Raw genomic sequence first — 55,565 nt, 5'->3', positions numbered from 1 at the left:
ATCGAAATGAATTATTATAATTTTTTTAATTCAAAAGCTATTTATATGTAACATTTCATATTTTTCCTTTTTTAAATATTTACTAAGCATCGTGGCACCCTATAATTGTTCATATAGTCATATTGACATGATACTAGTTTTTTAACATGAATTATTTGAAGCAAGTGATGAATATGGAAGCAATTGGTGGATAATAGATGACGTGTACTATTTGAAAGAGATAATAATATATTATTATAGATATTTGAAGGTGATGATGCTCCTGAAATCATTAAGTCAAGCCCACAAGCTAGACCTACTAGTCCAATCGGCTAAGAGCCCAAATGGCTCATCAGCAAGATGAATAAGGGCCCACCATTAGACGAATAAAGCAAATCAGCAAGAAGGAAGGCCCATACAGACTTAACTGCTATTTTACTAAACTGACAGGCCCAAGAAATAAGCTCATTTCAGCTGGACACATCATTACAATACGGATGTCACGTCATATAACTTGTCAACACATCTGTATACGTCACCCTAAAATATCTTCAGGTGGCTCCAAGTAAATCGGGCATAAATGTGTTGGAAAGGTTCCAAATAACTAATTCCTGGAAAAATAGGCAGATTTGGCAGGTTTCATCCTGCTCACGTATCCCAGCCAATATTTATCCAAATCACTAACGGTTTGTTGCGTGTGATAGCCAACTGGAAGAGCTTTTCAATGCCGTACGACACTTTTCAACCCCCCTCATATCCAACTTTGTAGAGGTCTATAAATAAAGGCCTTGTGCAAGTTTTCAGGGTCACGATTTTTTATCATCATTCCATATTCTCAAACTCTCTTTCCCTTATTGTTTCTCTCGATTTTTTATATATTTTAAACCTATATTTTGCATTCCATAAATATTCATCACTCTCACATTATATTTCACCATTATTCTCATTTTATTTTAAGTTGTTCTTTTATTTTTCTTTAGTCCGTTACTAACTTAAGCATCAGAGTGCTAACCTCTGTTTTGCAGGGTTAGTCCTTTGATAATTTTAAAATTTTCTTGAATATCCTTCGGCCCTTGTGGTGTGGTTAAATTTTTGGTATGTGTCAAAACGTATAATTGATATTTCTAAATATAATATTGTGAGGTCATAAATAGTAGTTTATGCATAAAAAATGACTTATATATATATATATATTAGTACAAGGGATTATTTTTTATTTTTTAGAGTCGGACATTTCAATATATTACTATCCGCAAATTGAGGAGTTAAAGGAGACTCAAAACATATCATTTTACTATAAATAGTGAAAATGGGAGAATGGATATATATAGATCTACACTAGTGATGTACATCGGCAATTTTGGTGGGTTATAGTTATGATATTGAACTCTTCTCTTTGAAATTTTGGTGGGGTGGGGTGGAGTTGGGGTGGGGGGTTTGTCACACTATGAAGACTTTACCACTCTTTGACATATCTTTGAGTCTAGATGAATTTTATGTTGAATGTCAATCTTTTTTCAGAAAAATGCAAATTAATGAAATTCTTTTACCTAAAAAAAACCAAGAAAATTGAGTTTAATGCTTACTAGTACCTATATTTCATAAAATGACTATTTTGTCCTCCAAATCGTACTTAGTTAATTGATGTGGTAAGCAGAGGGTTCTTGAATTTAATATGTATATGTATCTTTAACTTTACCTTCCAAACAAGTATGACTTAAGACACCATCATCAAAATGCTATCTTCTCATTCAAGAACAAGGTTTACTTTTTCTAAAATTATTGCAAAAGTTACCCCTAGACAAAAGGAAATGTCAAGATGCCACTTTTTGCCAAGAATTTTCATGTTTCAGCCCCACATATTATTCTTTATTGCATTTTTTTCCCAGTACCAAGTTCTTGGATGATGTGGTCTTCATTCTAGTACATTTGCCCCACATTGTGTTTTGCAATTATTAATAAATTATGTCTTGAGCTAAAGCTTTTATTTCTTCAAGAGAACATCATCATAGTAGTGGGCCCAACAAATTTATTAAAAACAAACTTGTTCTTTGGAAGATCTATCTCATATATGATATTGTATCATTCCACTTTTGCATGAACTTTGAATCATATAAGCTAGCCAAATCAAAGAACAGTAGCTACTTCAAATGGTCAATCTACTAGGTAAACTAAACGAAACAGAACGAAGATTCTGTAAGTGAAAAAAGATGACAAATACTTCACACAATTGAAGTAAACACTAACAGTATGTTTGGTTTTGATTAAAAGATGGCCCAAAATATAGAGTATATTTGGCTTGTTTGATTTTGTAAGTTTTAGATATATTTTTTATTATTTTAAAACAGTTTTAATTACTTTTTATCCAAATAATACAATTAATTAAAAATTAATATTTATTTTAATCCACTCACAATTAAATAAATTATATATATTTTTATTATATATAAATATATATAAAAGAGACATGATTTGATAATAAACAATACTTTTTGTCTCTCCACTATCCAATATCATATATACCATACTTATTTTATATTATCTCCAAAAACAAATCCAAACATACACTAAATATTTTAAGCCTATAATTTAATTATATCCAAAGACAAATAAGCCCAACTCATTTTATTGGACCCTTAAATTAAATTGGACTTATGGCCCAAAATATTCTGGATCTTTTTCATGGGCTTTGAGCCCATTAACATTGTCCCATTCAAATTAGAGAAATGGTTCGGACCTTTCGCAATTTCTCTCCATCTTCAAATTTGAAAAGAACAGCGATCGGAAGAGCAAAATGCTGCAGTACCCGGCTTTCATGACCCAGTACCCATGGTCGACCCGGGTCATTCCGACGTCGTATCTGCTTCCGGCGCAGTGGCCCCAGCCACAGAACGACGAGCTCCTCCTCGCCATGGAAGAATCCGAGTACGAAGACAAGGTTTTCATCGCTAATTCTTCTTCATCTCCTAGCTTATAGTATCACGAGCTCAAGTGTTTGGAATTTATGCTAATTTGTGAACCCTAATTGTGAATATTTTTTGTCTTTGAAAGTTTGAATTTTTCGTCGATGAATGTGTCTTTGTGTGTGACGCTGACCGTCGCGTTCAATCCGTTTGATGTGGAGTTCGGCTGTGTGCTGGACTACCTTTTTGCTTCTCTCGGCTTTTAATCTAAGTGGATAGGATAAAATCACAGGTTTAGTTCGTAAACCTCCCTGCATGAGGAGCTTCATCCTGATTTTAACATGTTTGCTCTCTTTTTACACCAGTGGAAGTGAAATGTCTCTAAGGTACTGATTTAATCAAGAATCATACATAAGAGGAGAAGCAATTGTTGTCAAGCTGTAAACGTGAAGCTAAAGAGAAATTTTATCTAGATTATGTAAATATAGAAAGATCAAAGTTGGTAGTGTGAATTTGAATGCATTTGTTGTTGCGAATTTGTGGTTAAATCTTAGTGGTTTATGTTATGAGGAGCTTGAATGCAACTGTGGCTGCAGAGCAACTAGTGCAAATGGGGATCCGGTTGCGGTGCTGGGAGTAACCGTTCTTTTAAAAGTGAAATCAAGAATGAAACTGAGCATTCTGTAAAAGACTTAGATCGCTCTATTTGCGTCCTGAGGTTGAAGGAAATTGAGCTTAGCTCAAACTTGCATAATAGTTTTCATATGATTCACTTCTTATAGGCAGCAGTTTAAAATTGTTTCTTGAATGGCAACTTCGTTGTATTTGTCATTTTATTCGTCAATGGAAGCTCCATGATCATTTATGTTGAGTTTATTATATTACTGTACAGAAACTGAGAATTGGTTACGCCAATCTGTAATAGCCCTTCAACAGTGTGACTCGACAAGAGCACCTTTATTATACTAGCTTTTATCTAACTGCAGCTCCACTGTACTCTTCCGTTGAAACTACTGAAACTCGATAGCCAATCATCTCAGTTCTAACTCCATTCCGTTCATTGCATCTCATCAGGCCCTCATTTTCTTATAGAAAAATAGAATCCGCTTAAACTAGTAGCATTTGTTCCTTATTTATCTTCATTCGGCTTTCCTACTTATGCAGTGCAATGAAATCAGAAAGGCGAATAGCAACATAATCATTATTGGGAAAACCACTGTTGATAACGATAAAGAAGATTTTGATAATGATGCCGATGATGATGATGCTGACAATGCAGAGGAGTCCGAAGGTGATGAATTTGAGCAGGAAACCGGTTGAAGTACATCACATGCCTGCTTCAGCTGTATAAATGCTGGAATTGTTAATGTACTGAATCTTGAACAAATTTTGCTTGTTACTTCACTTGTAATCATAGCTTCTGCCTTTCAATATCTTTTTCCTGCATCCAGTCTACAAGTCACTCAGTGGCAGTGCTAATGATGTCTCAGCTACAACTTGTATGAGATCATTTCAGCTCCATGAAATATGTTTGTGTGATGACACAGTGCAAGCAGACGTTCTTTCTGGGACAATAGAAAGCAATGTTCTTTACAGACCTTAGTTACAGGGCCTCATCTGTGCTAACCTCTCTTTGCAGAATGTGGGTGTTGTTGTGCTTGATCAGGTTGTTCATGTACCATGCTGGTATGTTTATTGTGCAATAGTTGATTTAAAAGCTGTATTGTATTATTGAATGATCTCAAGAACATTCTTATTCATAGGGAGATCAAAATCAATGATACCATCTGTTTTCTCTTGATTCCTCGATCTTGGACTTTTTCCTCCGTGTCCTTTTGAGAAAGTTAGTGCCATCCCCTGCATTCATATGTCGTTCATGAACATGGCTCTTAATAGGAGCTACTACGCATCTGGGTTGAGATTCTTGTCCTGGAACATGTCACTTTATATCTTGCAGATTGTCTTGAAACATTATATGGGTGTTTGTTGCATGTCTGGTTTATCGTCTGCACATGATGAAAGGCGCTCTGTGTCGTTTGTTTTCAGACATGTGCACATGTCTAGACCTTTCTCTGGGTTGCCATGGATGGAATGATCCCATATGACGCCCCCAACAATGGGCTTTACAAATCTGTGGAGCCGCTACCAAAATTCGAGGAACAGCTATGATGTTCTTCGCATCCACCTCCACCACACCAGTCAAACCCATGAAACATACCATTTAGGGATAATTTCATTTAGTGTAAAATATATTTTGCCCCCTTGAATTATTTTTTATGTAACATTTATTCTTAAACTAACAAATGTAATACTTACTCTTTAAAATTAAATTTACGGACAATATTGCCCTTATATTATATATATAGGTATATTTAGTTCAAATAATTTCACATTTTAAATTTAATTAATGTTTTTTAATTGAAAAAATATCTTTTAATTATAATAAAGTAAAACATAACCAGTGAATTAAATAGTCGAATTCTATTATATTTTAAAGTTCAAAGTTAAGTGATGAATGGGTACAATAACTACACAAAAAAATTCATAAATTTTTTTTTATTAATTTGGTTATAAAATTAATTTGTTAACTATTTATTCTTTTAGATAAAAATAAAATACTTACATATCAACTTTTTGAATATATTTTCGTTAAAAAATATGATAAAATATATTTATTTATTTTTTTCTACATATTGAACTTTTGATTAAGCGTATACATTTTTTAGTTTCTTTCGAAGAGCATATATGTGTTGTCGTTTCTATTATATTTATTGCGTATGTATTATATATTAATTTATAATATTTAATTTAAATTCTTCAATTATTAAAAAATTTAAATAGAAAATAATTTAATGGGATAAAATATACTTTGCCCTCTAAACTATTTATCATGTAACAATTACCCTATAAACTAAGAAATGTAATACTGCCCCCATAGCAATTGATGGAAAAAGGGGTGGGGAAAAGGAAAAAGAATGAATGAGAATATGGGTGAAACCTGAAAGTGAGCAAAGTGCATACTATTCTGGAATACAAATGGAATCATACACCTCCCTTTCCGGGCTTTTTGATATATGGTAAGAACTTCCCCTCTCCTATTATTTGGTCAAAGATTCTATACACATTTCATTTAAAAATTAAAGAGTTAAATACAGTTATCATTTTTCCAGAATAGTATGCACTTTGCTCACTTTCAGGTTTCACCCATATTCTCATTCATTCTTTTTCCTTTTTCCACCAATTGCTATCAGGGAAGTATTTTTGTCTTTTACTCTTCATGACAATAAAATCTTGGTACTATTGGAAATATTGAAACCTTTATAACTGAGTTTAATATATTTTATTTATTCATCTGTGATATTATAAATGAATAAATTATTTCTCTATAAAAAAAATTATAATTTATTCACTTGTTTAAGAGATATATTGTTTCATTTTAGAGAATATGGGGAGAGGGAGGGGGGTAAATTGTTGCATTTTAAAAAGTATATGGAGTAAATTGTTATATAGGAAGATAATTTGTACATTTGTAATATTACAAGAAGATAAATTACCTTCTGTTGGAATATCTTCTTCTTCAATGGCTGCTGTGATTATGGATGTGGATGTTCATTTGCAGACTGCAGTTGCTGAAGGTGCTGGAGTTGCTTCAGATCTTCTTGATCAAGGATGACGTTGTCTTGAGCCTGCAACAAGCGTGTTTCTTATATTGCGTTTTTTAGCTTAGTTAGTTGGGCATTGTACAGTCATCCTCCAGTCATTTATTCGCCTTTGTATTGGTCCACATCATCTGATATGGTTGTTGTGGATTAGTTAGATTTTTGGAGGCTCTGTTATTTAAAACAGTCGTCTTCTTCCTCTGTTTTCATATCTGTAACAACATTCTAGTGAATAGAGAAGAATTCATTGTTGTTTCCATCTTTTTCTCTCAATCAATTATGTTTTCTGTTTGGTATTTCCACATGGTATCAGAGCCTTCTTCTTGAAGGTCTCTAGATACATTTCTCAATTATCTGAAACACAACATAGATACACATTGACGGTGATTCGAAATGGCGGATATTCCAACAGTGGCAGAGGATCAGTACCAGAAGGATGTTCTGTATCTTCATCCTTCCGACAATTCCAGCTTTGTGCTGCCGTCTACACCCTTAATTGGTTCCAACTACCTAACTTGGAGTAGACCTGTATATGTAGCTCTAGGATGCAAGATGAAGCTCGCCTTCATAGATGGATCATTTCCTAAGCCACCAGCAGGTTCCGCTCTATTTGAATAGTGGAGAAGAGCGGATCTCATGGTAACGTCTTGGCTCTAGAACTCGATTTCGAAGGAGATAGTGGAAGCTTTCATGTATGTAAGTTCTTCAAGAGAATTATGGCTAGAAATTCAAACTAGATATGGACGGAGCAGTGCTCCAATGATCTATCAGATACATCGCGAGATCTCGTCTATCTCGCAAGGTGATATGACTTTGACATCTTACCTAACGAAAATAAGAAAGTTGTGGAACGAATTGTTCTGTTTGTCTCCTTCTCCCAAATGCACTTGTGGAGGCTGTAATTGTGGCATCAACAAGGCCATAGGAGAGATGTACTCGTCAATGCAGTTGATGCAATTTCTCATGGGGCTCCATGAGAATTTTGACAAAGAAAAGAGCAAGCTACTGATGTTAGACCCACTGCCAGATCCGGAAAAGGTTTTTTCAATGGTCTTTGCTGTTGAGCAGCAAAGGAACGTGCAAATTCAGCTTACAGACAACACTAATAACTCTGCTTACCAGGTCACTTTGAGAGAAAACAGAAGGGAAGGGATACATAAACAAATGCAGAAATGGAAGCCGTTTGTGGACAAACGGTCTATGGTGTGTACGCATTGTCATAAAACAGGACATTTGCGTGATACATGTTTTCAATTGCATGGAACTCCAGAGTGGTTCAAGACATTGAATGATAAGAAAAGGCAGCCTGGGGGTAACTTCAATTTTTCTGGAAATTTGGAGGCTAGAGCAGTGAATAAAATGGAAAATCTAGCTTCAAACAGTGAGAAGAAATATGATGTGACAGACTTGGTAGCTGAACTATTGAAACTGGTCAAACAAAAGGAAGAACCTTCAGATCCAATTTCTCACTTCACAAATTATGTACAATATGAAGAACAATTCGCAGGTAACACTCTTGAGCCTTCTGTATTGAATATTAGTGACTGGATAATTGACTTAGGAGCTACAAACCATGTATGCGCATCTTTATCGGGTTTTGAATCTTATTCCATTCCATCATATACACATTTTGTTCATTTACCCGATGGAACTAAAACGACAGTTTCTTACATTGGAGTCGTGAGAATCACAGATAAGCTCTCCCTCACTTCTGTATTTTTTATTCCAGACTTCAAAGTGAACATATCTTATTAAACATAAGGAACAAGTTGCTGCAACTCTCTCCACCTTCGCAGCTATGGTTGAAAGACAATTTGAAACTAAAATAAAAGTCTTACGCTCGGATAATGGCTCAGAGTTTATCAACCAGAACTGCAAAAATTTTTGTGAAAAACATGGCATAATTCACCAAACTTGATGTACATACACTCCTCAACAAAATGGGAGGGTAGAAAGGAAACATAGGCACTTACTTAATGTTGCACGGGCACTCTTATTTCAAGCCTCTCTTCCGCTTAAATTCTGGGGGATTGCATTCTAGCTGCCACTTACATCATTAACAGAACACCTTCTCAAAACTTAGGATGGAACACTCCTTTTCAAAGGTTATTTGGGTATGCTCCTACCTATTCACATCTTAAGACATTCGGTTGTCTATGTCTTGCTACGAACTTAAGTCCTCACAAAACTAAGTTCCATAAAAGAGCCCACAAGTGTGTTTTTTTGGGTTATTCCATGACGCAGAAAGGATATAGAGTTTATGATTTAGAAGATCACACCCTCTTTACCTCTAGGGATGTGATCTTCCATGAAGAGATATTTCCTTATGATGACAACAGCTTTAAGGATACTCTTGATTGCCCCCTTCCTACGGTCACTGCAAGTACTGATAATACCACCTTGTTTCCATATAGTTCTTCACGTGTTAACTCTGTTTCACCACATAACACGGGATCTCAAGTATCTCCTGCTCATTTACCTGCAGAAATTACATCTTCTGCCGTGTTACCTCCTCGTAGGTCCACTAGAGTGAGTCAAAAACCATGGTGGCTTAATGACTTTGTGTATCAACACGACTCTTCTATCTTGCATTCTGCTTCTCCTGCATACAATTCCTTTATAGCTTCTCTGTCAATTGTGCAGGAACCACGTTCTTTTTTAGAAGCAACTCAGTTTCCCGAATGGAGGGACGCGATGGATGCAGAGATTCAAGCTCTGGAAAAAAATCACACTTGGATACTAACACCTCTTCCACCTGGCAAGCGAGCATTGGTAGTAAGTGGATGTTCAAGACGAAATTGCGAGCAGATGGCAGGATTGAACGACATAAAGCTTGCCTCATTGCTAAAGGATATAATCAAGTCGAAGGAGTTAATTTCACTGAGAGCTTTTTCCCAGTGACGAAGGCTGTAACGGTACGCCTTTTCCTCGCTCTTGCGGCAACAAAAGGTTGGGTGCTTCAGCAGCTAGATGTGAATAACGCATTCCTCCACGGGTATTTAGATGAAGACATCTACGTGCTCCCTCCTGCTGGTTATAATGTAGATTTAGGACTGGTGTGCAAGCTAGAGAGGTCCTTGTACGGGTTGAAGCAGGCTTCGCACCAATGGAACGTTGAGTTGACATTGAAGCTACAGCAATTTGGTTTTACTCAGTGTGCACACGACCACTACTTATTTTTGCTTCACACTGAACGTGGGTTGATTTCCCTCTTCGTATACGTAGACGACATTCTACTAGCTGGTAACTGTGTTGATGAATTACAAAGAGTGAAGTCCTATTTACATAATTTGTCCACTATTAAAGACATGGGAGATGCTCATTACTTCTTGGGATTAGAGATTGCACGGAATTCTGATGGGATTTACTTATCACAGACCAAATATGTGCTTGATATCATTACCGACACCAGTTTGTTGGAGGCAAAATCTGTGGCCACGCCTTTTCCAGCAGGTCTCAAATTGGCCTCAGATACAGGTGCTCTGCTTCAAACTCCAGATTCGTACAGACGTTTAGTGGGACGACTGCTCTATTTGAGTTTTACTAGACCTAATATTTCCCATTCTGTGCAGCAGTTAAGCCAGTACCTCAATCACCCTTGCGATGCCCATTGGAATACTGCTCTCCACGTGGTTAGATACCTTAAAGGATGCCCTTCGCTTGGGTTTCTTTTGCCTGTTGTTAACTATTTGGACCTTCAAGGTTATTGCGATGTCGATTGGGCATCGTGTTCTGATTCTAGGCGTTCATTGACCGGTTTCTGTATCTTTCTTGGGGGAGCTCTTATCTCGTGGAAAACTAAGAAGCAATCGACAGTCTCTCGCTCTTCTGAAGAGGCAGAATATCGTAGTTTGGCAGCAACAGTTTGTGAGCTGCGTTGGTTGTCATTTTTGCTGGAAGATTTTGGTGTCTCATTGTCTCTGCTTGTGTCTCTCTTTTGTGATAACAAGACCGCGCTTCACATTCTTGCGAATTCTGTGTTTCACGAATGCACCAAGCACATTGAGATTGATTGCCACCTTGTTCGTGATGCTTACAAGGCTGGCTTTATTGCCCCTGTGCTCATTCGCAGCTTCACCTAACTTGCAGATGTGTTCACAAAGGCTTTACCATTGAAGTTGTTCAGCTCTTTTTTGTCCAAGTTGGGACTCGTGTCCTTTGCCCCTAGTCCCACTTGTGGGGGGATGTTGGAATATCTTCTTCTTCAATGGCTGCTGTGATTATGGATGTGGATGTTCATTTGCAGACGACAGTTGCTGAAGGTGCTGGAGTTGCTTCAGACCTTCTTGATCAAGGATGACGTTGTCTTGAGCCTGCAACATTTGTGTTTCTTATATTGCGTTATTTAGCTTAGTTAGTTGGGCATTGTACAGTCATCCTCCAGTCATTTATTTGCCTTTGTATTGGTCCACATCATCTGATGTGGTTGTTGTGGATTAGTTAGATTTTTGGAGGCTCTGTTATTTAAAACAGTCGTCTTCTTCCTCTGTTTTCATATTTGTAACAACATTCTGGTGAATAGAGAAGAATTCATGACTGTTTCCATCTTTTTCTCTCAATCAATTATGTTTTCTGTTTGGTATTTCCACACCTTCTCCCCCCATATAATATATAACACCGCATGTATTAATTGTTGGAGGTCTTATGAATGAATTTGAAAATTTGAGTGTTTATCTCATTTGATTTATAATTGTATTGATGTATAGATTGAATCGAAAATTGTTGTAATTTACTGTTTATTGTTCTTAATATATTGATTTATTATTTGAATTGATGTAAAATGCTAAGAAAAATTAAGGGAAAAAAAAAGCATGGGGGTAAATTCTATTGAAATTTCTTGAAGTTAGGTTTAAATTCACAAAGAAATTATTTCTTTCAAAATTAAAATTACATTCTTTGAGATTATAGCTGTCAATGCAAAACCCAAAAAAAAAAAAAAAATACCCCTAAAGAAATGTATGGGTAGGCTGTAACCACAGGGGATTCATTCATAATATTTGTTCCCTAAAATAATATGCCTTTGCTACGGTACGATATTTTGTACAATTAAGAGATGATAATGAGTAAATCTACTGTCAAATCAAAACATCCCTCTAGAAACATGATTTTGGATCACATATATCACAAACACCTTAACATGATATTATCAGTTACGTCCTCATTATTCTTGAAAAATACAATTATACATTATGTTTGGTTTTATTTTTGGAGTATTTTGTTTTGTGTTTTAGAGATAGAGAGAGAAAAATAAAGATAAATAAGTGTGTGTTAGAGATAGAATGTATATTTGAATTCATTTTTAGAGATAACTTAAAATATTTTAAAATAAATAGTGTATGTTGTTGAAATTTTGAGAGACAAAGTCACTATTTACCGTCAAATAATGTCTCTTTGATATATTTTTTATATATAAATATGTATATATATAAATATTGTATATTTAATGTTGTATTTTTTTTAAAAAAAAATTACTGTTCATTATCAAATCATATTTTTTTTATATTATAGTTATATATATAAGTGTGTATATATATATTATATATAAAAATTCAAAAATAATAAAACACATAAATAAAATGTGAAAACAAAGAAGCAAACATAAATGTGTTTTGTCTTGTTTTGAAAATTATCGAAAAATGAAACCAAAGATAGTGCAATTATTTCTGAACAAAGTTGTCCAGCTAATGAGGAAAAGTTGATGAAATTAGGGGTTGAAGCACAAGGAAGGGAGGGTTGAGGATATGGGTGAATGGCACGTAATCGCCACCAAGATGTCGTAATCATACACTCAACTTGAGATTCCTACTTGCCCAACTTGCATTGCGTGCCTAACTCATCCTTATTATACCCACCTCATCATTCTCTTTCTTTCTTTCAACCACTACCACCAAAACCCCAATCTTCACCCTTTTTTATTAACCCAAATAATAATACTATCATCAATTATATTAATATAATATCAAATTTAAATAATATTTATTGTGTAATAAAATAACATTCTATGCATATGCATATGATATGATCCGCATTCATCATCTTTAAAATTATAAGAATTCAGCTTTGCTCGTTAAATTAAACCTCATTGACCATTTTTTACCAAATAAAATAGAAAGCAATTACGTCGATATCTTTTGATTTTATATTATAAAAAAATAAAAAATATAAATATAATTAGTCTAATCTTAAGAATTGTTCCTGTGATTTCTATGACTGAATCTACAAGTATTAAAACCTTATTTATCCAATTCTTTTTAAAACTAAATTCCATCAACATCCTTGATACTAGACAAAAAAATTTATAATTTTAAAAAGTTATATTTATTGCTTAAGTACATATAATTTTAGAATAAATCACACCAATCTCTTCTAAAATTTAACATAATTATAAATACTCCCTCATTCTGTAAATCACAAATATCTCACATGTTTGTAAATTATATAATTTTTGAAAAGATGTATGAACGAAATGGATGAAAAAAATATATAAATTTATAAAAAACTATCCACTCAACCCATAAAAAAATAATTTTTTCAAAACTAAACAAATTTATAGTTATGAATCCTCAACACCATTTTGATCGATTTATCATAAAAAATGAATAAAAACCTAATAGATTAAGCTAATTATTAAAAGATCGTTCCAATTATAAAAATATTAATAATTTTTTAAATAACGAAAAAATATTCATAATTATATCAAAACTTATGAAAGGTTGTTATAATTTAGCCTAATTTTTTTAAAAAAATAAATAATCTTTTATATAATGAGATCCGACTTGGGAATTCAATATCATTTTGCCCCTTCTTTATTAACCAAAAAACCTGTAAGATATTAGACCTGCTTTTTGATGTTTACGTTATTCAAAGAACTGAATATTATATGGTTAAGAAGTTAATTAAAATGACTACTCTCAAGCTCGGTTAGTTTAGGGAGAAGGTGGCAAAATTCCCCCGATTAGTTAATAGTTTTTTTTTTTTTTTTTTTTTTTTTGAGTAGGTGCTGAATGATAATTACTTTACGGTTTGCTGATTACTTCAGTCCAATCACCAGGCTGTGTGCGACAGAGACTCCATTCCAGCCGTTTCTGAACTGCAATTCAAGAAAAACGAAACATATCATCAATAATTAATAACATAACACTAACGAATAAACAGGATTTAATTAGCGAACTAAAAATAATTATATTCTTCCCCCAACAGCTTGTCCTCGTCCTACGCACAACCGCCGGGCGGATACCTGCAAACAGGAAACACCAAGGTAAAACAGGTAACCCCCGTGAACCCCACGCCACGCTACGACGGGTGTCAACGGAGGCCTTGAACCATGACTGACCGTTCCGCGTCACGTGGACGAGACGCGAAAGAACAGTTCACGGGGCCAGTGACGACCGAGAGGATTACGCTATTCATTGTCCTGTAACGGCTGTGTCCAAATGCAGCTAAGATTGAGGAAAGAGGGGGAAAATCATTTGCTGCAAATTCAAGTTCCGTCTATAGCCTTGGATAAGAATAAATCCCAACCTCGAATCTGAATGAATTGATTCATGAATTCGGGTGCAATGTACAATCCAACCAGGAAAAATTCTGGGGTTCGGTGTTCTGGATTAAATGAATTTTAGAAACTCTTCGTATTCTCAGGTGTAGATTTACGGTATAATTTTTTTTTTTTTTTCAGTTTGTCATTTAGAGAAGAAAAAGAAATCGAAGCAGCACTCCCCAAAATCGAAATTCCCTATGCTACTAATGGGAATTATTCCGCTGGGGCACATGGTGGAAATGCCTCGGACTTCTTGACTCATAGCAACGGTATTTTCCGGTGGTGACAGGGTATCCAACGGCCGGAAGTGAACAACGGTGTGAACCAACATATGGTTGAGCTGCGTAATAGCATGCAGCTGAGGGAGCTTTTACGCGTGGAGGCAGCGGAGCGGACGGGAAATCGAAGCACGACATAGGAGACGACGGCGGAGAAACTTTCTTCGTGCAATTGCTCGGAAAAAGCACAGCTCTAATTTTCGCATCCGGAGACTCTCTCTCGTACTCTTCCATCACACTCCGAAGATCTTCATCTGATTTGACTGAAACCAAAACATCCAGATCTTCGCTCGGTAGCTTACACTTCAAACTCACGGAGGATCCACTCGATTCCCCAAATTTCACCATCAGCTCTGTAAAATTCAACCAAAAACAACTTCAATTTCACAAGAAACAAGCACCACAGAATAGAAATTTTAAAAAAAAACAAAAAAGGGTCTCCACTAAGCACCTGCATATGTAATAGAACGATCGACGGATAGGACACGGGTGTACCCGCCGACGTATCGGAGCTTGCCGTCAGAGGAGCGGGGCACGATCTTACCACCGTAGCTGTAGAGGAACTTGATGGTAGAGTTCAATTTCTGGTTCATCTTTGATTTGAGTATGAGATAGAAAACGGCGATGAGAGGGAAACCCTAGGATAGAGAGAGAAGATGCTGAAGACTATGGCTGGCAGTGGCACCTTCAAGAACCAGAGGCAAAGAGCTGGGGTGGTATTTATAGAAGAAAAATTGGCGTGCCTTGAAGTCTTCAAATTTCCGAAACTTAAAAAATTCAACACGGAGAGGCATTTGTGACCATTCTTACTTAGTTATTCGGATATTCGTTTTTGGGGTATTTCCAAACCCCAAGTTAGGGTCTGTTTGGTAGCGTCAGATGGATAACCTCAAAAATATGAAACCACTAATTTCTTGGAATTATTACCTTATTTGGTTGTATTTTCCTTTTCAATTTTTTAAATAAAAATATATTTTATTTTACTATTGTTCTCAATAAATATAAAAAATTTCAATCATTAACTTTATAAATTAATAGATACATTTTTTTCATAATAGTATTGATTCCATTCAAATATAAAAAAAAATGTACTTATTTCAGCACTGCTAATAATAAAAAATACAATCTCATCAACTGATTCATATATATATTTTTATCATATATCTTTCGCTGAAAAATAAAAACGCAACCAATTATGGGTTTGATTGTTATTTATCAAAAAGGGCAAAAAGAAAATAGATGATGATGGTTTCTTGGACTAAAATTTTAATAATTATTTGTTGTTTATTTAAATATCATGAGCTAATTCCACTTTTGTGCTCTAAAATATATTTAAATTTTAATATAATTTTTGGTGCATTATTGTGGTAAAGAATGAGACTTGAAAATATAGTTTCAATTGTAATATTTATTTAATATTGAATCGGACAAAAATAATAATTCAGATTGGGTTCATCCAAATCCCACTAATCAAATAGTACTAAATGCATTTATACCTGCATGTAATTAGTGTGCAATTTCAAGAAAATGTGATTAATTACTTGATAATTACAATTATACATTGCGATTAAATTGAATATTATCAAACCGTATTTAGATCAAATTTTCCATAAATCAGGTGAAATATCTGGGAATAAGTGATATTAGATTCGGGAAAGTCAGATAATTGACTACGTCCGACTTAAATATAAAAAAATTAAATAATACGTGATAGTATCATTGTTTTACTTTAAAATTACTATTAAATGTAATTTAATTAGGATAATTATATTTTGTTGCCAGAGCTGTGTTAACTAAAATATCCTCAAATTTTATTTTTTATTTTTATTAATGAATATTTAAAATTATTTTTTATTAAAAAATTAGTCATTGTTGCACGTGACCCAACAATTATATAAAAAGGGTTTCTGGCGTGAAATGAAGAGAAAAAAATTGAGAAATAAAACAAGTACTGGGTGAGAAGATGAGAAATAACAAGTTCAAAAAGAACAAAACGTGGAGTGAGGTAAAACGAAAAAAATAAATTATAATAGTGAGTTTATTAAATTATAAAAATTCGTGATAAAAATAAATCTAGAGAGAGAGAGAGAGAGAAACGTAGGTAAATTGTAATTGAGAGATTATTAAAAAAATTTAATTACGATTCTAACCAAATTTTTGAAGAAAAGAAAAAAATCAAATATTAAAAAATTGAGTTTATTAAGAACCTGACTCAAATAAATTAATTGCAAATTTATTTGTTAAAACCAAACAGGCCTCATGGAGAAAGGCAAAAGCAGAAAAGGGGGGTGGGTATGGTCCAGTGGGGCTGAGATTAGTGGCAGTAATTACAAATGAGGTGGAATCCTCACAAAGGATCCCAGTAGCACGCCCCTATTCGGGCGCCACGTGGAATCTAAACGCCTTGGCAGTTGCGGGGTAACCCGTGTTTCAGAAACGGGGCCCACAGCACCCGCCCGTTTCGGCTGATGTCGGTTCAGGCCAATCCCCTCCCCCTTCACACGACTAACCGCCTTTTCTGTAGTTTTCTTTAACGCTTTTTCCTTAAGTCGAACGTTTTTATGGTAGCTTTGGGCCCCACCCAATTGTCGTTACTCTTTTCATTTTCAAATTTTCATATTGTGAGTTGTTTCACTTTCAACAATATCGAGACCCCCTAAAGTTATATTAAAATACATAAACATCCCTTCATTATTACATAATTATAGACATATATAGGGGTTATAATTGTAAATTATACCTCCTATTCAAAAGTAAAAGTTTACATATTATATCAACGCCCCTCATAGGATGCAGCTATAATTTTCGTAAAGAATATGAAGCATTTCTGTATTTTAACTTAATTTCAAGGACTGTTAATGCAATTTACTAATTGAATAATTATGTTAGAGATTTGGTGGAGATTGAGAGAATGAGATTGTGATTATTTAAATTGGTTATGAGAAATAATTGACAAAATAATTAGTTGGTATTATTGGTGTAGTTGGTGGATTCATCATTTTTTTCGAGTATAAGTCTCATTAAATATAAAATATGAGAAATATCATATATATAATTAATTAACATTTCTTCTCCATTCATCATTCTTTAATTTGAATATATATCTCATTTTATATATTTTTTAGATATTCTTTAACTTTATAAAAGAAATAAATAATATAATTTTAAAAAATATTATATAAAATTATGTACATACATAGAATGTGCCAGATATATTCGTTTAAATGATTAAAGTGATAAAACAACGAGTTATGGGGGTGCGTGGAGCAACATGTGAGCGACGTTTGAGTAGATGTTGTTCATTTATTTTAGACTTATATATTTTTTTCTTTAATTTAAAATTAGTAATTATGGGACGTTTGTTTCTATATGTATATAATAAATTTTTTATACTTTAAAATATATTATAAATAAGAATAAAATATATAAATCAGTAGATTATATTGATAAAATAAAGAAAGAAAAAAAATAATTTATTAATTTTAAAAAGTTGAGTTAGTTATATTATTAGTGTGACGATGTCTTTAATCGATAAAAGGTAAAGGTGCAACATTATTAGTTGTTATTGTGCATAATTAAGGTGGAGGAAGGAAACAACCCGACAAATCCCATTAAAAAACTGGGTCTGCTAAAGTTGATTGATATTCCCTCTCCCACATCGGTAACACTTGGTTTTGATTGACAGATTCGAAATTATAAATTTAAATTATTCCAAATCGTTAACCTATAAATTTTTTTAATAAGAATCATTTAATATTATTTTTTCAAAGGCAAATCAATAAAGTTGAGATGTGTTTGAGATATATAATTCAAGAAGAAATCTCACATGGAAATATTTTACGAGATGAGATATATTCCAACTCTCCTCTCTAATTAATGGAATGGGCTAAAGTTGGGGCCTAAGAAGGAGTAATTATAGTTACAGCCCAACTTCAAAAAGGAGACCTAAAATGGGAATTTGATGAACATTGAAGGATTCAACAGTTTGAAGAGCATCTGAATGTTCAATTCATTCAAAATTCAAACACAATTAACTGAATTTGGAAAGTCCAACTTCAATTTATGTGGCTGATTGATTGCTTTGTCTAAGACTAGCATGAGCACAGTTGAAAGCACCCCACCCCATCTAGACTATTCAAATATTCCCATTTTTGAGTAGTCAAATGATGATATTCGCAAGAGAATCTTCTTTCCATATACATTTCAACATTTGTGTGTTTCTCGTCTAGCTCAATCTTAGGGTTGTAAATGATTCAATTCCATTCCAATCGAGTCGAATACATTATTTGTTCAAATTTAATTGAATCAACCTAATCCAACCTGATTTGCCGTGTAACTCGAGATCCCAACCTTTGGCTCATTGACACATGGCATAATAATGAAATGTGACCATATGAAAGCTTTAATTGTCCCATTAGGCATATAACTTTTTTTATTGTGTCTTTAACCTTAATTATTTATGATCTTATCATGTGGTGCACTATTTAATTTGAGTATCGGAGGAACTTTATTACGAACTGACCCAGTTATTTTAAAATTATTAATTATTAATATATATTAATCAGCTTTTAAATTTAAATATATCTAAGAACATAGTAGATAGTGTATTATGTTTTCAAACAAAACAAGACGGCCTAGAAGAGAATCATAGTGATAGGGGAAATACATTAAATAGTTCTAGAAGGATCAAAATGTCCTTTAAAGGCTGAAAAATATCAAAATTTTCTAAGTGTTTGAGTATTTTAGAGTGGATTGGGTCGCATTTGACCCATCTAACCTAATGACCCGAATTATAGTCATTGATTCATAATTCGTTCGGTGGATATTTATTGGACACATAACTCATACGATCTCTAACACACAAATGTTTATAAATATATGGAGGATTTGTATGACAGGTATCCATTTATTATCATATCGCACTTTGCGACCCCTATAATCTTGAACTTAAAACTAATTTAAGCATCGCGAATTTTAATTTAAGATGACGTCAAATAACCTAATAATTTTTGTGTGGACTAATTCTATTAGTCTAATTTAAAATACTCGTCAAAATAGAATTCTAAATTGTCGATAATTGTTAACGACATAGATAAATAAATAACACAGATAAATAAATAAATAGGTATTAATCAGCTGGCCATGTGATCCATATCATTGAAATTGAATAAAAAATCCTACCATTAGTTTTTCAAGAATTAAATATTTGTCAATCAATTACCACTAACTACAAACAGAAATTGCTGGAAATGAAAAACAGATTGCAGTCTTGCTTGCAACATTAACAATAATATATGAGTTGAGTGTCAAACCATTGAAAATTCAACATTCAGTTTATCTTGTCTGAAAATGGAACTATCAGTCAATCATCGCGGCGGAGCTCCACCACCTTCACCGAAACTCTAGATTTCAGAGCCGCCCCTAAAATCTTGAGAAAAGGGAGCAACCAGCTATGTTGGCTCCGGTACTGTTCATCCTGCTCCTCCAGTTGGCTCTTCCAGCTTCAGCTCTCGAATTCATCTTCAACTCCTTCGCCGCTGGCACCGCAGCTAATCTCACACTCACCGACGATGCCCGCCTCGTGCCGCCGGTGATCCGCCTGACCAATGATTCCAACCAGTTCTCGCTTGGTCGTGCCTTTTACCCCGCTAGAATCCCGTTCAAGCCCTCCAATTCCAGCAACATTACCACCTCGTTTTCAACTCAGTTCGTGTTCTCGATCCTGCCCGAGATCTCCACCAGTCCGGGTTTCGGGCTCGCCTTCGTCATTTCCAACTCCACTTCCCCGCCCGACGCGCTTGCGGGTCAGTATTTTGGGCTTTTCTCCGGCGCCAGGACGCCGTCCGTGGCTCCACTTTTGGCAATCGAATTCGATACTGGTCGGAACCCGGAATTCAATGACCCCGATGGAAACCATGTGGGCATCGACCTCAACAATATTGAATCCGTGACCACGGAAACAGCTGGGTATTACAATAGTACTGGCACTCTTGTACCTGTTGATATGAGAAATGGGCAGAACATTCATGCCTGGATTGAGTTCAACGGCCCGGAGAATGAAATCAATGTGACAATTGCTCCAGCTGGAATGCCCCGACCCACGAGGACTATGTTGTCATACAAGAATCCAACGATCGCAAATTATTTGGGGCCAGAGATGTTTGTCGGATTTTCAGCTTCCAAGACTCAATGGGTTGAGGCACAGAGAGTCTTGGCTTGGAGTTTTAGTGATGTTGGGATTGCAAGGGACATAAACACGACGGGTTTACCCGTTTTCATGTTAGAGAGTTCGGGTTCGTCTTCGTTGTCCGCAGGCGCAGCTGCAGGGATTGCAGTTGGTTGCTTGGTGGCCGTAGTCGTCATGTGTTGTTTGGTGTACTGGTTTTGGTGGAAAAGGAGAAGGGAAAACGAAGAAGATGATGGGATTGAGGATTGGGAGATGGAGTATTGGCCTCATAGGTATTCTTATGAGGAGCTTAGTGTGGCTACAAAGGGATTTTCGAGTGAAGAGTTGCTTGGCTCTGGTGGATTTGGCAAAGTCTACAAAGGGACACTAGCTAATAACATGGAGGTGGCGGTGAAATGCGTTAACCACGACTCTAAACAGGGGTTAAGGGAGTTTATGGCTGAGATTTCAAGTATGGGGAGGCTGCAGCACAAGAACTTAGTGCAAATGAGAGGGTGGTGTAGAAAAGGGAATGAGTTGATGCTCGTTTATGATTACATGCCTAACGGTAGTCTTAACAAGTGGATTTTTGATAAGCCGAATAACCTTTTGGATTGGGAAGGGAGGAAGAGAGTCTTGGTGGATGTTGCCGAGGGCTTGAACTATCTACATCACGGTTGGGATCAGGTGGTTGTTCATAGGGACATTAAGTCAAGCAATGTATTGTTGGATAGTGACATGCGGGGGAGGTTGGGCGATTTTGGCCTAGCAAAGTTGTATACACATGGAGAGGTGCCAAACACGACTCGGGTCGTGGGCACGTTGGGGTACTTGGCACCGGAGGTGGTTACGTTGGCTGCACCGACCGCGGCTAGTGATGTTTATAGCTTTGGGGTGGTGGTGTTGGAAGTGGTGTGCGGGCGGAGGCCGATTGATACGGCGGTGGCGAGCGAGGATGAGGAAGTGTTGATCGATTGGGTCAGGCAAAAATATGTAGATGGAAGGCTACTAGAGGTGGCTGATGAGAGGATCAAGGGGGAGTATGAGGTGGAGGAGGTGGAGGCAGTATTGAAACTCGGTTTGTCTTGTTGCCATCCAGACCTTTCCCGTCGGCCTACAATGAGGGATGTTACGGCAATTTTGTTAGGTGAGCATGCAGCGATGGAGCCAAAGGAGTTGTTGTCAGAATTGACGCCGACGACTAGCTTCGTTGATGGAGGTGAAGGTGGTGATAATGAACAAGAGAAGGAGACTAAGCCTGAAGAGCAGGTGTGAATATTCATTTCTATGTACGTTTTGTACGTCGAAGTTTCAAGGCATTTGGATTTAAATGCTTACAGTTTTGATGAGATTTGGATTGTAACTAGACAACTTTTTTTGGAGCCTGCCACTATTGTACTATAAACTTTGTATTTTCTTTTACATTATAATAAGAAAACAAAAAAGTGTTCCATTTCCTTACGGAGTTTCCTGGTGTACATAACATCCTTAGAGTGTGAAATTCTAACTAGTTATCCAAGACATGAATCTTACTGTGTTCCATGACCTTCAATTATCTCCGATCTGCATGAAGGCATGAGCATGGTGTTTCTTCTTTTGTTAATAAGTATCAACTCCCAAGATATCAAGACAAGCATTTATGTACATATTACGGTAAAGATTATTTCCACTTCATTTAGTAAAACAGAATTGAGGATGTCAAAATGGTGGCTGAGCAGGCTCTTAGAAGACACGTTGTGAATGCAAGTCGCCCATAATCACGTTAACGACAAAAGGTTAAATAGTCCATGTAGGAAGAGGGGCAGAACATTTAGTCAACTTTCTCTGTGAAATCTGTTACACTTCATACACAGAGATTCCAATACCATTGATAAGCAAAATTGAAACTAGTAGCATCCAAACATAGATTCACTCATTCTACAGTGTAAAATTTAAGGAGTGAAAACTGAAGTTTGATCTCTTTCCCTTAGCATTCTTCTGTGAAACTAGAGCTAGTCTGCATGCTGAAGCCACAGACTCCTTCATTGGTTCAGGTCCACAGACCAACACACCTATATCCGATCCCCCCGTTTCACTTGTGAAATCCGAGAATATATCTGTTGAAACAGGAGCATGTTAGGCCATGTATGATTTGGAACACAGGATTATTTCTGCAGTTTAAGGAACTTTTTTTAATATTATAGAAATGCTACCTCGAAAATTTGGTCTTCCTCCGAAATGGATTTCATGTTCATCAAGTTCTCGACTGGCTCGAAGTGAACATTGCTTTGTAGTTTTGTTTTGTTTATCAGTAAATGACTGAAGCTCTCTCTTTACTCGTTTCCACCTTATCATAATAGCTAGTAAAGTGCTACATGTAATTGCTATAGCAAATGAACACAGAAGAAGGAGATCAACTTGTGATGATGAATTCTTTTGTTCTGAGCGTTTCTTGGCCGGTGGGGTAACGGAATGGTTAAAACCGACAAGCAAGAGGAGGAATGTGATCGAAGAAACCATTGCAATAGCAGCCATCCATAGGAATCTTTCAGGTCCATATGTTGTATAACTGCTGCATGTTGTGCTAAAATATGTTGTTCTTGTGTCAGGGATTTTGTCGAGTACTTCTCTTAGCGTTGTGCCAGTTTCGATTTCACGAGTCACGAATACTTTCAGTTTTATGTGAAATTGCTCGACATTTAGAAGATGAGGAAGAATCGGATCCAGCAAACAGACATCTTGGAACTTTCTTACGGCATAGATAAGTTGTATTCTGTGTGGATATCCACTTCTGCTGTAGTTGGAGCTGATTTCCCTCACGATGCTCACAAAAGGAGTTATCCCAATTCCTCCAGCAACGAGGAGCAGATTGTTGTACCTGCATCAGATTACAAGCAATAAAGAAAAGAAAAAAGTCCAAATTGTTTGTGTTCTTGATCCTGCTGTTACCTTACAAAATCCGGTGATGCCGGCCCGTATGGACCTTCTACAGCTACTGGAATACACTTCCTCTGATCGGCTTCTGTGTCCAGTTCATCATGAATTATGTCATAGAGGGAACTCGTCCATTCTCCCTCACATTTTACAATGACTGAGATCGTATGCTCATCGATGCTGCAGGTAGAAGTTATACTGAATGGATGCCACTGAATCTTGGAGATGCTTGGTATTTTCAAAAAGATCACACTTGCTGGTGTATACTTCAACCCTGCACATAAATTTCTGGGATTACTTCACAGATAGACATATTACTTTAAAACAATGACAAAGGTTTAGGTCATTTACTTGGATCCTTCGGCAGAGTCAGTTCTATGGCTTTGCACGGGAAGACACGAGCAGAAAGAACGCATGTTACTGGCCTAGACTGTATGATGCGGAGCAGTTTATCCAGTGCAAAGAGGAAAACTCCAGGAAAAACCATGTAAAAATGGCGGTCTCCTCCATGGAACAAGAAGAGTACGAGGAAGACTATGTAAAGGTGATGTGTGTAATAGAAGAGGTGAAATCGGTTCCTCCGAATCTGTGGAAGCGATGTGATCCAAATGATGAGAGCTGTTATAAGAGCTATTTCTCCAGCAAGGTATATTCGCCCTTTTCTCTGCCACTTCCACATCTGTTTTTAACATTATCGTTGACTTAAAGTCTCTGGTGAGTTTCGAAAAGTGTGTAATAAGGAAAATTCTTGCCCAGACCAAGTTTTAGCAGACCTGAATAATGACACATTTGGATTCAGCTGCACTTGGTCTGAGCTAGAATTTTCTCGTGTAATAATTTAGTTACCTCGTCTTGGATTCTATGTTTCATTCCCCAGATAAAGAAGGTTCCCACACCATGTAAAGTTGCAAAAAATACCATTGCAGTTCCAAGCCAAGTATGGTATCTGACCGAGCCTTCAAACTGGATGCCAAGCAACCGAAAAACGGACATCCCTCGAAGCACAGGCAGAAGTAGCAGAGCAAGGCAAGCTTCGGCTAACAAACCACAGCGTGTAGCCATTCGGAATAACTTGTATTGCCATCTGAAACCAGGTACAGATGATTACCGTCAACACAAAGGCCTCTTCTTTTCTTGAATAAGGTTGTCAAGAAATACTTACAGACTCAGTTTGAATGATTTGACTGGTGTCATCTTCTTGAAATCGTTAGAAACACGGGCATAGAACGTCCAAACTAGAAAGATGATAAATAGAGACGACGCAAGAATATGTGCTCCTGACAAAATACCTACGTACTGATTCACAAAAAGTGGACTAGAGAAAGAAGTGAATATGCTGCTTCTTCTTCTCTGCCTGCATCAAAGTACAAGATTTCTGATGTAAGAACAGTGAAAAATGCTAATGTTTGTGCTGTTGGAATTTAGTTCTGTACCTGGTTCTCGGTTCTTTTTGTTTGAGTTCTAAGTAGATAAAGCCGATTATCGCCATAGCAATTACAGGAAAAGTGTAGACAACAAAATCAAGACCTGTGTAATATCACAACTGTTAACATCTGTTACTACAACTACTTGAGACTCCATATAAATTATAGACCACAGGATCTTACCGTTATAGCCAAAAACGGAAGCCGTTGACTTTTCTTCGGCTTTCTTCCATTTCCTTGTCCAGAATTCAGTTGGCTTGAGAACCCAAAGAGATAACCAACCAGCAAGTATCAAGATCAGTAGTAGCTTCAGTACCAAACAGGACATCTGTCTCATGTTTTAACCTTAAACCAAGACTTTAGTGCCACATACTAAACAATATACATATGACTTCTGTCTACATGTACAATAGAGAAGGTGCCTTTATATAGTAAGAAAATACCAGCTGCTAGAAGATTAGTTGATAGATTATCCCCACCATTTTGTAGAGTTCTGTGTTGACATACAGATGCCATTACAAAATGACAGGCACCATGTATGTGAGAGGATTTATTCTTTATCAATGTTCGTTTCATTAATGACATTATGTTAATTTGGACCTTCATCTCACCGAGACTGGAGCTAATGCGGTATATTATTTCCCACTATGATGCACATATGACGAGCAAAATTTTAATCAGAATTGAGTGTTCAATTTAAGAAAAGTGATCAATCACCAGGCAGTGGCAACAACACTCGCTATGTGATTGGTTGGTCCTGTCCGAACTGGGTTTGGACAAAAAGTTTTTTCGTTTTTATTTATTTATTCAAATTTATTTACTTATTTATGTGCTTCTTGTTGATTGCAGCTTTAGATATCAGCCTTAATCTTACACTAAGACAATTGGTCCTACATTGTTGTAGTGGGTTCATGGTCCACCATCCCACTACTCCTCATTTACATTGTAGAAAGATTTGGTAAGAAGATATGCATACTGTAATAAAAACAAGCCCCTTTTTTTTGTGTATGGGCTCATTTCTTTTGTCCAAAAGGTAAAAACTTTCTTTCATGAGATAGTGAGGACAGTGTCTGAGTTCCTTTCTTCACATCCACTGATAAAATTTCAAAGAAGACTAAAGATGATGAGGTCAAATCTGTGAACTTATCCATGGCGATAAAGAAGAAAGAAATCGAAAAGATTTCACATACAAGAACCGATCTAGTTGTCCAAAAGTGTACCAACTTTTGACCCCATTATGTGCACTTCTTTCATGCAAATTGCTTCTTGTAGAAAAGGTCAGGACAGCAATAGGATTAGGACCATTTTTCAACCAGACATCAGTCAATTTTCAGGCAAGTAAGTCCTTCCTGAGCTAAGGTTCATATCTATGAAATCCCTTTGTGGGCTTTAAGGATAAGATAAAGTCGAGAGACCTTTCTATATTTCCCTGTGAGTTAATCCTTCCCAGAAAGCTTTTTAGGCATGACCATAGTGAAACAGACATTAGCGGCAATTATCAAAAGAAACAGCCAAAAGATTTCTTACATGATCTCCTTATTAAACTTTTCATTTGCATTATTTAAAGTGTGCAAGAATTTTATAAGTGGGCGGTTAACTAACATGAAAGTGACAATACGTTTCTCTGAACCTTCACCAAGTAACCTTGACTCGACTTTGATGACGTAATATGTATACACCATGGAATAGCAGGTGAAATTTTAAAATTGGGAATAGAAAATTCAGTCCATCTCACGAGTGATCGAACCAACTTAGATTTCCATTTATGGAGGAAGATAAAGGAAAGAGCCTTATGCTATCTTCTAGTATATACCAAGTCAACTGATCAAATTGCTAAAGGAGAGGAAATTATGTAGCTATGGACAAAAGGAAAACACAAACTTTCTGCTGTCTGAAAAACATAGTTTGTGACTCGTGACATGTCCAAGAGCCTGCAGATGTTGACAAAAGAGAATCCAACTTTTCAATTTTTTTTTGGTTTTATAATTATTATTATTACTCTTTCATGGCTTCGAAAGCAACGGCCCTTTTTCATTCTTTATCAAATTTGTTCTTTTCTTCTTGTGTATGAATCTCTTGTCTAAAGTAAAGGGTGGAGTAAGAGCACCTCAAACGGGATATATGGAAGGGGAGGAATCCATGGATATAGATGAGGGGCAATATCGTAATTTCACAGCAACATCCCCGGAAATTGTTGAGATTGTGGAGGAAAGCAAGAGTAGAGATGGAGGAGGTAGTGATGTGTATGTTGCTGTTGGTAAAAATGACTTGCATGTGCTCAAATGGGCACTTGATCATGCTGTTTCTCCCGGTAGTCGTGTTTTTCTTGTCCACGTCTTCCCTCCCGTCTCCTACATCCCCACACCAGGTGCAGTTCCTACAACTCTTTCTGTTTCTTTTCATTGCTGTTTACAAAACCACAGGTTGTTTGGCTCGTGCCTTTTCCGGTTTATGTTCTTTGTTTGACTAATTCAGCATATCCAAATCTCATATGATGCCTGAAGAGTGGGGAACTTGTTTAATATCATATTATTGAAATGGTTGTGGAGAAGTTGACTGACATGTGATAATCCAGAATTCCTAACTTGCTCAACCAAAGATGTCCCAATTTGACATGATCCGAGCTCCAACTTTACTCTTACATTTACACTGTTCAATGCATAACACTAATTCAACAAGATTGATAATTTCATTACAGCTTACACTAACACATAATTCAGAACAGAGCCCATGAATCCTAACTTCTCAAGCGATAGTGTTGGATCATGTTGGAGTATGGAATTAGGCCTAGCATTACATATAGGCCAATGTTGTCTTAAATTTTTTTGATATACACTTTATTACCATAGCCATTTGTATTATTACAATGACTTTACTGGTTCCTAGTTATATCTACTTGATAAGCGGAACAGAAACTCGAACGACTAGATTGTAGGAGCAATCCATCTCCAAACGCGTAAAACTGTGTGCTCGTGTTGAATTCTTCTCTTTGTTGCTTGCACACATTTCGCTTATGATTTTGGAATTTTCCTAACAGATCAAGAATGGAAAACTTGCAGTGTAAACTGCTTCCTGTTCTATCGATTCTTGACTAAAATAAGTAGAACTTCTGTGGCAGTTGGGAGACTATCAAGAAGCCAGTTGAGCAAAGACCAGTTGCAGGTTTACATAAGGGAGGAAAGCAACAAGAGAAAAAATCTCCTGGAAAAATACATTCGACTCTGTAACGAATCCAAGGTACGCAGCTCAATGCGCTCAGTAGCAACATAAGAAAGTCGAAAAAACCGATATGTCCGGCTTGAAACCGTTAACCGTTTTCTGGGTTTCTTGTTCAGGTAGTGGTGGACACGATGCTGGTCGAGAGCAACGCCTCAACGAAGGCGATTTTGGAACTCATCCCTGTGGCTAATATCACTAATCTTGTCATGGGAACCAAACAATCACCTTTCTCAAGGTAACTCTTGCTCCCCGTATAGTCTATTTAGTGTATACGTGCACGTTGTTGATTGATTTGAGCCGGCTATAGCATGCTACATACTGAGAAATTATGCCAGCACACGTTAACTCAATTGGTAAAAACAGACTGCTTCCTATTAGTAGGCTGTGTTTCCAAATTACTCTGCTGATATGAGTCGGTAAGTAATCTACAAGTACCCTTGCAACGATCATGTAGTCCTTAAATCCCGTCTGTCTCCATCTAGACATCATCAAACTACATAGTATCTTCATACTGATGGTGCTTTGGCATTCATTGATCTTGAGCAACTTTGTTGTTTTCATGTTTGTAGGCTATCAAGGAAGGGGCTGGGGAAAGGAGAATATGTCAAGAAATATGCACCGGACTACTGTGAAGTTACTGTCGTACACGACGACAGAGACAGAAAGACGAAGGATCGCCAATCACAAACGTCGGACCAAATAGTCCCATCACAGGAACCACGAGCCACTGAAAGGCACTTCTTCGAGTGTGTGTGTTTTTCAGGCAAATTCACCTGAAGATACGTTTATACTTGAACACACAACACTTCATATTTGTAATAGCCTTTTGTTGTTCGTTGAGGAAAATACTGTAAAAACATCATTTTAAATGATTCTTGAAATTTGAAATCCTACAAAGAGGGACTTAAACAAAGTTATGGGATTTACACGTATACTAACAGTCGGGCACACTCGATGAGTGTGCGAAATCTTTTTCGTTCTAAAGAAAGAGTTGCCAATTCATTAGGATCTTAACGAATTCCTTTAAGTTAATTACAAAATTTATTATTATTAACATCTTTTAAATTTCATAATTTTATTTTATCCAAACAGTTGATGAACTTATTTTTAAAATAAAATTTAATATTTTATAAGCTATTACTACATCTTATATAATATAAGATAAATTACAATGGGTTCTCCTGAATTTATTATAATTACAATTACCCATTCGTTATTTGAAAATTTATAAATACCCCCAAAATTAACAAATACTATTTGTGACAACTCATTTTTAGGGAGTGTATTTGCTAGAAAACAGATAATTTCAGGGATATTTTAATTTTTCAAACAATAAATATGTATTTATAATTATGATAAATTTTAGAGAAATTTATTATATTCACCTAAAGTATATGAATTTATAGGATATTTTAAATAACTTAGTTAAACAACTTCTAAATTTAATACCGAAGGATGTGGATATAATTTACTCTATTTCTAAAATATGGAGACCCATCTAATTCAAGAAGTGATTTTTTTTTTTTTTTTTTAGAGAAATTCAAGAAGTGAATTGGGCCTATCAATTTGTCAGCAATCAATGGAAGTTGTTGTGGCCCAGCTATGTTCGACTAATTACTTCCATTCTGTGACTTCTTTTTATTTTCATTTTTTGTTTTGGGTAAATCACATGAATTTTTTTAAAATTTGATATTATTGATTTATTTAAAAAAATTTTGAAGTAAGTGAATAATTTTTATAAATTTTTAAACTTTTTTCATCCACTCCATATTTTTTTTTAAAATATAATGAGAACTGAATTGATAATTTCAAACTTCTATCCCAAAATTATATAATTTTATCAAATATCAGGATGTATATGAGCTCTTGTTTTAGCTTTAGTCTCATGAATTTTACAAAGAAAAAGTCCCATCGGTCATCTCGTATGGAGCCATCTTTTTCATCCGATGTACCCATTTTGGTCGCCATTCAATACTCGAAAGTAAATGTACTGGGGAATGAGCGGTATGCTGCGAGCCCCCTACCCCTTAATATCACAACTCCGGACATACCAATCATAGCCGTCTCGTCAAGTTCATTGTGAAAATGCTAATTTTAAAACAAAACTTATTTTATCAATTGAAAAAGTAATTTTATTTATTATTATTTAATAGAAAACCATTAATAATAAGTATCTAATATATTCCAGAAAACCAGTGAGGCACACGCGCCGGGGAGGCGGTTGTGAAATCAAATCCTGATATCTCCGCAAGTTTTAGGGTATGATTTTCAATTTTACTTTTCTTGAATCCAAAACAAAAGTGTAGAAAATTTTCTTGTGCGTTTGAGTTTTGAAACTTTTGTTCTTATTCCTTTTCATTCAACTCGTTTGGGCTTTAATTTCCCTTTTGCTTTACAAATCTGCAAACCCTAGCCCTAATTTTCACCCCAATTTACTATCTCAGCATGTACAATAACTACGACCCCAGGCTTCAGGATGCGGGCTCTTATCGTCAGCGCCGGAGGTATGTTTCTATGTGTTTCTTGATCTGTGTATTGAAAAATTCTAGTAAACAGTTGTATAATGGTGTAACAGAAACGAAGGTTGAGATTTTTTCTTTATGTTCTTTTGTTCGATTGTGTTTTATATTCCGACTCTTCGCAGAAATGTTATATTTGCATGAGTCTGAGAAAATGCACTGGAGGTATTGCGGCTGAATTAGTGGTTCTATTTTGTGATTATTTCTTCTGAATACTGTAGTGATTTAATGGGGCAGCCACCAATGATGATTCCACCCCCTATGCCAGGTGGTGCTGCACCCAGCTACAGCCGTGGTGGTCCAACTCCATATGGAGGTCCTCCGGTGCCACCACCTCATATGGTGGGTGGTGCCAGAGTTGGAGGAGGTGGTGTCGGGATTAATGGATATCATGAGATTGAGCATGGTGTTCGAAGAGGCTATGAGGCTGGTCATGGCAGTGGATTCGGTAATCGGGGCGGAGGTGGTGGAGGAAGAGGGTTTGGTGATAGAGGGTTTAGCAATAGTGGTGCTGGGGGTCGTGGTGGAGGTAGAGGCTTTGATGGAGGTCGTGGTGGGAGGGGTCGAGGTAGTGGTGGGAGAGGAGGCAGGCCAAGGGGGGATGATTTAGATGCCATTTCTCTTCCAAAACCAGATTTTAGAGGCTTGATTGCTTTTAAGAAGGATTTTTATGTGGAGAGCCCATCTGTTAGGGCAATGACTGAGCAAGAGGTTATGATTTACCGTGCAAGGCGGGATATAACTATTGAAGGGCATGATGTCCCTAAGCCAATTCGGATGTTTCAAGAAGCAAATTTCCCTGGTATTGCTATGTTTCATTTGTTTAAAGAAAATGAATCCTATTTTCTTGGTAGAATTGTCATGAAGATCTGCTTCCAGCTGCAACTGTATTCTTGTGCACAGAAAGGGGCAACCATCTCTATTGAGCTTACATTACATCTTTTCTTCCTTGTTAACTTTTTGTAGCTAAAGAGTTAGCTCATGGGATTAATTTGGTTTGCAGATTACTTCCTTGAGGTCTTTGCTAGATTGGGTTTTGTTGAACCGACTCCTATCCAATCACAAGGATGGCCAATGGCTTTAAGGGGTCGAGATCTGATAGGCATTGCTGAGACTGGTTCTGGAAAGACTTTGGCGTATTTGCTGCCTGCTTTTGTTCATGTTAGTGCTCAACCCAGGCTGGGTAAGTTCTTTGAAAATTCTTAATGTGATGAAATTCTATCTTTTCTATATATCTGTATAAGTTTTTGACCGAAATAAAATAAATCCAGCACAAGGTGAAGGTCCCATTGCACTAGTGCTAGCACCTACCAGAGAGTTGGCTGTTCAGATTCAAGAAGAAGCTGTAAAATTTGGATCATATGCAAACATAAGAAGTACTTGCATATATGGTGGTGCCCCCAAAGGACCACAAATTCGCGATCTTAAAAGAGGTAAAACCTTGTTTGCAACCCTTGTATCTTGTTTCTTTCTGAAATTTATTTGTGCTGATATTTTTTGGAAATTTTTGCAACCTCGTTTAATGTCAGGCGTTGAAATTGTCATTGCTACACCCGGCCGATTGATAGATATGTTGGAAGCTCAACACACTAACTTGAAAAGAGTGACGTATCTAGTGTTAGATGAGGCTGATCGCATGCTAGATATGGGATTTGAACCCCAAATCAGGAAACTTGTTTCTCAGGTATTGAGTCATTTGCCCACCTAATATTTTGTGTTCTTATATTCATTTGGGTGATTTGACATTCATGACTTCTTATCGAAGAATTTGTTATAGAACCTCAATGCTATTAAAACATGAATATGTAGTAGCTATAGATGTTGATGATATATAGTGTCTGCATGCTTAGGATTTCAATATCTTAAGTACCAACTTTTAGATGGTTTACAGTAAATTGGTTAAGCCTCATTCCCTCTGGAACAATTTGATTCGGAAACTTATGACCTGAAAAGACGAGTTTCGTACCCCTGCAAGGTGCTATTTTCATGTACTCATGATAAATGTAATTCGATTAACTGGTAGTAATTCATGAGTGATTCATAAATAAAATATCTTCATCTCTCTTTTTTTCTTACTACAGTTAAAAGCATCCTCTTCCAGAAGTACTGATGTTTAATGGGATTCTCAAATTGCAGATTCGTCCTGATAGGCAAACCCTGTACTGGAGTGCCACATGGCCAAGGGAGGTAGAAACTTTGGCAAGACAGTTCCTGCGCAATCCTTACAAGGTTTGCTCTACCATTTCCTTAAGCAATTATGCTATTCATAGAACAAGGGCAAGAATGGTGTTAGTGGCATGGACCTTTGAGCTCTGCAGGAAAGTATATCTTAATTATAATATTGATCTATGAACTCTTACAATGTTTAATGTATAATAGGTCATCATTGGGTCTGCAGACCTGAAAGCTAATCAATCTATACGTCAAGTTATTGAAGTTATGACTGATTTGGAGAAGTACAACAGGTGACATACGTCTTAGAAATTCTGATCCTATGCTTGTGGAATTTCTTGGTTCTTACCAAATATGTGTCGTGCAGGTTGATCCGCTTGCTGAAGGACGTGATGGATGGGAGTAAAATTCTAATTTTTGTGGAGACAAAGAAAGGATGTGATCAAGTCACGAGACAGCTGAGAATGGATGGATGGCCTGCTTTGTCCATACATGGTGATAAAAGCCAGGATGAAAGGGATTGGGTCCTGGCAGAGTTTAAAACTGGCAGGAGTCCTATAATGATTGCCACTGATGTTGCTGCCCGTGGCCTTGGTAGGATTAGTGTCACAGTTTAGGTTTTAGCCTCTCATTTCGTCTTGCAACTACATAGACAAGTCTCCCGGCTGTTCTCCATGTTCCTGATAGTATTGTGGTTTGGGTGCGGAAGTTTGTGCATTTGTTGGCTGCTCACTACAATTTTGCTGTACATGAGCAAGGTGCTTTTTTAATGTCGTTGGAGGAATTAAACTGGATTTGGAGGATATTGTTATTGTATGCACCTTGAATGGTGCCTTGGCCTAGTGATGACCTAGAAGGTTGAGATAGTGATGAGATAGAAGTAGTCAAGATGATGCTTTCTTAATTTGCTCAAAGAGTGAGAACAAAAGTGGCAATGACTGTAGAATGTTCCAGATGATTCCTCTTCCTGGTACTAACTTATTGTATCAGCTTAAGTTGTGCAGACACATGGAGCACGCTTCACCAATGTGTAATGACGTGCTATGGTTTTTTATAGGCGAGTATATCATAGGTTCTGAATTCCATAGGTTTTGTTAACTGTTGTCGCTGATGGTCATTGTCAATTTGCTGAAACTGAGATTGAGAATAGATGTGGGCTTTACATTTGCCTTAAATAGAGTCCTCCACATACAGTGTGCTCGTCCTATTTGTCTGAGTAGCATAATTGAAGCTAAAGTACCCATCCACACTCGGGGAGCTGGTAGTTATGACAGCCGGTTGACTGGAGCGAGATTATTCATTGATTGGACAATGATTAGGAAAATTATGGAGGAGCTGCTCCTTATCCCTGCAAAGTAAGGTAGGCACATTTGAAAGATGTGTTATATCTTATGCGTGATCAGTTTGGATCTTAGGACTGCAGGGATAAGGTGGCTTTATATTATATATCATTTCCAATCTGTTATATGTTTTATCTGATGCAAACTTTCTCTGTATTGCTTGTAGATGTGAAAGACATAAAATGCGTCGTCAATTATGATTTTCCATCAAGTCTTGAGGATTACGTCCACAGGATTGGCCGAACTGGTCGGGCAGGAGCCAGTGGAACCGCTTTCTCATTTTTCACCCATGGAAATGCCAAGTATGCGAGAGATCTTATTAAGATCCTACAACAAGCTGGGCAAGTTGTACCTCCTCAACTAGCTGCTTTGGCACGATCCAGTGGATCTAATATGGGGGGTAAGCATTATTGAGCTCTGATGGTTGACGTTAATGTTTCTGGTTCATTACAGAACTGTAGGAAAATTTCAGTAGCATTCAAGGCCTTCATTGCTACTGCTAAATTATCGTTGATGTTCATCTTCCTCACATTTGTCAAAATTCGAGGGGTTCAAAACACACTCTCAACTTATCTTTCTGCAGCTTCAGGGAGCAACTTCCGTTCCAGAGGACGAGGAGGTTTCGGCAACCGTGCTTCGATTTCTGGGTCTAACACTATTCCTCTCGGCGGTAGAAGGCCATATTAGCTTCTTCCAAGTGTTACTTTATGCCCCTTACACTGTTTGAAAAAATTGTGGTTCCATTCCTTTGCAAATGTTCACTTCATGTGTTGCCTTTAGCATATGATGATTCTCCCTATGTAGAAGAATTAGGCGCACACATGTTGCGGAGATCTGTACTTGTGATACGTATGTAGATTTTATGTTTGTAATGACTATATAACTATCTCTTGAAATGGAATATTCTATAATTAAATTTTATGAAATTATCCGTAGAGTTATTTTATGTCTGCTTAAATTCCACGGGGATTCATCATCTTCAATTCAGCAAATTAGTTTTCATCAAGCTTTTTTCTCTTCTTTCAAATCAAACAAGCATTTCCTTAATTAGGTATTAATATATATATATATATATATATATATATTCTCATACTTTTAGTTTGGGTATTTCTCATACTTTTAAGGTCATATCATCTTATTGTTGAAAATAAATTAAAAAATATATTTTGTTTTGCAATTTTAGTTTTTGAATTGTTTAAATTAAATTATTTAAGCCAAAAATTATAAACATCTATCTACCAATTTTTATAGTTTTATTCGTAATTTTAGCTTTTATTTTATCGATGTTGTCTTAACTTAGTGGTCAAGGCTAAAGTTGAAGTTTTATGAACAAGTGAATTGAGTCCTCAGAATGTGTGGGTATTTGTTTTAATTTATGTGAGTTGTTGTAATTTGTTTATCGGCTTTAGTCATATTGATGTATTGATTGAATTTGATATTATTCTATATATCGAAATGAAATATTATTAAAATAATAGCTCTTATTTCATATATTTTCAATATTTACAATTATTTAACTTACAATTTTCTTGATGATTTATTCTCATTAAAAAATTAAAATTTATTGTAATAGTAGCATAAGTATTACTATTTTTTTTATATCTTGATATCTATCTTTTCAGTAATTATTTCTTTGAAATCATTTCATAAATATTCATTTTCTTTCTTCAATATTCGTTTATTAAAATTTTATTTCCGTCATAAATTAGAAAAAAATGTTTTAAAAAGTATTTTAATATTTAATTCTTTATTCATACGCAACGGCCACTTGTAAAATATAGAAATACACAAATATCAACTGATGTCTCTTACATTGTATTTATGCAACTGTTTTATTTTATTTTATCTTCTAATACATAATAGTAATTTCTACTTGACAATTATTTAATGGATTAATTACGTCCAGACTTCTTCTAAAAATATAAAATTATATTTTTTTAAATTATACTTAAAACCCTTTTAAAATTTTTTTGTTTTCATATGATCCCTTTACGTTAGGGTTTTCAATTGAAAACGCTGACGTTAACAAAAGAAAATATATAAAATTTAAATTGTCCCTCGTTTAATATTTTATGTATATTTTTATACTTATAAGAGAATAAATATTATATATATAAAGTGAGGTACGGTTTTCTCTGTATGCATATAAAATTATAACATAAAAATATTAAATGAGAAGTAAAACTAAAAATTTATGTAATTATTTTTTTATTAATGTCAATATTTTTCTACTAACTCATAATGAAAGGAAATCAGATGTAAATGGTGAATTTTCAGAGAGGATGTATATATATAATTTTAAAGTTCTTTTTGGTGGAAACTATAATTTCATATATTCGAAGGGGTATAATAATAATTAAACCTTACTTAAAGTTGCACTTGCAAATAGCAAGGGATCTGAAAAGCTCACGGTCAATGGCGTAATTATGCGCACCTAACAGGGGTAATATCGTAAAACTTTCCGCTCGCTGTTCCCCTTCCGAAACCCTTGTGCTGTTGTACACACCCTTCTCTCCTCTGTATATAAAATCCTCAAAACCCTAACCCCTCGTTTCCTTCTCCTAACGGCGCCGATCCCCCTACCCCTCCCCCCCAACCCCACCCTCCAAGCCCAAGAATGACGACCCGATTCAAGAAGAACCGCAAGAAGCGCGGCCACGTGAGCGCCGGTCACGGCCGTATCGGGAAACACCGCAAGCACCCCGGTGGTCGCGGTAATGCCGGAGGCATGCACCACCACCGTATCCTCTTCGACAAGTACCATCCTGGGTACTTTGGTAAAGTCGGTATGCGGTACTTCCACAAGCTCCGCAACAAGTTCTTCTGCCCCACAGTCAACATCGACAAGCTCTGGTCAATGGTGCCGCAGGAAGTGAAGGACAAGGCGTCCAAGGACAACGCGCCGTTGATTGATGTGACGCAGTTTGGTTACTTTAAGGTTCTGGGTAAGGGTTCGCTCCCCGCCGACCACCCTGTTGTGGTGAAGGCCAAGCTCGTGTCGAAGAATGCCGAGAAGAAGATTAAGGAGGCTGGTGGCGCTGTCGTGCTCACTGCCTAATTAGGTTTTTCTTCTTTTTTGTTTAATTACTGATTTTGGTGTTAAGATGTGGACTTTTGTCATTGCTAGAAGCCCTTTTATCGAAGAACTCTTGATATATTTTTATAAACGTTTTCAATTAAGCGGATTTGTTCCTATTATGTTCAAGTGGTTTGCGATTACAGTGCTTTTGTTTATTGCTGAACGGGTATTTGCTTTATAATACTGTGAGATCAATTTTGACGCAGAGCTGTCAGATTGTTTTTACTTGGTATTGAAAAGTCTAGATTTGTTTTAAGAAATTGTATCGCTTGGCCTCTTTCTTGCACGACCACCATCACATTGTCATATCACTATAAATTCTTCGAATATATTGTTCCAAGATGCTTCTTTTCAACTCCATATTTGTTTTTGTTGTTTTGTGGATGTTGTTAGGTTCATGACTGAATTTTTATGCTATATACTTCTGTTATATATTTGTATTGCACAAATTTGTGGTATGCCTTTCAAGATGTGGTTCAGATGCTAGTGTATGTTCTTATACCAAAGAAAAACTCTTGTTAGCATGTGGAAGCAAGATGTTCACTTGTTACTAATGGTAACACTTGATTAATTGCTGATTAATTCTTGTACCGATGTCTAGTTGATGGAGTTATGTTTGATACTATGAGTATCCTCTGTAAGTATGATTTGGATAGTTGAAACTTTGTTTATGAATTGTGCCTTTTGATAGTTCTTGAACTTGGTATCTGTTTTTTGTTGTGAATGGATATGTAACTATGGGGATACACCGAGTGGTATCTCTGGCATTATGCATGCTGCATAGAGCTTGGATAGTCTGCACCCTTTCCTTTCGTTTTCATTGATCAGTAACTGGCGTCTTTCATTCCAGCTGTATCTTTATATATTTAATATTTCTCTACGAGGTTCACTTGCCCTATTGACACCCTCTGTTCAACCATAAAGCTTCATATATTCTTTCAAGGTGCTAGTATTTGATCTTGTTCTAGCATTTTGTGTTGTCATAATGGTACCACTGCTACTTCCTACTTTGATTTGATCTCTTGCTAAACTTACGTTGCTGAGTTGAATGTTGGTATCTGAAACTTTGATCTGGTAATTTGGGTTCCATATCAAGTGCTCTATTTGCTTTAATATATATAATATTTTGTTGGTGGAAGTCCTGAAAGTTTTGATACCTGAGGCTTTTAGAGAAATGCTGCCTATGGGCTTACAATAAGGTGGTGGGGGTCAAGATTTTTTCTCCAATATCTTCTGGAAATAAGAGTTAATGATAAGAACTTTGGGGGTCGTGGACACTGGTTGTGAATCTTTTGGACTCTATCCATTAACATCATCCAAGTTATGTTTGCATTATTCTTGTCACAAAAATCATATTTGTAATCAAAGTACAGATGTGCACAATTTATGTATCTTTAGTTATCACATATATGTACCTTCATTTGATAAGAATGTTTTGTGATTTTTTATACGATAACCATCATATGACTTATGACTGACTATTCATAAAACTTATGACTGAGTTGTGTGTGTGTGTGTGTGTGTATTTCATCTATTTTCAATTTTGACAAATGCTAAACTTGCAATTTGTTTCTAAGGCATATTCTCACTACAAAAGCCTCTGTCTGTGGCTTGGATTTGACTATGAGCGTTAATGGGCTGCTTAATTTCACTGTGGATTAAAACGTTCCACTCCTCTTTCTATATGATTTTACTTTCTACAAATTGGTGACTTTTTATTTTCCCCCCTCCCAAAACAATCTTAAAAATAAAAACGAGTTACCCCAATTATTGGACTATATTTAAATTGGTGGATTTGGAGCTTGAGGTTATAAATTTTTAGTTATTATAAAGGATTTCGAATTCCGACACTTTTGATGAATGTAAATATTAATAAATTTTAATAATATTTTTATCATATAAAATTTAAATTCATCCATCATAACAAAAGCCTGATCCCCAATCATTCTAATTTTGAGAGCATTTCGTACAAACTCAAAGTTGAGGTCATAGAGTAGTACCGCACCACCACTATCCGAACCTTATGTTGCATCAAAGGCGCCAAAGCTGCATCCGGATTGTCTGATAAAACAATGTAAAGGGATGAGCTTGACAGCACAATCACAACGCCCACCTCAAATTTCAAGTTTCAAATTTAGTACCCTAGTTTTTTTATAACCAAACAATTTATCAAATTACTCAACTCCAACTCCATAAGTTACCAAATTTTTCCAGTAAATTTGAATTTTAGGCCTCTTAATGATAAAATAATGCAAGATTCTAAATTTCATTATTGGGATCGATCCAATGTGACTCATATTTCTTATTTTGACAAAATCGAAAAATTTTAAAATTAGATAACCTAAATAGAGTTTGGTACTCGTTTAACATGATTGACTAATATCTGATAACAACACTAAATTGGATATTGAAACATTTAAAAGATTTATACTGAATACGAAATTTGTATCTAAAACACCATTTGATTGATTGGTTTCCAAAACTATGCAATATCCTAACAATATTTTTAAGAAGCTAATTTTATCAACTTTATTATGAACTTAAGTTTGATCAACATGTTACATCTATTTTATAATTTCACAAAATATTAATAATTATGTTTTTGAGTCTATAAAATTGATATTTTTGTCATCAAATACCAACTGTTAGTTCTTTAAAATCAAATTGTGAGGTAGAGTACAGGGGTACTATTTTATGCAAGAATTGCTTGAGAAAAAGAAGATATCTAATATACTTGGAGGAAATGATGGAGACAAAATAGAAAAATTCCAAGTAGTGAAGGATTGCTTTAGTACCTTTTCTGGTTGACCTATTCCCATTGGTTCCACAAAAGTTGCCTCAAAGGTAGGGTTTAAAAAAACTTGGATTATTGTAAATTAAATAAAGTAAATTACAACAACCCTCTAAAATTTGGCATAATTATAAATATTTTTTCGTTATTTGAAAAATTATAAGTACCCTTTTAATGTTTGATGAGATTGTGTAGTCTTTGGATGGAGGTTCGGAATTGTCAATTTTACTCTTACTGTATTTTTTTTTTTGTAAAAAAAATATAAAAGAATTGGACGAGATGGATGAAAAATTTTAAAAAATTATTGACTTAGTCCATTGTCTTATTTTTTTAAATAAACAAAAATATAATTCAAAGTCCATAAAAATATTTTAGTCAGTTTACTAGAAGCAATGAATGAAAACCTGACGAATACTAATGGATCGAGCTAGTTGTTAGGAGGCTGTTAAAATTAGAGGGATATTGATAACGCTTTAAACAATGAGGGGATATTTATAGATATGAGAAATCTCATGGGAGCTTATTGTAATTTACTTTATAGTAATATCAATATTCAGATACCTCAATTGATAAGAACTGACCACTTTCATTCAGATTGACGTGGGTTCGATTCCCTCTATCGATATAAAGACTTTGTTAATAGATAATTTGTAAGTAATCTTATCAAAGACCTATAATCTTGAAAGCATATATTTGTTACTTTTCTTAAGCCTAGTGGGGTGTCAATATTTATTTTGATAATTAAGGTGGATATCTATTTAGCCCACATCATAAAAAGTGACAATGTCCCTTCATTTGAGTCTCATAGGATGGGAAATAGTAAAATAGAAAACCCATTAAGATCCAATGACAAGAGAAAACACTAATGTCTTGGAATGTATGAGAGATAATGGAATGTGAATAATGTGCAAATTTGGAGCATCTCATGTTGTCTCAACTAATGATGTCTTTTCAGCTTTGCAAAGTGAAGGGGATGTGTCCTTTTATATATATATGCTGACTTAGTGTGGGTGTTATAAGTGGAGTCCCAACTAATGATAAGATTATTGACCTATTCATCGTCTCATTTTTTCAAAAAGATGAGAATCTTTACATTTTGAATGGACTGATCATCGCTGTATGTGGTCCCCATGAGCATATAAAAAAGAATTATGATGTGAGGTGAAGATAAAAGAGAAATTTACTAAAAGACATAATCATGGTGTGAAGAGATGAGTAAAAATGAAGTTCGTATGAAAAACGAAACGTGAAGTGGGATGAGAGAAAAAAAATAAATTATAATTGTGAATTTATTAAATTTTGAATAAAACGGAAAAAGAAGAAAAGGGTTACGACAAATATCGAAGTTCACACGTAAGTAATGAAAGTGAAAGGGAACTTTGGTTTGCTGCTGATGATGGTGGGTGGGGGTGGGGGGCTTCGCTTTCATCACGATACAAAAGTTGGCTTTAGAGTTGAGAGTCTGCCGTAGCTCAGTTCATGACCACAACCTTCTTCAACATTTTCATATCACTCTCAACAAATATATTTACTTTTTCCTACTTAATTATCATAATTCAAAATAAATATTAATATAGTCATTTCTTTTGAAATTTGATATAATTATAAATATTTTATTATTATTTAAAAAATTATAAGTATTCTTTTGATTTTGGTCATAATTAAAATCATGGTACGTATTAATTAATCTTGAACAAAATTTAAGTTTGTATATTACTTTTATTTTTTCGTGGTTGATAATATCGATTTACTATAGATTTAAGTCATATTCATTTATAATATAAAACACAATTTTTTTTTAAATGGTTGTAGAAGTCTAATGTATAGTACTTTCCCTAACCCTTCCAAATAGGGGTGTAGATGAGTTGAGTTCGACGAGTTCGAGCACAGCTCACTAAATTTTGACACAAATTTATTATTATTATTATTATTATTATCATCATCATCATCTTTAGATTAATTCAAGGGAATTGCCTAATTTAGAGATAAATTTACAAGTAATAAAATATATTGTATAGTATGTATCATGATATAAATAAATGTTAGGACTTGTCAATTTTAAAAAGTATAATTAGATATTAAAATATAACATAAAATTTATATGTGCTGTATTAAATAATTATTTTAAAAAAATTATTAAAACTTACTAAATTGTGGATTAGCATGTTGATCTCATTATATATATAATGGAATAACAATATAATTAAAATTGTTCAACTATTATTATTGTTGTTATTATTATTATTAATATTATGATCTTTAGATTAATTCATAGAAATCACCAAATTTTGACATAAATTTATAAGTAATAAAAAGGATTGTATAATGCATACTATATATCTTGATATAAATATAAAACTCATAAATAGATATAAAAAATCAGAAGTTAATTGTTAGGACTTGTCAATTTAAACAATATATAAGAGATTAAAATATAACGTAAAATTTATATGTGTCATATTAAATAATTATTTTAAAAATATTAGAATTTACTAAATTGTTGATTAAATTATTTTTGTATAAAGATTAAATGCATAAATAAAAGTTCCATAGTTTATTATTATATAAGATAAACTGTATGATATGCTAATACTAATAATATATGATCAATTTTGAGTATAAAATTAATAAAGTACTGAATATGAAATTAAACATATAAAATTTTAAAAATAAAAATTATATAAAAAATAAAAAAAGCTCAACAGTTGGGAGCTGGCTCGACTCGAGCTAGAAATCAAACCAGACCCCTACTTGGATCGCGAGCCGTCTTGATTAGTCTGCCACCCCAACTCCCAAGGGGCCTTGTGAGTGGAAGAACTAAGAAGTTAATCTAGAATGTGTTGCAAATTTATAATTAATGACAAAATGCAAAATAAAAACATTGAAACCTTACGTCCAATAATACTAAATTATAGAGAAAAATGCAATTTTAGTGTTCTAAATTAGGGGTGGCAATTTTCATTTTATTCAAATTAAAATTCGTAATAATTTGATCATACAACTTGAAAATTTATCACAATTTTAGTCTTTTTTGGTCAATTTAGCTAGAAAATTCTACGTCATCAGTCATGTCAACATCTAAATTGAGGGTTCCGACGAATTCGATCACATAACTGTCCAAAATTTTTTTTTAAAGAAAATTATGTAATTTTATTTTTCTCAAGTGGACTGTCATGTCATTAAATTTGTCAAAAACCTCAATTTAGGAAGAGACATAGCTGATGACGGAAAATTTTCTGGCAAAATTGGCTGGAATTCACTAAAAGTGCCATAATTTTTAAAGTTACAAGATCAAGTTGCAATTTTAGTTCAAATAGGACTAAAAAATGCCACATTTTAACTTACAGGACTAAAATTATATTTTTTCCAAATATATTACAACTCTAATTTAAAAAATCGGGAAAAAAGGAACTATTAACTAATCAAAGGAAGCTGATCATCTAACTAGTACAATTATATTTCCAAAATTTATGAAGCCGTGCTAGAAAATTTATTCAATTTTGCGAATAATAAGAGGTAGAGGATCACCAATAATGTCTTAACCCAGTGGTTAAGATTGGGATCGAATGTGTGGGTATTTATCTCACTTTATATGAGTTATAATTATAATTTATCTATCCCATATAATTTATCAATTGGTCTTAAATTTTTAATTATACTGATATATTGATTTAATGGATGTATTATAAAAAAGAAAAAATATTGAATTTTTGTATGATAAATCAGATTCTATTGCTTGCACGTATGATTTTGTAGTGGTCAATAATGCACTATAATAGCTTGATGTTTATCTTTTATTAAAGAAGAATTTGTTGAGATGTGACTAAGCCAATCTCCTTTTATATATTTATTATATGTTATTGCTACCTCATTTTATAATTTAAAATTTCAACTAATTATTAATTAATAATAACTTAAGTTGATACCAATGCAAGAACCAAAACTATGGGAGCTAATAGGTTTGGATGTATCTCTTTTACTTGGATCGAGCACGACCCGACCCGACCAGCCTGACTTGTCTCAAGAGCCATGGTTTCATGCGGTCTCCGACACCTGACACTCTGTAAATACTGGGGATCCCATTATACAGATATGCATATGACACTTGGATCTATATTTTATTAGATATCAAAAGTTTTTATTTGAAAATTATCTCAACAGGCCTAACGATTGTGCTGTAGGTCGAGGAATTCCAGAGACATCATTTTTGTCAATTAACTGATGTGAGATTTGGACACATTCTCTAGTTCGATTCACCACCTCATTTAGGGACCTCCACCCTAAATCAGAATTAAATACTTATTGTCCATATGATGACAACTAGATTTCAACAAGATTTGAATTTAACTAATATTTTTAAGACATTGATTGGAGTTTCAATTTAATAAATAAATCAAGTGGGAACATTAAACTTGTCACAAATTATATATGAAGTAAAATAAGAATAGAAAAAGTATTACTTTAGTCCGCTAAGTATATCTAATTTTAATTTTAGTCCGATAACTATATTCATTTTTGTTTAGGTCCAGTAACTTACGAAATTACTTATTTTTAGTCCTCTGGCAGATTTTCGGATAATTTTACCCCTATGAGTGCATATGGACTAAAACTGTCTTTCAAAAATTGCATATGGGTAAAATTGCCCGAAAATCTGCCAGAGGACTAAAAGTAAGCAATTTCGTAAGTTATTGAATTTAAACAAAAATAGACATAGTTATCAGACTAAAATTAAAATTAGGCATACTTAGCGGACTAAAAGAATACTTTTCCCAAATAAAAACTCTTCTTTTGTTGCTATAATCATTTTTATAGTATAATAGTTGTGATAAATAACTACTAATATATTTTCAATGACAAAAAATATATTATCACTATATATATATATATTATAGTTAAGTTGTTATTATAAATTTGTTAACAATTATCAACAATGATAACTTATAAAAGACTTTTATCACGAGGTGAAATTATATTTTTAGTCTTATAAGATTAGAGGTTCGACACTTTTAGTCATCCACTTTATGAATTTTTTAAAATAATCCTAAAATTGAAAAAATTCAATACATTTAGTCCTATACTTTTCTGAAATTTTCTAAATAGTCTAAAAATTAGAAAAGTTCGACACATTTATTCCTGTAAATCACATAAAGTAAAAGACTAAATATGCCAAATTTTCTCCATTTTGGGACCATTTTGAAATTTTCGTAAAGTAGAGGATCAAATATGTCAAACTTTCTTAATTTTGTAACTATTTTAAAAATCCCATAAAGTAAAAAACTAGAAATATTGACCGTCTTATTCAATGGGATTAAAAGTATAATTTTACTTTTATCACTAATAAGTTCCTAAAAGTTATACGGTAAAAAATTTGAAATTATCGTCATTTAATATATATATTTAATATTAATTTGAAAATTATTATTTAATATTTTATCATTACTACCTTATATGCCCACAAATACTAGCTTTAAACCTAATCTATCTTATTATATCTAAGAGAGGACTCATAATTTGTGTCATGTGCCTAACTAATATGCTATTTCTTGCAACTACATTTACATGATCAAAATATAGAAATCAAGATTTGATTTTGATAAGAAGATGGAAAACATTAGTCATTGCTACCTATGCAAGTAGGTCAAGGAGGCTATTTTTATACAATTATTGCTACTATTATTTTGGCTGCACCCTCAATTATTGAAGGAATCAAGAATATGTGGCCATGCATCCATATATTAGGAATCTTTCTTTCTTTTTAGTAAATTATAATGGGATATCCTAAAATTTGACATAATTGCAAATACCGTCTCGTTGTTTAAAAAATTATCAATACTTCTCTGATTTTAGCACTCGTCTAACAGTTAGCCTAATCAGTTGATCTTCGTTGGATTTTCATCTAATTTTGTGGTGAATTGACCAAAATGCTCTCATGGATTATCAATTATAATTTTACTTATTTTTTAAAAAAAATTATAAGAATTATAAGCTGAGTGGATAATTCTTTTACAGCTTATCAAAGTTTTCCATCCACCTCCTCCCAATTCTTTTATATTTTTTTTAAGTGTTTTAAGAAAAAAACAAAAAATAAGGGTAAAGTTGTCAATTGCAAACCTCTATTAAAGGATTACATAATTTCATCAAACGTCAAGATGTATACGTAATTTTTTATCAAATAACAAGGGAATATTTGTAGCTATGCCAAATTTTAAAAGAGATCGTTGTAATTTACTCTTTTTTTTGTGATAAATTAAAATGCAAAATACACGACATCTTTTGTTAGTACTTTGCAACTTGGTATAATTAATATAAATAAGACCTAAGTCGATGCTTTGTTTTTTAATTATTAATAATCTATTTATGGTATTGATCATTATTATTTTTAAATAAATACATAGATACAATCTTATCTGCCCTTTTCAATTCCAAAAGCTTGGTGACTAGGAGACAGCTTAGCTTAGCATCACAATGCAATTAAAAGAACTAATTAAGTACAAATAAGATATTCGATAATTGTGAAATCGAGATATTTTTATACGTAGATCATGTCGTGTTTGGCTCCATTTATTTTATGGTTTCTAGATAATTCTTCCAATGTTCTTGTGATATATTTGTAACTCATTAATAATTTGATATTCCATAAATTTTATTTGAAAATATTTTGAATTATATAATTATAAGTGGGCTCGTATATTTTATTGGATTATTTGCACAGGATTAAAGGCAATTTTTATCCCATAACTTCAGGTCATTCTCGTTTTAGTCCCCTAAGTTACTAGGGTTCTATTTTAATCTCGTAAAACTGAAAAAATCTCAATTTTAGTACAAATTTGATCGGCACTCGTCGGAAAAAGTCACATGACAGGCATGTGACTTTTTAAATTGGGGCTTGCATTGTGATTGGTTGAAAATAAAAGGCTTATAGGCAATTTTCGTCCCCTAACTTCAGGTCATTCTCGTTTTAGTCCCCTAACTTCAGACCATGTCTTCACCACATCATCTTCAGCCAATCACAATGCAAACCCCAATTTAAAAAGTCACATGCCTGGCATGTGATATTTTTCGGCGAGTAACTCAACTTTCCAACCAAATTTGTACCAAAATTGAGATTTTTTCAGTTTTACGGAACCAAAATGGAACCTTAGTAACTTAGGGGACTAAAATGAGAATGACCTGAAGTTAAGGGACGAAAATTGCCCTTATATTTTATTCCCACATTAAAAGATGAATTAAAATTTAAATATTTAATAAAGAGTCATTCAATTTAAAATTTAAAATGAGAATTGGAGGGAATGATTAAGAATAGAAGGAAATTTATATATAAATATGCTATTTAATATATAACTTTACTAGGCATTTGGCAAAATAAAATAAAATAATTTATTTTATTGTTTAAAAATTATATTTCAAGAACTATTTTATTCTCTTAAAAGAGTTATAAATAATGAATAATATTTGTGGAGAGAAGAGAAAAAATTTTAAGCCGCAGCTCTAAAATTGCTTTCTGATCAGAAAAGGTATTTTTGTAGGAGGTCGCGATTTTGGATTCAAGATGTATAATAAAAGAGATGCATATTTTCTGAAAATACACAAAACATCTGTGGATAGAGTTTTTCAGTGCCAAATTTGATTCTTTTTTTCATATGTATTTTAGTTCCTTGAGTTGTTCTTGAAAAGAGACTTTCAGAATTGCTGTTCGGCAAACCCCGATTGATTTTGTCGTATCTTATAAACGGGTTTGCTTAACCTTGACAAAAATCTTACAGTTGGAGCAAATTTTACTTTAAAAATGATAAATTCACGCTTCGAAACCTTTTTGAAATTCGACTTTCCCCAATATACTTAATAAAGGAAAATATCATATTTTATTGGTGGATCCCTCATCATATTTATGAAAAATTAGTTGGAAACTATGTATCATTTTTTAATCTTTATATGTAAAAAATTTAATATTCCAGCTGGGAAATAATATTTTGTCTTTATATATCAAGATTTGATCCATAACCCAAATATGAAAACTAAATATTTTCTTCTGTATAGATGAAGGAAATATAAATTAGTGCCTTTTATTGGTACATGACAATGAGTTGAGTTTATAATAGCCCATCATTTTCCATTAATTATAATTATGCCACAATAAGAGGGCCAAATGTACAATAAGAAAATAGTTTATGTGTTCGTCCGTCATTATCAAATAATGCATTATCACTTTTATTTTGATATATATGAACTCTTTGTTGCTTGTTTACTACTCATCCATCCCACCTCACCAACTTATTTGTGCGATTTTTCTATATAAATTGAAGAACTGTGCTGGTGGGTAATTTAAAAGTATTTTTATAAACGATTTATAGTTCTTGTGACTTGTCCTAACATGCCACAATAATTAAAGCTGAAACCAACCATATTCTACCTCTTAAAGATAAGGTTGAGATCTCATGAACAAGTTTGAGTCCTACCAGGAGTATTTGTTTCACTTTATGTGAGTTAGTGTAATTTATAATGTATTCGTTGAATTGATATATTGCTCAGCGTACGAGATGAGTTTTTATTAAAAAAAAAAAGAAAAGAAACCCCCGTAATTCTTTTAGGTAGCATTCGGATGAAAGATTTATTAACAAATCTTTTGAATTTATTTAGATAATTCTAAATTCAAAAGACTTCAGATTCTTTAATTCTAGTTTTAAACCAGAATTTGAAATCCATTTTTAGTCAACAACATGCAGTTCAAATTTATAGTCGAAGAATTTGAAATATCTTGGATTTTAAAATTACCCAAACAAATTTTAAAAAAATGTTGATTAAGAATTTAAAATTCATAACTTTAAATTTATCAATCCGAATATATCCTTATAATGAATATAATTGATTCATCCAACTAGTTGTTCATATTTATATGAATTAGTTCGACATACTTTCAGGGTTTTTAAATTGTAATTCTTAATGTTTTTCTGAAATATTGGCAAATAAATTATGTAGACAAGTCAATTGAAATATGAAATTTAAACTGAAACACACTAATTTAAGATGTTAACAATATTAAACTCAAATTTTTGGTAAGTAAGAGTACTTAAGATTAATTTTAGAAAATTATTGGCCTTATCATGCAAATTCTAGAGTTTTTGGGGGTAGCCAAAAGCAATTGCGCCTATCACTCCCCCGCTCCGCACTTATCTTATAAGCCCTCCGCTCAGAAGAGGTAAAAAAACAAAGAAAAAGGAAAATAAATCCAAATCTTTTCCTCAATTTTTTTTTTTAAAACGAAATTTCACTTTTTATAAGCCCCATCACGTGTCCCTGTAAATCCCCTCTCCATACTCTCTCTCTGTTCTCTCTCTCTCTCTCTCTCTCTGCATTTATATAAACTTTATACATACAGATAGATACAGAGCCATTGTTGATCAGCGAGAAGCCCTAACTTTCGCTTCCGTTTCAGTGCGTTTTACATCCTATACCTGTACGAATCTGTGTCTATCGATTGTGGTGACGTTGGTGGTGGTGGTGGTGGTGGCGGCGGTGGTGTGAAGGAGTTCGAGTGTTTTGCTGTATGTCAGTAGATTGCGACACGCATTACGGTGGATTCGGTGAGCTTGCGAATCAGTTGCAATGGCCACAACTACGAAAAAGGCGACGTCTCCTACTCATACGACGGCTGCTTGTTGCGCTCCCTCGGCCGCCGGCGATTCAGCCGCCGTAGTCCGCCGTGAGTCTGCGTCTGCCTCCGCTGCTGCTGATTGGACTGTACCATCTGCGACGGTCGAAGATCAGCAGAGCAACAAAACTGCAGCCGTGGCGCCGTTAATTAGGCCGGAGCCTTCTTCCAATGCCACCGCTAAAGGTTTTTCCTTTTCTTATTTTCGTTTGCTGAATGCGATCATATACCGGTTCTAGTGTTGATTTGCTTGATTTTGAGTTCTTCTTCCCTGATGGAGAAGTCTGAGATACATTCACCTCGTAGTATAGGTGTAATTCGCGTGTTCTGGTGTGTATGTAGACGTATTTGCATGTGATGTGCATTGATCGAGATCTTGAATTTGTATTCGTGATTTGTAAACAATTTGGTGGTTGAGTTGAAGCGATTGAGCCGATTGATCGGTCGTTGTCTCTGTCTTTTCTGTCCTATTAACACTTATTGTTTTGCTTTAATTTTTTCTTCTATGATGATTTGGTAATTTGATGTGTTTGTCTGTGGGTGCGCACGAAAGAATTAAACAGATTTTGATGTTCATTATTTTGCATATGAAAAACTGATCTTTTGGCCTGCAGAATAGGTTGATGGATGTTATACAGTTTTATTTGCACTGAAGATTTGTTTGTGTAACTAATACCCTTGTTTGTTCAGGGATTCAGGTCATGCCAAGGGCTCAAACCAAGCATCCTTTGGATCCTTTATCTGCTGCTGAAATCTCTGTGGCTGTGGGAACTGTGAGAGCAGCGGGTGCCACTCCTGAGGTTCACATGACTTATCAACTTTTCATTTTCCACTTGGATTTATGATGCACATTGATCATTGTCTCAAGTTACTTTACAAATAACATTGTACTTGTGGTATCATCTCTGACTTTTCCTCTTTTTTAGGTCAGAGATAGCATGAGATTTATTGAAGTGGTTCTGTTGGAACCAGATAAACATGTAGTGGCACTTGCTGATGCTTATTTCTTTCCCCCTTTCCAACCATCATTGCTGGCTAGAACTAAAGGAGGACCAGCAATTCCTTTTAAGCTCCCACCAAGGCGAGCCAGACTAGTTGTCTACAATAAGAAGTCCAATGAGACAAGTTTGTGGATTGTTGAGTTGACAGAAGTACATGCAACAACTCGAGGTGGACATCACCGTGGAAAAGTTATTTCCTCTAATGTTGTTCCTGATGTTCAGCCACCTATGGTATTTCATGAATCTTGAATCCTCCTATGTTTTCATTTTGTTTCTTTCTATCTCCTGAGTGCTACATCTTTTAATCCTTACTAAGCAACAAATATAACTTTTGAGCATTGGTTACAGGCATTCGCATGTTATTTTCACACCTTGAAGTAACAAATATGAACTTATTTGTGTATACTCATAAGCTGAAGTCGGACTATGTACACATTAGTGTAAAACTGTCATGCACTACTTGAGGGACTTTGTGGGAAAGAGGAAAAAATTGGTATGCTGTTGTTTCATGTCTGTACCCATTTGTTTCCAGCTTGATTGCTATAGAAATATGATCTCTTTGGTTATTTCACAAACTATTTTTGCCACAGCCCTGTATTTTCAAATGTTCAACTCCATTTTAAAAAATGATTATTGATATTATACTCCAAACTCAAGGTGTTTTTAAGTATCTGTTTTAAGAGGTCATTCGTTTCATAGCTGTCTATATTGGTTTATTTTATGTGTGAATTTTCTATTTTGTCTTCAATATGACATGTGTCTATGTCCTTTGGCTTTATTGATCATGGTTTTGTTGATAGGTTTTTGTCATAGATGATACAACATGATTTAACTGGCCATCCTTTTCTCAATTGTAGGATGCTGCAGAATATGCTGAATGTGAAGCTGTTGTCAAAGATTACCCACCATTTATAGAGGCAATGAAGAAGAGGGGTATTGATGATATGGATCTAGTCATGGTTGATCCATGGTCAGTAAAATATAAACAATAATTTGATCTGGACTTAAAGCTTGTTTAATATACTTATTATTTAATGCCATTCCCTGTTGAATGCCTACTGCAGGTGTGTTGGTTATCACAGTGAGGCTGATGCTCCTAGTCGTAGACTTGCTAAGCCACTTATATTTTGCCGGACAGAGAGTGACTGTCCACTGGAAAATGGCTATGCGCGACCAGTTGAAGGAATTCATGTGCTTGTTGATATGCAAAATATGGTTGTAATTGAGTTTGAAGATCGTAAGCTTGTTCCATTGCCTCCAGCTGATCCACTTAGAAACTATACCCCTGGTGAGACAAGAGGAGGGGTAGATAGGAGTGATGTGAAGCCCCTTCAAATTATTCAGCCTGAAGGTCCAAGCTTCCGAATCAATGGACATTATGTTGAGTGGCAGAAGGTATTTATTTATCTCTTTCCTTCTTACTCATTTTCTTTCTATCACCATCTGTGGAATTTAGACAGAACAATTATTGAAATTCTGGTTGACAGTGGAACTTTCGTGTTGGATTCACTCCGAGGGAGGGTTTGGTCATTCATTCCGTTGCCTATGTTGATGGCAGTCGGGGTAGGAGACCAATAGCCCATAGGTTGAGCTTTGTGGAGATGGTTGTTCCCTATGGAGATCCTAATGACCCACATTACAGAAAAAATGCATTTGATGCTGGGGAAGATGGCTTGGGGAAAAATGCTCATTCTCTTAAGAAGGTTTCCAATCCTTGTTTACTGTTGATTATCATTTTATTTTAAGTTATTGAACTTTTATATTTCACTTCACAACGTTTGATAATGCAATTATCCATTTCAGGGATGTGATTGTTTGGGATATATAAAATACTTTGATGCGCACTTTACAAATTTTACTGGAGGAGTTGAAACAATTGAAAACTGTGTATGCTTGCATGAAGAAGATCATGGAATCCTTTGGAAGCATCAAGATTGGAGAACAGGCCTTGCAGAAGTTCGAAGATCAAGGCGTCTCACTGTTTCTTTTATTTGCACTGTGGCTAATTACGAATATGGATTCTACTGGCACTTTTATCAGGTAAGTGGAATGCCTTCACAGTGGAGACCTGGCTGGTGTTGCATTATCATATAAAGCGACTGTATGGAAAGTATGACCACCGTTGGGTTTAACACATGACAGTCATACACCTGCTCTGAAAGTTTGTTTTTCTACTAAAACATATCATTAAATTGGTTATTCAACAAGGAGATTAAATAGAGAAATGAGAAATGTATCATCCAAATATCATGAAAGTTTAGGATGTTGTACCAGCTTCCTAGGCAAATAAAGCTTAAAAAATTGGGGTGATTTCCACTGCTCTATTTCTTTTTCTTATTACATACCAATCAACTGATCTTCAACCTATATTTGTAGGATGCTTTTTTGGTATCCAACACGTTGGCCCAACTGATATTTTCCTTTTACCAATCTGCAATTTAAGTTTGTCTTTTGATGCAGGATGGGAAAATTGAAGCAGAAGTCAAACTTACTGGTATTCTTAGTTTAGGGGCTCTTCAACCGGGAGAAACCCGAAAATATGGCACAACAATTGCACCAGGGTTGTATGCCCCTGTCCATCAGCACTTTTTTGTTGCTCGTATGGATATGGCAGTTGATTGTAAGCCTGGAGAAGCACACAATCAGGTATGTGATCATCATATAATTCTTTGCTGTTGAAATGCAAAATAATATAAATGCACAAAAATGCAAAATCAGGTTATTGAAGAATAGTATTTACTACACATGAATTTGATGGCGTTTCTTGTACTTGGCTTTTAGGATTTGGCCGACATAATAAACTTAAGGTGTATATATATACTACCCTGTCACGATCGAAGTGATATTTTTTTTGTTTCTCTATTACTGATGCCATTCTCTTTAGGTGGTTGAGGTGAATGTCAGAGTCGAGGAGCCTGGAAATGACAATGTTCACAATAATGCATTCTATGCTGAGGAAACTTTACTCAGATCTGAATTAGAAGCTATGCGTGATTGTGATCCACTATCCGCCCGCCATTGGATTGTAAGCATCCTTCTCTGTCTCATTCTTTGAATTTTTGTTTGGTAATTGATAATCCAACCATACCTAATCCATCCAAACTTCAGTGACGATTTATTGTGCATTTCTTTCTCCATTATTCTTTCTAATTCTAATCGTTTTCTGAAACATCTTTCTTTTGGGTTGAAGTTTCTGTTTTGTTCTATGCTTGTTCTTCTCGTGGGGTATAGAAGAGTCCCCTTTTTATTTTGTTTCTCTATGAGTGCCTGGGAGAATCTTTGGCCTATCCTAGAAAATCCATTGCAATTTCGTACTTTAATCTAATATCTGTACTGTACTGGCTTTGCAATTGCAGATAAGGAACACAAGAACTGTCAACCGGAGTGGACAACTGACAGGCTACAAGTTAGTGCCTGGTTCAAATTGTTTGCCATTGGCTGGTCCTGAGGCTAAATTTCTGAGGAGAGCTGCATTTCTGAAACATAATCTATGGGTTACACAGTATGCACGCGGGGAGGATTTTCCTGGAGGAGAGTTTCCTAACCAGAATCCACGTGCCGGGGAAGGATTGGTCTCATGGGTTAAACAAAACCGGCCTCTTGAAGAAAATGATATTGTTCTCTGGTGACATTTCATATAGCTTACAGAATTATTTCTTCTATCCATGAAACATTTTTTGAATGCCAACATGTGGCCTTTTAATTTTTCACTATGTTTTAGTTGGTTCAACCTATCTTTAATTTGTGAGTAAATATGCAATTTGTTTTCTTTTTTATACATTTCCTGTTTTATATACATTCCCCTTTGTTTACACCTATTTCATTGGTGTAGGTACGTGTTTGGCATTACACATGTTCCTCGATTGGAAGACTGGCCTGTTATGCCCGTGGAACACATTGGTTTTGTGCTTCAGGTACGCTTTCCTCAATGCTAGTACCTGCTTGCATATGAGAGAAGTACTTTCCCCATTTCTCCTGTTCATGTCAGAATTCTTTCTCAAGAATAAAATAAACCTTATTGACATGTTTTCTGTATTTTCGGCCCATTTATCTGTCAAATGATTTCCTATATTTCTTCAGTTTATTTATAGTTTGAATTTATCATACTAATACACACCTCTTTTGTGCTTGTTTATGAGTTGTCATAATAACTTTGTTGCATATGGGTGCAGCCACATGGATTCTTCAACTGTTCACCTGCAGTCGATGTGCCACCTAATGTTTGCGAGATTGATGCGAAGGAGAGTGATGTTAAAGACAGCAGTGTAGCTAAGCCCACTTCATCTGCTGCTCTAATAGCAAAGCTGTGAAGGGATGCATATAAATCATTCTCACCTACATCTCCATGCAGGAAACCTTGCTACTCTGCGGAGCGTGTTGGATATGGGTGTGACTGTACATAGTGGTTTAAACTTCCTTTTCAGTTTGGAGCATTCTAGTTTGTTCGAGACACAAATTATTGTTTTAGTATTTTTGTTTGACTGTGTTGCAACTTTGTGGAGTTTTTGAGTACTTTATTTGTAGCTTAAATCCATTGTTATAAGGAAAAATAAGATGCCCATCAACTGCCCTGCCTGCCTTCTTTCTTAGATTAATTGTCTTTTGAAATAGCCTCTCTTCAGGGCTTAAGTACAGTACTGATTTTGACACAATCTGTCATTTGAGAGGTGAATACTAGTGCGCTTGGGGACAAAACTGCGCTTTTCGTCCCTCACATTAGTGGGGGATTTGCATATCGCATATGCTTCTCGACCCTTACGCATTATGATTCCCTGCTTTCTGGGTTAAAAGCATAATATTTATTCACACTGTGAAAAGTCCTGCACTAATGTAGTTTTAATTCCGTAGATGAATAGGAATTCTTCGCCGTAGTGTTGGAAAAAAAGGATTTTTAGTTTTTGGTTTGAAAAAATACATTTCAAGTGTTTGAGATGTT

General features: G+C 34.9%; 7 protein-coding genes and 1 pseudogene across 8 annotated transcripts; 6 read left to right on the top strand and 2 right to left on the bottom strand.

Annotated features, from left to right (window-relative positions):
* The first annotated feature begins 2,723 nt into the window (after window positions 1-2,723).
* LOC105157272 (transcription termination factor) lies at window positions 2,724-4,477 on the top strand. The gene is made up of 2 exons (XM_011073641.3): window positions 2,724-2,917; window positions 4,047-4,477. Exons 1-2 carry the CDS (start codon window positions 2,774-2,776, stop codon window positions 4,200-4,202), a joined length of 300 nt encoding a protein of 99 aa, XP_011071943.1. The 5' UTR covers window positions 2,724-2,773; the 3' UTR covers window positions 4,203-4,477.
* Window positions 4,478-13,653: 9,176 nt separating this feature from the next.
* Window positions 13,654-15,067, bottom strand: LOC105157271 (RAF-like serine/threonine-protein kinase PRAF). The gene is made up of 2 exons (XM_011073640.3): window positions 14,808-15,067; window positions 13,654-14,709 (listed from the first exon to the last, which is right to left on the bottom strand). Exons 1-2 carry the CDS (start codon window positions 14,947-14,949, stop codon window positions 14,282-14,284), a joined length of 570 nt encoding a protein of 189 aa, XP_011071942.1. The 5' UTR covers window positions 14,950-15,067; the 3' UTR covers window positions 13,654-14,281.
* Window positions 15,068-19,577: 4,510 nt separating this feature from the next.
* Window positions 19,578-21,979, top strand: LOC105157270 (Concanavalin A-like lectin protein kinase family protein). Its single transcript, XM_011073639.3, has one exon. The coding sequence runs from the start codon at window positions 19,809-19,811 to the stop codon at window positions 21,795-21,797; it is 1,989 nt and encodes a 662-aa protein (XP_011071941.1). The 5' UTR covers window positions 19,578-19,808; the 3' UTR covers window positions 21,798-21,979.
* Window positions 21,980-22,256: 277 nt separating this feature from the next.
* On the bottom strand, window positions 22,257-25,436 carry FRO8 (ferric reduction oxidase 8). The gene is made up of 8 exons (XM_011073874.3): window positions 25,043-25,436; window positions 24,869-24,962; window positions 24,598-24,789; window positions 24,282-24,519; window positions 23,787-24,114; window positions 23,451-23,709; window positions 22,715-23,379; window positions 22,257-22,618 (listed from the first exon to the last, which is right to left on the bottom strand). Exons 1-8 carry the CDS (start codon window positions 25,194-25,196, stop codon window positions 22,440-22,442), a joined length of 2,109 nt encoding a protein of 702 aa, XP_011072176.2. The 5' UTR covers window positions 25,197-25,436; the 3' UTR covers window positions 22,257-22,439.
* Window positions 25,437-26,700: 1,264 nt separating this feature from the next.
* On the top strand, window positions 26,701-28,991 carry LOC105157465 (U-box domain-containing protein 36). The gene is made up of 4 exons (XM_011073873.3): window positions 26,701-27,227; window positions 27,978-28,096; window positions 28,195-28,313; window positions 28,648-28,991. Exons 1-4 carry the CDS (start codon window positions 26,927-26,929, stop codon window positions 28,853-28,855), a joined length of 747 nt encoding a protein of 248 aa, XP_011072175.3. The 5' UTR covers window positions 26,701-26,926; the 3' UTR covers window positions 28,856-28,991.
* Window positions 28,992-30,349: 1,358 nt separating this feature from the next.
* Window positions 30,350-35,035, top strand: LOC105157269 (P-loop containing nucleoside triphosphate hydrolases superfamily protein). 2 transcript variants are annotated; one of them, XM_011073638.3, is made up of 10 exons: window positions 30,350-30,582; window positions 30,866-31,399; window positions 31,601-31,780; window positions 31,869-32,030; window positions 32,127-32,281; window positions 32,734-32,826; window positions 32,977-33,062; window positions 33,137-33,363; window positions 34,276-34,509; window positions 34,693-35,035. In XM_011073638.3, exons 1-10 carry the CDS (start codon window positions 30,555-30,557, stop codon window positions 34,794-34,796), a joined length of 1,803 nt encoding a protein of 600 aa, XP_011071940.1. In that variant the 5' UTR covers window positions 30,350-30,554; the 3' UTR covers window positions 34,797-35,035. The 2 variants fall into 2 exon arrangements, with proteins under 2 accessions (XP_011071940.1, XP_011071939.1); XM_011073637.3 differs by having other exon boundaries at window positions 30,819-31,399.
* Window positions 35,036-36,655: 1,620 nt separating this feature from the next.
* On the top strand, window positions 36,656-37,314 carry LOC105157268 (large ribosomal subunit protein uL15x pseudogene; annotated as a pseudogene).
* An 11,931-nt stretch (window positions 37,315-49,245) lies between these two features.
* On the top strand, window positions 49,246-55,194 carry LOC105157267 (diamine oxidase [copper-containing] 1, peroxisomal). Its single transcript, XM_011073634.3, has 12 exons — window positions 49,246-49,814; window positions 50,319-50,428; window positions 50,555-50,860; window positions 51,487-51,599; window positions 51,694-52,024; window positions 52,117-52,332; window positions 52,433-52,669; window positions 53,090-53,275; window positions 53,514-53,654; window positions 53,986-54,254; window positions 54,462-54,543; window positions 54,802-55,194. The coding sequence occupies exons 1-12, from the start codon at window positions 49,583-49,585 to the stop codon at window positions 54,937-54,939; spliced, it is 2,361 nt and encodes a 786-aa protein (XP_011071936.1). The 5' UTR covers window positions 49,246-49,582; the 3' UTR covers window positions 54,940-55,194.
* The last annotated feature ends 371 nt before the right edge of the window (window positions 55,195-55,565 follow it).

This window comes from Sesamum indicum, linkage group LG3, assembly GCF_026168435.1.
Source record: "Sesamum indicum cultivar Baizhima isolate 11 linkage group LG3, ASM2616843v1, whole genome shotgun sequence".
Taxonomy (NCBI): Eukaryota; Viridiplantae; Streptophyta; class Magnoliopsida; order Lamiales; family Pedaliaceae; genus Sesamum; species Sesamum indicum.
The sequence above is the reverse complement of the archived record's forward strand: the minus strand, read 5'-3'. Positions and strand labels throughout refer to the sequence as shown.

Coding starts and splice junctions, on each gene's coding strand:
- LOC105157272 (XM_011073641.3), top strand. CDS start 2,774: ATGCTGCAGTACCCGGCTTTCATGACCCAGTACCCATGGTCGACCCGG. Junction 2,918..4,046: donor AATCCGAGTACGAAGACAAG/GTTTTCATCGCT, acceptor CTACTTATGCAG/TGCAATGAAATCAGAAAGGC.
- LOC105157271 (XM_011073640.3), bottom strand. CDS start 14,949: ATGAACCAGAAATTGAACTCTACCATCAAGTTCCTCTACAGCTACGGT. Junction 14,710..14,807: donor TCGTTCTATTACATATGCAG/GTGCTTAGTGGA, acceptor TGAATTTTACAG/AGCTGATGGTGAAATTTGGG.
- LOC105157270 (XM_011073639.3), top strand. CDS start 19,809: ATGTTGGCTCCGGTACTGTTCATCCTGCTCCTCCAGTTGGCTCTTCCA.
- FRO8 (XM_011073874.3), bottom strand. CDS start 25,196: ATGAGACAGATGTCCTGTTTGGTACTGAAGCTACTACTGATCTTGATA. Junction 24,115..24,281: donor AACATAGAATCCAAGACGAG/GTAACTAAATTA, acceptor TGTTAAAAACAG/ATGTGGAAGTGGCAGAGAAA. Junction 22,619..22,714: donor AGGAAGACCAAATTTTCGAG/GTAGCATTTCTA, acceptor CTGTTTCAACAG/ATATATTCTCGGATTTCACA.
- LOC105157465 (XM_011073873.3), top strand. CDS start 26,927: ATGAATCTCTTGTCTAAAGTAAAGGGTGGAGTAAGAGCACCTCAAACG. Junction 27,228..27,977: donor CTCCTACATCCCCACACCAG/GTGCAGTTCCTA, acceptor CTTCTGTGGCAG/TTGGGAGACTATCAAGAAGC. Junction 28,097..28,194: donor GACTCTGTAACGAATCCAAG/GTACGCAGCTCA, acceptor TTTCTTGTTCAG/GTAGTGGTGGACACGATGCT.
- LOC105157269 (XM_011073637.3), top strand. CDS start 30,524: ATGTACAATAACTACGACCCCAGGCTTCAGGATGCGGGCTCTTATCGT. Junction 32,282..32,733: donor TCAGGAAACTTGTTTCTCAG/GTATTGAGTCAT, acceptor CTCAAATTGCAG/ATTCGTCCTGATAGGCAAAC. Junction 33,063..33,136: donor GATTTGGAGAAGTACAACAG/GTGACATACGTC, acceptor TGTGTCGTGCAG/GTTGATCCGCTTGCTGAAGG.
- LOC105157267 (XM_011073634.3), top strand. CDS start 49,583: ATGGCCACAACTACGAAAAAGGCGACGTCTCCTACTCATACGACGGCT. Junction 50,861..51,486: donor CTGATGTTCAGCCACCTATG/GTATTTCATGAA, acceptor TCTCAATTGTAG/GATGCTGCAGAATATGCTGA. Junction 54,544..54,801: donor ACATTGGTTTTGTGCTTCAG/GTACGCTTTCCT, acceptor ATATGGGTGCAG/CCACATGGATTCTTCAACTG.